Source organism: Eleutherodactylus coqui, chromosome 6 (genome assembly GCF_035609145.1).
Source record: "Eleutherodactylus coqui strain aEleCoq1 chromosome 6, aEleCoq1.hap1, whole genome shotgun sequence".
In the NCBI taxonomy this organism is placed as follows: Eukaryota; Metazoa; Chordata; class Amphibia; order Anura; family Eleutherodactylidae; genus Eleutherodactylus; species Eleutherodactylus coqui.
In genome coordinates, this window is record NC_089842.1 from 246,158,738 (window position 1) to 246,219,685 (window position 60,948).

General features: G+C 51.7%; 1 protein-coding gene across 1 annotated transcript; it reads right to left on the reverse strand.

Moving 5' to 3' along the window:
* Nucleotides 1-17,699: 17,699 nt before the first annotated feature.
* TARS2 (threonyl-tRNA synthetase 2, mitochondrial) lies at nt 17,700-60,640 on the reverse strand. The gene is made up of 19 exons (XM_066609242.1): nt 60,447-60,640; nt 55,082-55,174; nt 50,207-50,397; nt 50,010-50,133; nt 48,550-48,671; nt 47,571-47,688; nt 40,562-40,623; nt 39,583-39,661; nt 38,880-39,026; nt 38,656-38,754; nt 33,380-33,546; nt 32,281-32,443; nt 29,847-29,984; nt 29,311-29,388; nt 25,731-25,831; nt 23,326-23,430; nt 22,212-22,284; nt 21,102-21,216; nt 17,700-18,398 (listed from the first exon to the last, which is right to left on the reverse strand). The coding sequence occupies exons 1-19, from the start codon at nt 60,495-60,497 to the stop codon at nt 18,250-18,252; spliced, it is 2,175 nt and encodes a 724-aa protein (XP_066465339.1). The 5' UTR covers nt 60,498-60,640; the 3' UTR covers nt 17,700-18,249.
* Between the last annotated feature and the right edge of the window lie 308 nt (nt 60,641-60,948).

Consider the following 60,948-nt stretch of genomic DNA (forward strand, 5'->3'; position numbering starts at 1 on the left):
GTCATGTCTGGCCCCTATATATTAGGACAAGTACTAAGGGTGCCCTGTGTAGTCATGTCTGGTCCCTATATATTAGGACAAGTACTAAGGGTGCCCTGTGTAGTCATGTCTGGTCTATATATTAGGACAAGTACTAAGGGTGCCCTGTGTAGCCATGTCTGGTCCCTATATATTAGGACAAGTACTAAGGATGTCCTGTGTAGACATGTCTGGTCCCTATATATTAGGACAAGTACTAAGGGTGCCCTGTGTAGTCATGTCTGGTCTATATATTAGGACAAGTACTAAGGGTGCCCTGTGTAGTCATGTCTGGTCTATATATTAGGACAAGTACTAAGGGTGTCCTGTGTAGTCATGTCTGGTCCCTATATATTAGGACAAGTACTAAGGGTGCCCTGTGTAGCCATGTCTGGTCTGCTATATATTAGGACAAGTACTAAGGGTGCCCTGTGTAGTCATGTCTGGTCTATATATTAGGACAAGTACTAAGGGTGTCCTGTGTAGTCATGTCTGGTCCCCTATATATTAGGACAAGTACTAAGGGTGCCCTGTGTAGTCATGTCTGGTCCCTATATATTAGGACAAGTACTAAGGGTGTCCTGTGTAGTCATGTCTGGTCTATATATCAGGACAAGTACTAAGGGTGTCCTGTGTAGTCATGTCTGGTCCCTATATATTACGACAAGTACTAAGGGTGCCCTGTGTAGTCATGTCTGGTCTATATATTAGGACAAGTACTAAGGGTGCCCTGTGTAGTCATGTCTGGTCCCTATATATTAGGACAAGTACTAAGGGTGTCCTGTGTAGTCATGTCTGGTCCCTATATATTAGGACAAGTACTAAGGGTGCCCTGTGTAGTCATGTCTGGTCCCTATATATTAGGACAAGTACTAAGGGTGTCCTGTGTAGTCATGTCTGGTCCCCTATATATTAGGACAAGTACTAAGGGTGCCCTGTGTAGTCATGTCTGGTCCCTATATATTAGGACAAGTACTAAGGGTGTCCTGTGTACTCATGTCTGGTCCCTATATATTAGGACAAGTACTAAGGGTGCCCTGTGTAGTCATGTCTGGTCCCTATATATTAGGACAAGTACTAAGGGTGCCCTTTGTAGTCATGTCTGGTCTATATATTAGGACAAGTACTAAGGGTGTCCTGTGTAGTCATGTCTGGTCTATATATTAGGACAAGTAGCAAGACAAAAAGAGAAAAACTCCTCAGCGCTCACACCAATGTAATGCATACAGGTATAGGTGAAAACGGATGAAACTTACTCGGTGGAGGCGCCTATAGCCCAGGCGCCTCCCAATCCAGGATTAGCTTGTCGCACGGGGATGAAAGCCAGCAGCAGCAGAGATGTTTTCACAACTTTTATTACGTGCAATCAAGGTACACAACGCGTTTCGGCCTGGAGGCCTTTTTCAAGTGTACAAACTATAATAAAATATACAATTTTATAGGGATTACCTGAGACATGACATGTGCTGTAGCGAATCCCGTTTGTATGAAGGGGAGGATCGGGGGAGTGGACGAGGGAGGAGAAAGCGCCAAATCTGGTGTGATATTCCTTACGGGGAATCCCTAGTGACGTCAGTAACACGTGTGCGCCCGCATCACTGCGGGCGCACCGTTAACTGGAATGAAGCGACCTCAAGGGGAGTGGCCGTCGGCTGGCAACCACCCACCTGTCAAATGTGCCCGCATCACTGCCGGCGCACCAGCGACCTCCATGGGAGTGGCCGCCAGCCGGTAGCCACCCACCTGTCAAGTGTATGATCCCGTGATATGGTCACGTGTACCGGGTAATCCCGGATGACGTACAGGTCACGTGCATGGTCTACGTCACAACAAGTACTCAGTATGTACGTGTCGGATGCCCACAGAGGGGGCGGCTACCGTTCAGCACCCGCCCAGCTGTCATCCGACATGCAGCAACTAACTTAAAATTGCCGAGCACCTTCTACCCGGTGGAATCCAAAAGTCCACAAATAATAACGTTTTATAATGAAGTTTTATCTAGCTTCAAACAATTAGTCAATCAGATAAAATCCCAGAAAAACGCCAAAAAGGATAATTTAACTAAACAACAATATAAACTCATCAATAAATTGGCAAATGAACAAGAAATAGTAATAAAATCAGCAGACAAAGGGGGGGGGATTGTCCTTATGGACAAAATGTATTATTTGGAAGAGTCATTACGGATTTTAGACAATAGTCAAAATTATAAACGTTTATCCACAGATCCCACCCCTGAATTGAGAGAAAAACTATTCCAACTTGTGGATAAAGCATTTCAAGAAGGCTGTATTTCTAAAGATGAGCGAATTTTTCTATGCCCAAAACATCCAGAAATCCCGTATTTTTATTTTCTCCCTAAGATCCACAAATCCACTACACACCCTCCAGGCAGACCGATCATAGCCGGTATCAATTCTCTCACTAGCCAACTTTCACAGTATGTAGATAAACAGCTACAACGTTTGGTTATTCAACTTCCCTCTTACTTAAAAGACACCTCACACATTTTACAACTTCTAGATGACATACAATGGGAAGAGTCATACGTCCTGATTACCCTAGACGTAAATGCCTTATATTCGAACATTCCACATATCCAAGGCATACAAGCGATTAAAGAACATCTAGATAAAGATTCCATTATTCCCTCCAAACAAAAACAATTTATTCTAGATGCTATATCTTTCATACTTTATAATAATTTTTTTACATTCAACAGTAATTTTTATATCCAAACGCGCGGGACTGCGATGGGCACGAAATGCGCACCAGTCTATGCCAACTTATATATGGGCGCATTTGAACAGTCACTCACAAATTCCCATATCAAATTATATAGGAGATTTATAGATGACATCATCATGATATGGGACGGCACCATCGAAGAAGCCACAAGCTTCATTCAGAATATGAATGACAACACATGGAATTTAGAATTCACGGGCTCTATCAGCCACGAGAAAGCTACTTTTTTGGATCTAGATATCTATATACATGCAGGAAGAATCCATACCAAAACACATTTTAAAACTGTGGATGCGAACAGTTTCTTGGATTTTCGAAGTGATCATGCAAAACAATGGAAGTTAAATGTCCCATACGGACAATTTAAACGGATTAGAAGAAACTGCTCGACCATCCAAGAATACGAAAAACAATCAGAAATATTAGCGGAGAGATTTATGGATAAAAAATATCCCAAAACTCTAATTTCTAGTTCCTATAATAGGGCTAAATTAGAGAATAGGGATCTCCAGTTATCAAATCCGATTAGGATCTCAAAAAAGAAAGAAATGGATTTGAATCGTGACTGCAATCTAATAACTCGATATAATTCGCACCATAGAGAACTCAAAAAAATAGTGAATAAACATTGGCACATTCTTCAATCTGATCCATTTCTAGCATCAGATATACCGCCACATCCTAAAATTATATTCAGAAGGAGTCGCACTCTAGCGAACTTATTAGCTCCCTCCCAACCACGACAATTTAGATCTAGGAAAGGCAAAAATCCATCTCATTCTTCCACACAGACAATAGGAGTTTATAGATGTGGCAGACCGACATGTAAATGTTGCCACAACATATGCCACAAACGAAAAGATATAGATGTAAACACGGATACTCCAGCATATCGCATTAACCAATTCTTAAATTGCGCCAGTAATTATGTTATATATATGATCGAATGTCCGTGCAAATTGAGATACATTGGGCGCACGGTAAATACCTTACGTTGTCGTCTTAATCAACATAGATCAAACATAAAAAACAGCTATCTCAAACATAGCGTATCAAAACATTTCTTCACACACCACTCATCAGACCCTACTCAACTTAAAATAACTCCAGTTGAACAAATAACAAAGGGGGAATTTTCCAAATTAAAAACAAAAGAAATGTTTTATATTTTTCATTTTAATACGCTTATACCGCACGGCCTGAATGAGACTTTGGAGAAATTTTAATATGATCATGCACTAAATTATAACTAATTTTATACAAATAGTCCAATTTTAATCAACATTATATTTTAATTGTCTTAAAAAATTTAATCTTTTTTTCTTTCTTTTTCTCTCTATTTATATATATATATATATATATATTTTTTAAACAAGGACAAATGGTCCTCCCCCTTTTTTTACCAATATATGATCTAATTCAAATTTCTTGAAGGTATGTATTTATAGGATGTGATGTATTATTAAGAGTGAACTATACTAATGAGTGGACTATTTTATTATTTATTATATATTTTTTTGATAAAAACAGTAACATAACCATACACACTACGAAGACAATAGAATATATATGTAGTCATCCCATATACTGTGATCCCCTTAGAAGCACCTTTTATTATGTATGCATGTGACATATACACCATATGAATAGACATCAGATAAACAATATGATATAACACACAGTGCATTATAACATCAAGCTATCAATTAGTTTTAAATGTCACTTATGATAACGATAAGGATAAAGATAGATTTCCTACAAGTCATATGTACCACAAGCGGCGTGTGGATGAGGATCCCCCACGCAGGTGGGTTGAGTTGCTGCATGTCGGATGACAGCTGGGCGGGTGCTGAACGGTAGCCGCCCCCTCTGTGGGCATCCGACACGTACATACTGAGTACTTGTTGTGACGTAGACCATGCACGTGACCTGTACGTCATCCGGGATTACCCGGTACACGTGACCATATCACGGGATCATACACTTGACAGGTGGGTGGCTACCGGCTGGCGGCCACTCCCATGGAGGTCGCTGGTGCGCCGGCAGTGATGCGGGCACATTTGACAGGTGGGTGGTTGCCAGCCGACGGCCACTCCCCTTGAGGTCGCTTCATTCCAGTTAACGGTGCGCCCGCAGTGATGCGGGCGCACACGTGTTACTGACGTCACTAGGGATTCCCCGTAAGGAATATCACACCAGATTTGGCGCTTTCTCCTCCCTCGTCCACTCCCCCGATCCTCCCCTTCATACAAACGGGATTCGCTACAGCACATGTCATGTCTCAGGTAATCCCTATAAAATTGTATATTTTATTATAGTTTGTACACTTGAAAAAGGCCTCCAGGCCGAAACGCGTTGTGTACCTTGATTGCACGTAATAAAAGTTGTGAAAACATCTCTGCTGCTGCTGGCTTTCATCCCCGTGCGACAAGCTAATCCTGGATTGGGAGGCGCCTGGGCTATAGGCGCCTCCACCGAGTAAGTTTCATCCGTTTTCACCTATACCTGTATGCATTACATTGGTGTGAGCGCTGAGGAGTTTTTCTCTTTTTGTCTTGCCATTTTATTGTCTCCTTCACTCTGTGAATGGAGTATCCTCTGGCTGCCGTTTCATCAGTGATATGAGATTTCTTTGGAGCACCTATACATTCCTGGCTATATCTGAGAAGATTGACCTCCTACTATAGAATATTCCGCAGGACCACCACAGTGTTGACATCTCCGCAGTGAGCGCTCTTCCATACACATTCTATTAGGACAAGTACTAAGGGTGTCCTGTGTAGTCATGTCTGGTCTATATATTAGGACAAGTACTAAGGGTGTCCTGTGTAGTCATGTCTGGTCTATATATTAGGACAAGTACTAAGGGTGCCCTGTGTAGTCATGTCTGGTCTATATATTAGGACAAGTACTAAGGGTGTCCTGTGTAGTCATGTCTGGTCTATATATTAGGACAAGTACTAAGGGTGCCCTGTGTAGTCATGTTTGGTCTATATATTAGGACAAGTACTAAGGGTGCCCTGTGTAGTCAGGTCTGGTCTATATATTAGGACAAGTACTAAGGGTGCCCTTTGTAGTCATGACTGGTCCCTATATATTAGGACAAGTACTAGGGGTGCCCTGTATAGTCATGTCTGGTCCCCTATATATTAGGACAAGTACTAAGGGTGCCCTATGTAGTCATGTCTGGTCTCTATATATTAGGACAAGTACTAAGGGTGCCCTGTGTACTCATGTCTTGTCTATATATTAGGAAAAGTACTAAGGGTGCCCTGTGTAGTCATGTCTGGTCCCTATATATTAGGACAAGTACTAAGGGTGCCCTGTGTACTCATGTCTTGTCTATATATTAGGACAAGTACTAAGGGTGTCCTGTGTAGTCATGTCTGGTCCCTATATATTAGGACAAGTACTAAGGGTGCCCTGTGTAGTCATGTCTGGTCTATATATTAGGACAAGTACTAAGGGTGTCCTGTGTAGTCATGTCTGGTCCCTATATATTAGGACAAGTACTAAGGGTGCCCTGTGTAGTCATGTGTGGTCCCTATATATTAGGACAAGTACTAAGGGTGCCCTCTGTAGTCATGTCTGGTCCGTATATATTAGGACAAGTACTAAGGGTGCCCTGTGTAGTCATCTCTGGTCCCTATATATTAGGACAAGTACTAAGGGTGTCCTGTGTAGTCATGTCTGGTCTATATATTAGGACAAGTACTAAGGGTGTCCTGTGTAGTCATGTGTGGTCCCTATATATTAGGACAAGTACTAAGGGTGCCCTGTGTAGCCATGTCTGGTCTATATATTAGGACAAGTACTAAGGGTGCCTTGTATAGTCATGTCTGGTCTATATATTAGGACAAGTACTAAGGGTGTCCTGTGTAGTCATGTCTGGTCTATATATTAGGACAAGTACTAAGGGTGCCCTGTGTAGTCATGTCTGGTCCCTATATATTAGGACAAGTACTAAGGGTGTCCTGTGTAGTCATGTCTGGTCCCTATATATTAGGACAATTACTAAGGGTGTCCTGTGTAGTCATGTCTGGTCCCTATATATTAGGACAAGTCCTAAGGGTGCCCTGTGTAGTCATGTCTGGTCCCCTATATATTAGGACAAGTACTAAGGGTGCCCTGTGTAGTCATGTCTGGTCTCTATATATATTGACCCGTTTGGCACTCCAGACAGGTGTATATGAGTTAGAGGAATCATATATAGGTGGCTCTCAACATTGTAGTTTAGAGGACTTATATTTTTGGAATCGGGCGGGCCCGCTGAATAAAACGCATCTAGCCATGTTGCGATACAAGCTCAGTATCACCTCCGAACGGTGTATCCGCATACCTGGGTATAATTTACGTGTTATGCTTCATCTCGCTGAGTAGATAAAATCATGACCAGAAGTATGTTGGGCCTATATTCCCAATTGGAGGGCGTCCCGCTGAGATATGGCAAATATGGGTGTTGTCCCATTCTCTCTGTTCCCTGAGTTTATATTTATTCTCTTTCAGCACTTCTAGGGTTAATAGCCTCAGACCTCCTGTTCAGCTGATGCTCCTTTTCTAATCACCGTCCTATATAGCTGCCCTGGGCCTTTCAGACCTTGCTGCAGTGTTGTTGAGAGTTTGTTCCCTTTACTTCATGTCCAGTCGCTGCTTTGGCAGTTACCTTGCGTTCTGTGTTCTTTGTTCGTGTACTCTGTGGTCTGTTATTCCAATTGTCCGCTTCTCTGTTTATCATTGTCCCCTTCTTTCTCCTTTGTTTCTGTACTTCCCAGTTTTGTTCTGTCTTTGTCCCACAGTTGATCTGGCCCGCCAGGGTAAGTCAGCGCCTAGAGGTAGACTGTGGTGTCGTCCTTATAGGGACGAGCGCTCCGCTTGTAGGCAGGGGTTTTCTTCTCCTGGTTATCCGCTATGGGCAAGATACCATCTGGTATCTTACCTCCCACGCTGGGGTTAACCGTCAGCCATGCTGGATCAGATCTTCAGCTACCCGGTAGGTTGACACAGTGGCTCCACATCCACAGTCCTTACAGTACACTGCAGCCATGGATCCCACTGACTCCAACCACTGAGGTATTCCCGAATTATTCCAGGAGGAGATGCATCAACGTGAGAGGCAAGAGGAAATCTTAGCATATCTTCACAATGCGAGTACCCGTCTTTCGGATATTCCCCCTGCCATGGTGGTACCGCAGTCCCCTGCTGTTGTGGCAACTGCTGCATCGCCCCCACTGGCAGCCACCGTTTTTGGTTCCGGACCCCACCTGGCGGCTGCACCTCGCTATGATGGGGATCCCAGACAATGTAGCGGTTTTGTTATTCAATGTTTCTTGCACTTTTTCCCTTTAGATCGCACCAAAATCCATACATAGTGTCTCATCTTACAGGCCAGGCTTTGGCGTGGGTCAATCCCCTCTGGGAACGCAATGATCCACCGGTTAATAACCTCGGGTTGTTCATTGAGTCCTTTTAAAAGGTGTTTGACAAGCCTGGTCATTCATATTCAGCTGCGTCCGCCCAGTTGCATCTCCGTCAAAATAACCTCACTGAGGGCCCATAGGCTATCCAGTTTCGAACTTTGGCCTCAGAGCTGGGGTGGAACAACGAAGCTCTGGTGGTGGCATTAAAGACGATTTGGCAGGTTGCGAGGTTCCTTCCTCGTTGGATGCCCTGATTTCTCTGGCTACGAGGATTGACCTGTGGTTCCAAGAGAGATCTAGGGAAGTTATGCAAGAGAGGAGGTCAATCAGTCTGGCCCCTCGCTTCTGGAGACCACTCTTCTTGCCGCCGACCACTACCCAGTCTAGCGATCCTGAGCCAATGCCAGTGGATCGGCTTAGACTATCCGAGGAGGAGCGCACACACAGACGTTCTAGGAATCTTCGTATGTATTGCGGATCTCCCGGTCACCTTCTTCGTGCTTGTCCTCTCAAATCGGGAAACTCCTCCGCCTAGGGTCAGTTGGAGAGGCTACACTAGGGCAGATTGCTCCTCTCCCAGGCTTAACTTGCCTGTAACTATGGTTCTTTCGGGTGCCCAGGTGTCAATGGCGGCTTTCCTGGATACAGACTCTGCTGGCAACTTCCTCCAACAGGCTTTGGTGGACCACTACCGAATTCCCATCCGGCATCTCGAGAAACCACTCGCGGTTACTCCTGTTAACGGCAGTACTCTCTGAGACGATCCAGTTTGTCACAGAGCCGCTGGAATTGAGGATTGGTGCTCTCCATTCTGAGAGGATTTCCCTGCTGGATATGTCTGGGGCAACCAGCTCTCTACTTCTAGGTTTGCCATGCGTCCGATTACACAATCCCACCTTGAACTGGAGTACCGGTGAGGTATTAAGTTGGGGCACCACCTGCTATACCAAGTGCTTGCGTCCTGTGCATAGTGTCCACTGGGTTACTTTACCATCTAACCTCCAGGGTCTACCAGAACCTTATCAGGGTTTTACAGACTTCTTTGACAAGAAGCTGAATGTCTGCCACCGCATCGTCCCTACGATTGCCCAATTGAGCTTGTGCCTGGTTCCGTGCCTCTTCGAGGAAGAGTATGCCTTCTTTCCCTGCCCAAGACCCAGGCCACAGCTGAATAGGTTACGGAGAACCTGGCCAGACGGTTTACCCATAAATCTTCATCTCCTGGCAGGAGGTTTTTTCTTTGTCAAGAAGGATGGATCGCTATGGCCCTGTATTGACTATCGTGGTCTGAATGCGATCACGATTTAGAATAAATACCCTTAACCCTTGATCCCAGAGTTATTTGATCGCCTGCGGGGCACTCGCATTTTCACCAAGCTTGATCTGTGTGGTGCTTATAACGTGATCTGCATCCGAGAGGGAGAGGAGTGGAAGACAGCTTTCAATACCTGAGACGGACACTACGAATACTTGGTGAAGCCCTTTGGTCTGGTTAACGCTCCAGGCCTCTTTCAGGAATTTGTTAACGACATTTTCAGAGATCTTCAGCAATTTGTCGTCGTGTATTTGGACGATATCTTGATTTTTTCCCCAGATATACCCTCTGTAACGACACGGGGGTTAATGAGTACGCCAATGGTAACTTTTACTTCTCGGTTAGTTTATTAAATGTAAGTTTAGCATAACAGAAACGACTTGGGTCTCCAGCAAAACTATAAAGTTTGCCAAGTCCATCAATTTAACCCTCCAACAGTCCACAGGAGGGGCAATGAAGTCAACAACTGAGTTAAACAGCAATAAGTCCGTTTATATCTACAGACCTGTAGTTGTCTGAAAGCGCAGCTTGTCTTTATGTCGTAGCCTCTCCAGACCCCAGTCCTAGGGCCGGAGCTCCCCAAGTGTCCTGCCGGGACAACGTAGCTCTCCATTTAGTCACAACATCTCTCTGCTAACAACAGAAGTCTGGTTCTCCCAGACACACACACCCTTCTCACTTCCTCCTGTTTCTTTACAGGGGGAAGATCTGGCTTGGACTACAATTGGACCAATCTACCTCACAGAAGCTAACAACCTCTGTGACATAGATCTTCCATTCCAGACCACACCTCTCACCCTGCTACACCTCGCACCAGAGGCAGGTTCGCACGGTGCTCCAGCGATTAAGGGAGAATCGTTTATTTGCCAAATTAGAGAAATGTGTTTTTGAATGAGTCACTTCCCTTTTTGGGGTATATTGTCTCCAACTAGGGTCTGGAGATGGATCCTGAAAAAGTCTCTGCAGTACTGAATTGGCCTCGTCCCTCTGGCCTTCAGGCAATCTACTACCGACTGTTTATCCCACACTTCTCCTCCCTGACTTCTCCCATCTCTGCTCTCACACGTAAGGGAGCTGATGCCAAGCAGTGGTCCCCAGAGGCAGAGTCTGCTTTTCAAGCTCTAAATGTAGCCTTCTTGCCTTCCTCTGTGCTGCACCGACCGGATGGTACAAAGCAGTTCTTTCTGGAGGTCGATGCTTCTTCCTCGGGTGCAGGGGCAGTCCTACTGCAAAAAGGGTCATCTGGCAAGAAGGTGACATGCGTTTTTTTCTCAAAATCATTTTCCACGGCAGAGCGGGATTACTCTATAGGGGACTGAGTTACTGGCTATCAAGATGGCTCTAGAATTTTAGCGGTATCTGCTGGAGGGAGCCTCGCATCCCATGGTAATTTACACTGACCATAAAAATCTGACGTATCTTCAGACTGCATAACAGCTCAATCCCTGTCAAGCCCGGTGGGCCTTGTTTTTTGCACAATTTGGTTTTATATTGTATTTTAGGCCTGCCGACCAAAATATTAGGGCTGATGCACTATCCAGAGCATTTGACTAACGATACTGAAGAGGCTCCACAATACATCATTGAGCCTGCCAGATGGGTGACCGTAGCTCCTGTTCGGGTTAAGGATATCCCACCAGCGAAGACGTTCTTCCCTGAGGCCAAGAGGAGAGGTGTCCTATCCAGGGTTTACTGTTTGAAATTAGCTGGGAAACGCAAGACTATCGAGTTTATTCACCATTGGTACTGGTGGCCGTCCATGATGAAGGATATCCGCGATTTTGTGTCCTCCTGTACCTCCTACGCTCAGTATAAAACCACAGAAACTGAGACCTGCAGGCCTCTTGTGTCCATTATCCATACCTGAGGCTCCATGGCAGCATATTGCCATGGGCTTTATTACAGATTTACCTCTGCCAAGTGGCTGTACTGTTATATGGGTTCTTGTGGTCAGATTTTCTAAAATGGCCCATTTTGTGACTCTGCCCGGTTTGCCATCCGCCAGTCAACTTGCCGAGAAATTATTGATCACATTTTCCGCCTCTATGGCTTTCCTAAGCATTTGTGTCAGATAGAGGGGTGCAATTTACATCTAAACTTTGGAGATCTCTTTGTAAATTGATGGACATATCATTAGACTTCTCTTCGGTCTATCACCCACAGTCTAACGGGCAGGTGGAGCGCACCAACCAAATCCTGACCAGATATCTCTGCCATTTTACCAATGCCCACCAGGATGATTGGGTCATTCTTCTGTCCTGGGCAGAGTTTTCTCATAACCAGCATATCAGCGACTCCACAAAGACTTCTCCCTTCTTCATAGTATATGGGCATCAACCCAGAATTCCCCTATTAGTCTCCACGACTTCCGAGGTTCCAGCAGCAGCTTTTACAGCAGAGAGTTTTGCAAAGATTTGGCAGGAGAGCAAGGTCAATCTGGAGAAGTCAATCGCTTCTATGAAGAGGTTTGCAGATTGCAGGCGTCGGTCCTCCCCACAGTTTGTCCCAGGGGATAAAGTGTGGCTTTCCTCCAAACATATAAGGGTGAATGTTCCATCTTATAAGCTCGCCCCACAATTTCTGGGTCCGTTTGAAGCGTTGGAGAGAATTAATTCTGTTTGCTACAGGCTGTGACTCCCTCCCTCCCTGTGTATCCCCAACTCCTTCCATGTCTCTCTCCTCAAACCACTTGTGCTCAATAGACTTTCCAAAAATCCCAGGCCAGATGCTTCTCAGGTTAGTTCCAAGAACATCTTCGAGGTGAAAAATATTCTTGATGTTGACAAGGTCAGGAACAAATATTTTACCTAGTGGATTGGAAGGGTTACGGACTGGAGGAGAGGTCAGGGAAGCCATCTGAGAACATCAACGCTCCACATCAGATTCAGGAATTTCTGCGGAGAACCAGCAGGAGGAAGAGGGGGTGTAAGGGGGAGGTAGTGTTAGTTGCACTGTCCAGGCAAAATCTTCTGCTTCTGTGTCTGGCAAATATGGGCGTTGTCCCATTCTCTCTGTTCCCTGAGCTTATAGTCAATCTTTCAACACTCTTAGGGTTAATAGCTTCTGGTCTCCTGTTCAGCTGATGCTCCTTTTCTAATTACAGTCCTATATAGCTGCTGTGGGCCTTTCAGACCTTGCTGCAGTGTTGTTGAGAGTTTGTTCCTATCATTTCATGTCCAGCCACTGCTTCGGCAGTTACCTTGTTACCTTGCATTCTGCTTGTTCTCTGTTTTTCGTTCGTATACTATGTGGTCTGTTATTCCCGTTGTCCGCTTGTTCCTGCTTTGTTTCTTTACTCCCGGTGTTGTTCTATCTTTGTCTTATAGGTGTTCTGGCCCTCAGGGTAAGTCAGCGCCTAGAACAGTGTTTCCCAACTCCGGTCCTCAAGGCACCCCAACAAGTCATGTTTTCAGGATATCCTAGAATAAGAACAGCTGCAGCAATGTCTGAGGACCGACAATAATTACATCACCTGTGCAATACTGAGGAAATCCTGAAAACATGACCAGTTGGGGTGCCTTGAGGACCGGAGTTGGGAAACACTGGCCTAGAGGAAGGCCTACGGTTGTCCTTATTGGGAGGAGTGCTCCGCTTGTAGGCAAGATACCTTCCCCAGTTTCCATCCCCCTTTGCTGATCCCGAGGAAGTAAAAAAAAGACAAACAAAAAAAAAAAAAAAAAGAGGCAGAAGCCAATTAGTCTATTTGTGAAAAATATTCCTCCCCGACTCCATAATGGCAGTCAGAACAATCCCTGGATCAACCTTTGAAAGTTCCTACCTGACTCCAAGACCCGGATCGCCAACCCCGCTGGTCACCTAATGTCTAAATCCTGTAATATCATAGAAAGACATCCAGTCCCTCTTAAACTCCTCTATAGATTTTGCCATCACCTCGTCCTCAGGCAGAGAGTTCCACAGTCTCACTGCTCTTACAGTAAAGAATCCCTTTCTATGTTGGTGATGAAACCTACTTTCCTCTAGACGCAGCAGATGCCCTCTTGTTACCGTCGCAGTCCTGGGTATAAACAGATCATGGAGAGATCCTTGTATCGTCCCCTCATGGATTTATACAGAGTTATTTGGTCGCCCCTTAGCCATCTTTTTTCCGGGGTGAATAGTCTCAGTTTTGGTGCTTCTCTGGGTATTCCCGATCCCTTCATTCCATGTATTAGTTTAGTTGCCCTTTTTTGAACCCCCTCCAGCACTGTAACATCTTTCCTGCGCTCCGGTGACCAGAACTGTGCGCAGTATTCCATGTGAGGCCTGACAAGTGCCTTATATAGTGGGGGGATAATGTTCTCGCCCCTATACCTCTTTTACTGCACCCCAAGACTTTATTAGCTTTTGCAGCAGCTGACTGGCATTGATTGCTCCAATTAAATCTACAGCCCACTAGTACCCCCAGGTCTTTTCCCTAGCAGTACCCCATTTAGTGTATATTGGTGACATCCGTTTCTCCTGCCCATGTGCATAACCTTACATTTATCAACATTGAACTTAATTTGCCATTTCCCACCCCCCAGCCCCCGGCTTATCTCGGTCCTTCTGTAGCCGCACATTGTCCTCTGTTGTATTAATTATCTTGTATACTTTCATACCCACTAGCGACAGTGGCCCAATCAGAAAGCAGAGGGTGGTAATAAATGGTTCATAGTCTATCTCTGAGCCAATTCTTTACCCAGATACACACTTTTCACCCAATCCGAGCTTCTCATTTTATATATCAGCCTATTATGCAGCACGGTGTCAAATGCTTTAGAGAAGTCCAGATATACGAGATCAATAGACTCGCCCAGGTCCAGCATAGAGCTTACTTTATCGTAGAAGCTGATTAGATTGGTCCGACATGATCGACCCTTCATGAACCTGTGCTGGTGAGGAGTTATTCCATTGTTCTCCTTGAGGTACTCTTAGATGGAGTCTCTCAGAAACCCCTCAAATATTTTTCCAGTTACTGAAGTTAGACTTACCGGCCTGTAGTTACCAGGCTCACTTTTAGATCCCTTTTTGTATATTGGAACCACATTGGCAATATGCCAATCCAATGGTACAACACTGGTCTCTATGGTGTCCATAAATATAAGAAATAGTGGTCTAGCTATCAAGTCACTTGGTTCCCTTAGAACCCTTGGGTGTATTCCATCTGGACTAGGCGATTTGTCGATTTTAATCTTTTTTCTTAACCAGCTCTGCACTTCCTCCTGTGTTAGGTAAGTGATATTTAGCGGGGGGTTCGTTGTATTTCCCTGCATCTCGTGTGACATTTCTTTTTTTTTGAGAAAAAACTATTTAATAGATTTGCCTTCCCCCCCCATCATCTTCTATGGTTTCTCCGGCATTATTTGTTAAAGGGCCAGCGCTCTCAGTGCAAATCCTTTTACCGTGTATATAACGGAATACTTTAGGGTTATTTTTGCTCTCTTTAGCAATCAGACTCTCTGCCTCCGCCCCGACAGCTTTTATCTTTTCTTTATATACTTTGGGTTTTTTTCCCTGCATGGTTTTAGCGCTTCTTCACTGTCTTTTCTCTTTAATAATTTAAACGCTTTCTTTTACAGTCTTGTCGATCCACATTGGTTTCCTTGTACTTGTAATGCTTTTATTTTTAGAGGGTATGAACTGCTCACATGAGGTAATTAGGATGTTTTTGAACTTCTCCTATTTGTCGTCTGTACTGTTATTTTTGAGGATGTTGTCCCAATTAATGTTACCGATAGTAGTTCTGAGTTGATCAAATTCTGCTTTACTAAAGTTTAGTTTATTTGTCGCTCCCTGATAAGGCTTCCTATTGAATGACAACTGAAAAATAAATTATATTGTGGTCACTATTTCCCAGGTATCCCTCAACCTGTACCCCCATGATTCTGTCGGGTTTGTTGGTTAATAAGTCCTCCCTCTTGTTGGTTCCCGCACAAGCTGGATAAGGTAGTTATCTTTAATTGATCTCAAGAACTTATCACCCTTGTGATATTTGCAGGTCTCGTTATCCCATATTCTATCCGGATAATTAAAGTCCCCCATGATAATTACTTTGTTGCGGTTTGACATCTCTTCTATCTGCCTTAATAATAGGTTTATAGTTTCTTCTGTTGCTTTTGGTGGTCTATAGAAAACCCCTATCAGGATTTTGTTATTTCTCCATCCCTGCATTTCTACCCACAGGGATTCCACATGTTCATCTTTTACACATATCTTGTCGTGGCCTCAGCATTAAGTAGGATTTAACGTACAGACATATCCCTCCCCCTTTCTGGTTCCCACAGTCTTTTCTGAAGAGATTGTAACCCTGTAAATTCACCGCCAAATTGCACTTATCAAGCCAGGCTTCTGTTATTCCTACTATATCGTAATTTTCTCGCTTCAAACTCACCCACTTTACTGATCAGACTTCTTGCATTCATTGCCATGCCATACAATTTATACGGTTGTTGTTATTCTTTATATTCATTATGCTACTTATGATCCTATTGGTGGTTCTGTCAGTTCTAACTCTACTAACCCCCTCGCTCGACCCCTATTTCCATTACTTGGTCCCAGGTCACTCTTTCCCCCTATTGCTCTTTTTGCCATCCCCCCAGTCCCTAGTTTAAACACTCCTCCAACCTTCTAGCCATCTTCTCACCCAGCACAGCTGCCCCCTCCCCATTTAGATGCAGCCCGTCCCTACAGTAGAGCCTGTGGCCAATAGCAAGGTCGGTCCAGTTCTCCAGGAACCCAAACCTCTCCCTCTTACACCAACTCCAGAGCCACTTGTTTACCTTCCTAATCTTCCACTGTCTTTCTAGTATGGCTTGTTGTACAGGTAGTACTACCCTGGATGTCCTCGCCCTAAGCTTGGATCCTAGGGTTTCTGAGGGTCCTCCATTGACCTCTAACTTTGTCATTGGTGCCAATGTGCACCATGACCGCTGGATCCTCACCAGCCCCTCCCAGTAATCTATTAATCCGATCTGCTATGTGTCGAACTCGAGCGCCAGGAAGACAAAACACAGTTCGACGATCCCAGTCTTTGTGGCAGATTGTCCTGTCTGTCCCCTAATAATGGAATCCCCCACCACTAGGACCTGTCTAGCCTGCCCTGCGCTCCCCTTCTTACAGGAACAGTCATCCCCTGGTGGTCAGAGGGTATGTTGTGCTGCAGCGGTGCTGACCCTGTAATGGCATCCCCCCTCATCTACTAACTTTGCAAACTTTTGGGGTTGTGCCAGTTCAGGACTAGCATCCCTGGATCTCTTCCCTCTACCCCTTCTAGCTGTCACCCAGATAGCTGACTGCTTGTCCTGGTCTCCTGAACAACCATCCACCCACGCATTTTACCCTAGTGAGCAGTAAACTCCTTTCCATGTTGTCAATGGATCTCAGTGTTGCCAGTCTCTCATTTAGATCCAGGATCTGGGTTTCCAAATGTGTGATGTGCACGCATCTTGCTTAACAGTCCGCACCCTCGATCGGCTGATCAAGGACCACATATATTTCACAAGTAGCAAACAGGATGGCATTGTCAGACATGGAGCTCATCCTAATGGAGATCTACAAATTTACTTACAGAAGTAATGAAAATCAACTAGATCACGTGCCTGTGCCCGCTCGCAACCACTCACGTGCCTCTGCCCGCTCGCAACCACTCACGTGCCTCTGCCCGCTCGCAACCACTCACGTGCCTCTGCCCGCCGCATAAATTTTTTACTTCTAGTTTTTTTTGTAAATCACTCACAAGCTCTCGCTGGCTATTCATTCTCAGTCACAACTGATTTGCTTCTATTTCACCCTCTCAGTTGACTGTTTTGAATTTCTTAAGAAGAATCGGCTTTCCAACCAGTTGGAGTAATCTTCGTGTGAGGTTGGCCTCTCCGGTCCCCATTTTTCCCATTTCTTTATAGCGTACATCATACATAGGGTCAGAGTATCACCACCCATGGGCTTTAGGTGTAGACGGCTGGAATTAACAGGCTGTAATTTAGGAGACCACAAGATGAACTACTTGAATTACAGGAGCCAGAAATGTCAACAAGCCTCAGATGGATGTTTGATTTGGATACATGTTTGGTAAATCCATCAGTGTAATGCAATGTAAATACTGTGATGCATGAGAGAAACACACCCTAGAACAAAACCACTCGGCTCAACTGTCGTTAATCTGCGCCACGAGATCGCTCCTCTCGGCGGACAGGACTTTAAGTAAAGCACAAACAGGAGGAGAATCCCTTTCTTCATTGTCCTTTATTCTGTATCAAATGACATGCATATGAAACAAACAGGATGCGGTTTGGGCTGATGTTGGGCAAACCTTCCGTGGAGCGGCATCCTGTGTTTATAGGTAGGGGTTGGTGCCACCATCCATGTCATCAAAGCTCAATGTCAGGCTACACAGGTGTTCATTAACAGGACTACCGAGTGTCTCCATCCATACAAAGAACCAAAGTGTGACCACGAATAATCCAAGAACCAACGTGATACGTAAACCTCTGGGTCGTCCATCAAAGATGGCCCCAACACATGAGGAAGGTTCTCCTAGGATTCTCCGATTCCAGCCATCAGCTGGAGAACTTTTGTTTTCCATTACCAGTAGTGCAAATGCCCAACTTTTTAAACCAGTCACCACCGGTAGCACCGACTTGTAGGACGAAGGCAAAAGGAGGTCTGCACCCGGTAACAAGAGGTCCGGCTTTCTTTGGACTACTGCTGGTAGAAGCTGAAGCTCCTGGGTTGCAGGAACAGGATGATCTTCCTTCAAGTGAGCTTCCTGGAGAATCAGAAGATCTCCTCTGCGTTCTTCACACGAGTGTCCCGCAGCTCCGTCAGCCTCCTCATCAGGTCCTGCAGGCTCCGCTCTCCATGTTGGTTGCCGTCTCTAGTCCGTACATTCACGGTATTGTTGTTCCTCTCCTTTTCGCCGACCACTAAAGAAGAAAACATTCATGAAACAGCAAATTAAGAGACTCCTGCTGATCTCAAGAACGCGACTCCTGTGTCACTGCTCCACTCGCCTCCCTGCAGCGACATCACTGAGGGCTGGCCGAGCATGTGCGCTCAGTGCTTCATTCATATCAATGGCGCTGCGTGGCCGGCGCTTGTAATTGCAGGTGAAGCTTCCAATGATTTGGACGAGAGCTGCGCCTGGGTTACAAGCAAAGTGTAGCGGCGCTGACAGCAAGCTGATCAGCCGGGATCCCGAGTTGTAGACCCGCTGATCCGACTACTGATGACCTATCCTTTAGAGTCAAAGCGATATTACCGTGATGGCCGGTAACGCCTTGGTTACAAGGGAGCAGCTGAACAACAGGTTATACTGATGGCGAATGGAACGGTGCACAAAAATGTAAGGAACATCTTAAGGCCCAATGTCCACGGGCGGATTTTAATTATGCCCCACCACTAGGACCTGTCTAGCCCTGTAGCCGCCCATAGGGATGCACTAGTGTCCGCGAGATCATTTAAAGCATGTGGATGTGATTTTTTTTCCCCCGGTGCGCGGGAAGAAATCGCAGCACGCTCCATTTTTCTGCAGATCCCGCAGGGACGGCTTCCATTGAAATCAACAAAAGCCGTCCGGTCGGCGGTACAGCCACAGATGTCACTGTGGACGGCCGCGAACCCGCAGGAAAGCAAGAGATTTTTACATTTTTTTTTAATTGCACTGTGCATGCAATTAAAAAACAGTACAGAGCTGATCTCAGGCCACATGATGTCCCTGAGAAGAGGCTGTGGGGCTCACTGGGGTGCTGCGGCCTCTTTAACCTGGGGGTCGGCAGGGGCCCCACTGTATGACTACTGATGACCCCTCCTCATCTAGAGCTGATCAGTGGGGGGTCTGTAGGTCGGGGTCCCTGCGGATCAGCGCCGTCCCATTAACCTAAACAGGACGGAGCTGCTCTCAGGCCACATGATGTCCCTGAGAAGAGGCTGTGGGGCTCACTGGGGTGCTGCGGCCTCTTTAACCTGGGGGTCGGCGGGGACCCCACTGTACGACTACTGATGATCTATGCTAAGGACCCCCTCTAAGTGCAGATGGCTCCTGTACACCTCCGCTAGGCTGCACAGAAGCAGTTGTGGCTTCTGTGTCCTGACAGACGCTCGTGGCGGATGTCATCAAGCGCCGGCTTCCTTCCTCGCTGTCACACTTATGACCGCTGAGCCGACATGCAGATAACCACGATGAGAGCACAAGAATATCGGCTGCCGCCACTTGATAACCGTTCGGTATAAACCCGGCCGCACGCCGTGTAATGCCAAACAAAAACTGAAGAGTCAGATATGCGCCGCCCGCAGGAACTAGCGAGAATTACACTCTATTACCATGCAGGCGCCAAACAGTTTGTACAAACATTTAAGCCATCTTACAAGAAGAGCCACAAGGTATCACTGCAGGGGGCTTACCAGAAGTAGTCCAAAATGTATAAATAGTCCAAAACCTGAGAACGGACATGAAATGTACAAAGATAGACAGTAGTCGAGTGCTGGTGGGGGGCTGTCCTCACACTAATACGTATAGCCCGGTGGTTAGTGACCCCTGTTGGGGTTGTACGGCCTCATCCCGTGTCCATAAGGCACTTCTGTGTGTCTATAGGACCCTGATCCCCATGCGCATCGCCCCCAGCGGCTTCATCAAGGCCAAAACATGGGAATATTCTGGAACATGCAGGTCTTGTGGCCGTCACTCCATGATGAACCGTTGCCCCATATACTGGTCAACACACAGGCGGAGCACAAACCCCGACGCTCTCCTGGCTGCAGGCTGGGAGGTCTCGCCCGCACCGCACATTACAACAAGCATGCCCAGAGTGTGAGCTGTCCGGATGGCCGTAAGAGGGAACGAGGCTTCTTACAAAGTTTTGATATGTTCTAGCAACAGGTCAGGAGTTTTTATTGGTGGTGGTCTGGGTGCAGAGACCCTCACTGATTGCTAAAGGGAACGGGCACTGTGCCCCTTTGGCTGTTCTATCACTGCTTGAAGCCGTGTATGGTATCCGTAGGCTAAGGGAGTAACACTCACAAGCACAGCACTCCGCCTTGGTGGGGGGGTCTCTGCACCCGGACCCCACCTAAGAGACCTCCCACCAAGGCGTCTCTGCACCCGGACCCTACCCATCAAAACTTTTGACATGCTACTATATCAGAAGTTTAGAAAAAGTTTAGTTATAGTTTAATGTAAACAAAAAAGTTTCATTCACTTACAGCAAGCAGGGATGCAAGTGGTGAAATACGCAGTAAATGGCAAATTAACAAAACGGGGCGTTTATAAAATATCAAAAGGAGTTTTTCAGGACATGAAAAAAAACATAAAAATAATATTCTGCAGGCTTGAATCCTCCCCTATCCCAGGGGCTCCCCATCCAGGTCTGCAGCCCCGCTGCCCCCGCATGAAGGAAAGGTGGGTGACCACGTGCATTGTGACTGCTCAGCCACTAGTGGCCATGAAGGACTCACCGTGGGAGCCTTGGGCGGCACGTGACGCCCGCTGGGTCTTCCAGTTTCTGTGCGGCGGGCACCACGGCTTCAGTGCTGGGCATTTTAAGCTGTATATTTTTTTTCATTTCCCAGAAAATCCCTTTAAACATCCCGGAGAACAAAAGGCTGAAGACGCCCAACAGCCCATCACCTACCCAGGATGAAGTTGTACTGCGCCCGCTGGGCCTGCCGGATCTTCTTGTTGAAGGTCGTTCCTTGATCGGCGTCCACGTCCACCATGAAGCCCTCAGCATGGATCATCCTACAGACCTGCCATCAAGAAGAACAGAAGTGACACATATATAAAAGTCATATACATATACACACACACATACACTATATACATACACACTACTACTGTAGGGAAGGGATACGTCACATAGACACACACTAATAATATATATATTACACACACACACACTATATACACTATATATATATATATATATATATACACACACTACTACTGTAGGGAAGGGATACGTCACATAGACACACACTAATAATATTTATATATATATATATACATACATACACACACACTATATACATACATACATACATACATACATACACACACACACACACACACACACACACACACACACACACACACACTATATACATACATACACACTACTACTGTAGGGAAGGGATACGTCACATAGACACACACTAATAATATATATACACACACACACACACACACACACACACACATACATACACACACACACACACACATATACACACTACTACTGTAGGGAAGGGATACGTCACATAGACACACACTAATAATATATATATACACACACACACACACACACTACTACTGTAGGGAAGGGATACGTCACATAGACACACACTAATAATATATATATATACACACACACACACACACACACACACACACACACATACATACACACACACACACACACACACACACACACATATACACACTACTACTGTAGGGAAGGGATACGTCACATAGACACACACTAATAATATATATATATACACACACACACACACTATATACATACATACACACTACTACTGTAGGGAAGGGATACGTCACATAGACACACACTAATAATATATATATATACACACACACACACACTATATACATACATACACACTACTACTGTAGGGAAGGGATACGTCACATAGACACACACTAATAATATATATATATACACACACACACACTATATACATACATACACACTACTACTGTAGGGAAGGGATACGTCACATACCTCTTGGGCGTAATCCTCCACGCTGGCTCCGGTGGGGACGACCATGGCCTGGAACGGGGAGAGCCAGAAGGGCCTGGACAGAGATATATACAATAGGCAGACATTATGTACCCGGAGGCTCTGGGCACGGGCACCCCACCCACCGGCTGGAGCCCTGCTGCCATCTGGAGGGGCCGTTTGCTTTCTGGACTGAGCAGTGTGGCAAAAAGAAACTAAATAAATATTAACCATTAAAGGGAAACCCCGATAGGCTGAGGGTCATGGACGGCCCGATGTAACGGGGGATGTGCAGCCAATCCGAGGGCACTATTAGACTGTTCATCTGTTGATATTGGCCCTTTACCAATAATGTCAGCTGAATATGTTGGGGACCTCAGGAGGGGTTGTTCCATATGTTAAAACCACATCCCCATGCAGTAACATAGCTAACCGCTATATGCTCTCAGCTCTCCCACTTCTCGCATGGCGCTGCTCCCTCCTCTGCTCTGCTGTCTACAGACTGGAGTCCCGCCCCGTTTATGGGAAGTCACAGGCTGCTGCAGCCAATGACGGTCCAGGGATCGATCACTGAGTTCCGTCATTGGCTGCAGCAGCCTGGGAGAGCCCATAAACAGGTTGGGGCAGCCTGTAAACATCCGTCAGAGGGGAGACCCGGACCGGCAGTGCGGGACACAGCGGGGAGAGGAGAGTAGATGCCAGTTAACAATGGGAATGGGGTTTTAACGTAAACAACCCAGACCACCCCTTTAAGGCGTCTTCAGTAAGCTCTTAAGCTCCCTCTAGTGGTGGCTGCAGCTTGTTACAAATTAAGACAATAAAGACAACCTTTCTGTAAAGGCAGACACTAAATCCGTCTCCTGAATTACTGGTTGTGGCTGGGGAGTGTAGTAAATGTAGTCGTACACGGCTGGCCGAGTCCCCCGGAGCGGCTCTTACTTCATGTAAGCCGGTGGAAGGGGATCCACAAGTGGGAATAAAATTACTTGGCACAAAAGTTTGGGCAAAGTTTCATCAAAACAAAAAGCTGTGTCCAATAATAGACATTCCTGCCGCAGCGTGCGGGCCTTATCAGCGTGCCGCCAGCCGGAGGGACAGACTAATCGCAGCCACTTACCACTTCCCAGCGTAACTCTCCGCCAGCACGGCCAGCATCCTCTCCACGGAGCCCAGCACAGCCCGATGGATCATGACCGGCCTCTCCGGCCGTCCGGCCTCCTTCCTGTGAGCGGAGACACAAGCAGACGATGCTTTACTGCAGCGAGACGTCTCGGACGGCTTTCCTTTACACTTTATATACTCTTACTGAATGTGGGGGAGAGCGAGTCCCCGAGCCGCTGTCATACAGCCCCTTGTGACCCATGACCGATATATCTGCTCGTTAAGGGGTTAATATCCTGTCATTAGCACATGTATGGATCACCACTTATTCCAAACCCCTGCAGCCACGTGACATGAATGACATTACTTAGGAGATTGTGTCCCATTATAGAAGGTGAAGAATAGAAGAAGCCGCCCCTCCCTGCTGTCACATACCAGGCCCCTTACTAACCCGCTCGCTGCTTCCTCCTCTCTCCAGGCTGGCGGCTCTTAGTAGATACCTTTGTGCCCAGGTGAATCATGTCCTCAGGTGACATCTAACAGACCTCGTATAGCGCATCACTACCGCCAGTAGCAGTACAGGTGTAACGGTCCCATTAGTCAGTGACCATGCCCAATAGTGCTGATGCACCCATACAACCCCTTTAAGAGCTCTTAAAGGGGTTGTAACCGAATTACAAGTTATCCAGTAGCCACAAGATGGGCGATTCATTCCCCTCCTCACTGCTGGGGTACATTGAGCCCGCAGTGATGACAATGGGGGACACAGGACCCCCATTTTTGAGATCAGTGGGGGTTTCAGTGATAAGAGCCCCACTGATCAGATTATCCCCTATCCTCTGGAAAGGGGGTGACTTGTAATTCTGGTACAATCCCTTTAAGGCCCTTTTACATGGGCCAATGTCAATGACTGCCGATCGCCAAGCATCTTGAACAGCACTTGCTTTTATTTACATGGGTTGAGAATCGCAACTATGGAAACGAACAAATGTTAGCAGAGCGCCCCCATAAGCCCGGCTGTACATCTGCGGGTCACACATGTGCTGCCCCTCGGGGATCATTTGTATGCTCACCGAACATCAGCGAGTGGCCAAAGAATGTGCGCTCGCACGCTCACTGCCAACACGGGTCCCTTTACACGGCTGGGTTATACAGCGAACAAACCTCTCCTACCTATAGAAGTGGGTCAGGAAGTAGCTCAGTATCCTGCCTGATCCTCTGTCAACTCTGCCTGGCAATCAACTGCAGCATCCCTCCTGTGCCTCACAGTGAGCAGTGTATACATATACAGGAATGCTGGGAGGTCTAGTCCAACAGGAAGCAGATAAAAGCCAACTTGGGGGGGGGAGGTGAAGGGGGTTGGAGTCAAGCAGCAGCTTGTACAAAATTTGGGTGATTTGGCAGCAGTGCCCGGGTTTCCGCTTTCATTCTCCATTCAATGAGCAGGAAAGGGTATTCCCGCTAGCCGGCCGTCTCAGTCTGGGGCCGCCTGCACACGGGCGTCCGCCTCTGGATTCCCTAGTAGACGTCGCCCATAAAAATGCGATTTACTGCCCACTAGCGGAAATGGATTGTGATTTTCCGCAGCTTGCTGCTATTCTGTGCGTCTTTCGTTGATGTCAATGGACCCTTCAGCAATCGTCAGTGCAGAAAGGTTGTGGGATCCGTGTCATCGCTAGACATAATGCGCATGTGCGTCGGCCGCAGCACAGATATGAAGATGGCAGACAGGTACGCTGGCATGGGCGGCCGGGCACAGGGTCGGATTCTGCTGCAGGATCTTACATCCGGTATCTGACCCGGCCGTGTGCAGGCGGCCTTAGGATGGAACTTAACAGCCCTGATTGACTATAATGGGGTCCCCGTTCGCTTTCGGCTCCGCTTGTAGCTGGAGGACATTGCTGCATGCGGCACTTTTTCTTTGCAGCGGCCAAGCATGCACAGCGCCGCTCCATTCACTCCATGGGACTGAGCACTCCTCTTCTTATTGAGGTAAGTGGTGCGGCGGTGTGCCATGGCCACCGCTGATATGTGTCTGAGACGAGCTCCACTCTGTACGACAGGTAAAGCCGGCCTTCATATCATCCCTTTAATATGGATGAACCCCTTAAGGCTTCAGCCGAGTCCACATGGTCACAGCAGGAGGGCAGCATGCCACGCACCAGCCATGACTCCCGGCCGGGGCACTTAACCCCTTCATGTGTTGTGAATGTGATGCAACTAGACTGCAGTGGTGAGTACAGTGATAGAGCGTTCCCATGCCAGGGCTTACATAACTATGCATATAGGGGGAGTGCACGCCATTCCCTGCCACAGGCGCTTGGCATCCACCGCCCACCTACAAACACGCAACATTCTCTACTAGGAAAAACCAGTTTCTTCCAGCTAGTTCTGCAGAAGTGATGAGGTGGCGGCACATACCCAACGTAGCTGAGGTTGAAGCGGATGGGCAGCTGGAAGTCCAGCTGGATGGTGGCACACTGATGGTAGCGCCCCATGGCATCTTTAATCTGGATATCGATCTGGGGAAGAAACAGAAGACGCCGTTATAGATCCCTTACTTGTATAGATTAGAATGTGTTCAGGCAAACCTAGAAGGGAGGATCCTGGAACAGGGCTCATTCGTTACTGCAGCCAGTAAGTGAGGGGAACGTCCAGCCGTTACGTCGTCTTCGAGACTAATTCTGCAGTTTGAGCTCCAAAATCAGACAATTCAGGATAACGAACACTAGAGGGAGCTCATTACAGAGTTCAATGTATACACTGTATGGAGTGAGCTCCCTCTAGTGGTGGCTGCAGGAAGCCAGATTTTTAACTCTTGTCTGTATCAGAGAAACAAACTTTCAACCACTATAATGGTACATTAAGTTAAAGGGGTATTTCAGGAATTTACTCCTCAGGATAGGTCATTAATAGTTGATTGGCGGGGGTCCGCTGCTCAGGATCCTCACCGATCAGCTGATCCTCCAGTCGCAGGCAGAGCAGTGAGTCCAGATATCCGCATGAGTGGTCAGGGATACTTAATTTTCCTGACTCCCATAGCAGTGAACGGAGGGACCCGAAGAAATGTGCAGCAGCCCCCAGTGGCCTCCTCAACAGACGAGACTGGGGTCAAGGCATCCCCAATCTGGAAGCAGGTCTGGGTCCCGGAGGCGGCACCTGCATTGATCAGACATTTATGGTATATGTGGCGGATATGCCAGAAATGTCCAAGGTAGAAATACCCCTTTAATGGGTTGAGCCAACATTACCTTCTAACCACAGGATAGGGGGTAACTTTCTAATTGCTGGGGTCTGACAGCTGGGACTTCCACCAATCCTGAGAACAGGAATCTTAAAGGTCCTGGCTGAATGAAGCAGCAGTCCAATGTTTGTACCACCGCTTCATTCATTCTAATGGGACTACTGGAGATGGTGGAACTGAAGCCCTCGGCCATCTCCGACAGCCCCACTGGAATAAATGGAGTGGCCTGCATGCTGAACCGTCACCCCATTCACGTGGAACCTTGGGACCCCGTCTCAGGATCAGGGGGTGTCCTAGCAGCCAGACCCCCGCCAACCAGGTTAGGTGCCAACTTATCAAGTGACTAACGGGGGACTTTCAACAGTGACACTAACTTTCTATTGGAGACTACGAGTCAGTGGGAGATATGGCGCCGTAATGCCAAATGATGTCAGCGGACAGATGACTGCTGCCGCCCTCCATTAAATGGGCACCAGGAGCTCTGCTTTCTGGACATCGGGGCCTTTTTGTCATTCAGTTATGCCATATCAAAGTACCCCTCTACGGCTGCGCTCACACACGGCTGACTGATGCTGATCTGCAGCACATTTCACCCCTTCAATTGAAAAAGAGTGAAACCTGCTGCAGACCCACCATGTATGAACGCACCCCCTTATGGGTCTCTTGGATCGCACAGCTGCACTATATACATAAGGGACAGGGTTGCAGAGTAGAAACCAGAATCTGCTCTTAGACCCAGAAAGAGTGCCCCTCTCATCTACAGGCTGCGGCTGGTATTGCAGCTTGGCACCACTTACACCAGACAAGAGAGGCGATTCCTGAACATAAGGCAACCTTTTTACAACCCTCATATGATCCCTTTAGTGTAACAGAATTTGCCCCTCCGCTCCTCCACCCAAATACCCGCAAGCAGCTAATCAGCAGTGAGCCGTGACTTGGCACTTGGCATCCGCGCAGGGAAAGTAGTGTGATTCACAGCGCTGGCAGGAGAGCTGTGAACGTGGCACCCACACTGGTAGGACGACAGCTGATTGGCTGACTGTATATGCCCTGGAGCGTCTGATGGGCTCTGCCAGCAGTCTGATCACAGCTGGGACTGGAGGGACTGCTGATAGTGCTGATGCCGCGGATATCTGTGGACGGTTCAAGGCTCCCGGGACCGCCTGCCTTCCTGTGCCGGGCACATGTTCATGCGGCATCCATCTGGGGGTGTCCAACCAGTTCCCTCATGCAGTTGCCCAAGTTATGAAAGGCCATCTTAAAGGTCCCCCATGGAGTAACAACAAAGGAGCTGGTACTTACCTCTCCCGCCTCGTCCCCCGTCACCGAATCCGGGTCTCTGCTGTGCAGTCACCTAGGACGTCCCGCAAACCTGCTGCTGCAGCCAATGGTGGAGCAGCGATCGTATGGTCATTGTCCGGAGACGGATCAGGCTGACTGTAGCCTGCAAGGAGGACATGAGCAGGGAGAGCAGAACCACCGGCGGGGAACGAGCGGGGAGAGTGTCAGCTCCTTGGGTATTTTACACCATGGGGACCCTTTACATGTCTTTCATGGCCCCTTTAACGAAAGACAACAAACAAAAAATAAACACACAACACCCGGCGTGGCCGCACCTCGGTACACATTGCGCCGTTGCTTGGGTGAGTGATGGGTGTTCATGCTAAGTATCCCTTTAATTCAGCTGTCAGATGTGTCTGATTGGCTGCCGGTCCGTTTCTAGTTCTCTCTGATGTGGACCGGGCTGACTTGTAGTTACTTGGGGGGGGGGGCTGCATTTAGGTCGCTTCACTTGTAACGTGTAATTGTGCTACAGCCCCTTTAATTAAAAACAAGTACAAGTGGATATCTAGAGGATACCTTGCTGATCGTGGGGGTCCCATGTCCCTTCGTCTTCCTCGCTGTGGGGTTACTGCACCCGCTCAGGTATTTGTCAGCCTTATCCAAATGAATGGCGCATTGACCGCGGATGCTCAGCCAGCGCTTCCTTTATGCTGACGTCACTGCAAAGGGGTAAGTAAGCGCCCCCCCCCCGCGGGGACATGGGAGCACCGCTGACAGCAGGGGGCCCAATGATGAGACCCCCACCGATCAGCAGGTTATGCCCCATCCTGTGTGGTACAGCCCCTCTGATAGGAGGCTGCTGATCTGTGTTATAGGATTACATCAGTTTTTGCCCTTTAATTCGGTGCCCCCTTGTATACGTGTACGGCCCCCACTGTGCGCCTCTGAGGGGTAGATGTACCACATCCTAATGCCATTGATAATACAGGCCTGTCGGTTTATAATGATGTAGGGGTGAACTTCTAGTGTTTGTATAGTTCTAGACGGTCACATTATGGCAAGAAGCTGCCATCCACAGTAGGAACACGTGGCACGACTGCCCACCATACTCGGACAGCAGGCTGGTGGGGGGCTTTACACAGGACCACCGTCACCCTCTGCTTTCACACAGGAACAATAGTAGTTTAGTGAACCGAGGGGGAACGAGCCAGAGATCTCTTCGGGCCACCCACCTCCATTCATAGATGAACGACTGCCTGTTTATACTGACCAAGAAGTAGTCACTGACTAGTCACTGAGTTTCAGGGAGCAGCAATGAAGAGGCTATAGGGGTCCTGCATTTACATGGGACAACCATCAGTGAAAATCAGCCATATGATTGGTCGATGTAAAGGACCCCTTTGTGTATGGACACTCTTTCCCATGAAGCACTGCTGCCCGGTCCCCCAGACTCTTCACACAGTCGGCGCTCACCTTTGGCCCGTAGAACGCTCCATCTCCAGGATTCAGCTCCCACGGAAGATCAAAACTTTTCAAACTTTTCTCAAGTTCCTGAAAGAGAAAGAGAGAGGCAGTCACCAACGAGACGGCCGTCCCCCAACGAGACGGCCGTCCCCCAACGAGACGGCCGTCCCCCAACGAGACGGCCGTCCCCCAACGAGACGGCCGTCCCCCAACGAGACGGCCGTCCCCCAACGAGACGGCCGTCCCCCAACGAGACGGCCGTCCCCCAACGAGACGGCCGTCCCCCAACGAGACGGCCGTCCCCCAACGAGACGGCCGTCCCCCAACGAGACGGCCGTCCCCCAACGAGACGGCCGTCCCCCAACGAGACGGCCGTCCCCCAACGAGACGGCCGTCCCCCAACGAGACGGCCGTCCCCCAACGAGACGGCCGTCCCCCAACGAGACGGCCGTCCCCCAACGAGACGGCCGTCCCCCAACGAGACGGCCGTCCCCCAACGAGACGTCCGTCAGATAAGAGTCAGGGAGGAAGAGACAGTCACCCACCTGCTCGGCCCTCTGCCAGACATCCAGCTCCCCCATGTGCTGTTCTGGACGGGTGGACAGGAAGAGCTTAAATGTGAAGCCAAACACAGAGTAGACGGCCCGCAGGAAGTCCAGGCAGCCGCTGATCTCCGCTTCCAGCTGGTGGAGGGAAGAGCAGATCTGTCAGTGCTGCTGGGATGCATTAGAGGGCCCTATCGCGGGGCGTACAAAGCGGAAGGTATGTGGAATCGGGCGCGATGAGCCACAAATGGATCTTACATGGGGTGGAATTCACCGTAGATTACCATACTGCAGATTTAGGATCTGCCCAGAGGTCAGTTTGCGCTGCGGATTATACGGTTTTGCGATTTCTGCCCGCAGATCCAAGCGTCACCCGAGAACGCAGCCCGACAGGGTATTGTGGTTTTAGCACATGAAGGGTATTCCTTGTATAACTTCTCATACGTCAGAGGGGCCGTGCCAAGGATAAGACAGAAGATTATGGGAGGGGGTCTAACCACAAGAACAGGGGGTCCTGAAGGTCACCGCATGGAACGGAGAGGAGGTCCAGCATGCACGCCGCCGCTCCATTCACTTCAATGACCGTGTTGGAAGTTGCCGAGTACATGCAATCCCAATGCTCCCACTGGCACGACTAGGGGGACCGTCAGGAACCCCAGTGTGGAGATCAGCGCAGGTTCCAGCAGTCGGACCCCACTGATCATAAGGCTTGTTCTCTATCCTATGGATAGTGTGTGACTTTATAACTTGGCACAACCCCTTTAATACACAAGGACCACCTTCTGTATCATATTCCTTACAGCTGTCAAGATCTCTGCTTGCTGTCATTCAGAAGGAACATCCTGGGGTTGCTCATGTGATGGACATACAAGTCTTGTAAAGGTAAGGCAGTACACAGTAGCCACTGTTTGGGAAAAAGGCTGTCACTCAGATTAGTGCTCACCCCAAGGGGGGGGGGGGGGGGGCACACAGAGCGAGGAGCTTCTGCGGCATTTACAGTAGCAGCAAAGTGGACGAGATTTTGAAATGCTAGTCCACAGGCTCGGAGAAAAAATACAGGCGCCGTCACGTCTTGGTGTTCCGCATTTGGGCTTGCCCATTGAAAGAAGCCAAATGTGCGTGCAGATCAGCGGGCGTACATCTACCGCATTTCCCCGAAAATAAGGCACCCCCTGAAAATAAGGCAGCCCCTGAAATTTGCAGAAGTCCCAAATATAAGGCACCCCCCGATAGTAAGGCATAGTAAAGTGTGCAGGCAAGTCAAGAGGCCTGTCCCCTGCTGCCATCCCCGTTGTCTCCTACTCCCAGATGTAAAGGTAGATCTGCAGACAGTCTGCTGTTATCCTGTCCCTGCTGTGCTGTACGAGTGTGCTGTTATGAGCTCCCCTTGCTGGCCGGAAAAGTCCATACTGTACGTTCTGTTCCTGCTGTACATGTCTGCTGTGATGAGCTCCCCCTGGTGGCCGGAAGCTGCAATACCATCCCTGCTTACAAGTGGTACAGGAACTTCTGTCTGCAGACAGGTACGTTACTTTATAGCCCTTATTTTTTTATGGCTCTGTGTGTGAGTCAGGCACCCTGTGTGATTCTTAAGGCTGGGTTCTCACAGAGCGTATTTCCAGCGGAAATCTCACAGTTTGGCCACAGCGATAAACAGCGAGATTCCCGCCGGGAAAGTGCCGCTTGTTCTGAAGCGACCTGGCTGCACGCTTTTCCGTTTCTGTGGCCGGTGAATCCGCACCACAACACCGGCTTCTCCCAGCTTTGCCGTGACAGATTTGCTGTCCCATGTGGACCAGATTTCTGAGAAATTTTGTCCACAAAGCTGGCCAATTGAGGAATTAGCGGCCACAGAACGATTTGCCGCGGCAAAATAAGACACCCCCTGAAAATAAGACATAGCGCATATTTGGGAGCAAATATTAATATAAGACGCGTCTTATTTTCGGGGAAACGGTATATAAACCTCCGCACGCAGGTCTCAGAGGTGGAATCTGCCAACCGGGCATCCCCTGGCTGTACTGTAACAAGTGGGCTGTGGCTCCCATACACCATCAGGGCAGGTTTTGGCTACTGTTAGTAAACAAAGGCTCATAAACTGCATGACAGCAAGCAGTGATCTTGAAAACCATACAATAAATTGATGAAGAGGTATACAAGAGAATTGCATATGTTTTCAATACCCGTTTATAATCCTGTGCAGCCTGAACATATAGAGCACTTAGTTCAGTTAGTGATGGAGATAGAAGGGCCGCCATGTGTTGTGCTGCTTATATCCAGGAGAGCGATGGGTTAAAAATCCAGCCTGCCTGATGATGGTTTCCCAGAAAATGAGCCGGCTGGGATGTCCTGGACCGTTGGGAGTCCCCACAAAAGTGTATGTGATGGAAGCAAGCTCCCCCGTCCCTGGCAGCGGGTGCTGCTCTCGGCTCACCTGGTCCATAGAACAGAATATGTGGGCATCGTCTTGCTGGAAGCGGCGGACGCGGGTGAGCCCCGACAGCGCTCCGGACAGCTCGTTTCTGTGCAGCACCCCAAAATCAGCCAGTCTGAGCGGAAGCTCCCTCCAGGACCGAGGGCGGTGGTCAAACATCAAGCTGAAAAGCCACAAACACAAAACAGTCACCAAAGCGGCTCTGCAGTCAGGGAGGTGAGCCACCATCATGTGGGTTTATGCAGCCGGAAGCCCGTGCCATTCCCACTAGGTCTGAACCTTAAAGGGCGTCTGTCCAGAGTCCCAGCAGCACACAAGGGGGCCGACATAAGGGACAGGCTATACAGAACGCCCCCCTGCAGCTCATCTTACATCCAGAGCAGCAAGCAATCATCCACCGATCCCTCACCAGACTGGCCGGTAGAGTCATACTTGAGCTGTCAATGAAGAGTCAGTGGGAAGGTTTGACGATTGCTTAAAGGGGTTGTCCCATTTCTGTTTTCAGACAGCTCTGTACGTTATGCAGTGGCCCAGGTTGGTACTGCAAGCGAGTTCCATCCACTTCAATAGGATTCAGCCTACAGTACCAACCTGTTCCACTGTGCAAAGTATGGCGCTGTCTGCAGCCACATAGAAGTGAGACAACCCCTTAAACGCAGAAGGCTCAGGACAGCGCCCGTCCTCATTTATATACGGCGCAGGCTGGTTTCACGGTCTGATTACAGGACTCCTGAGGCGGGCTGAGCATCAGAGGGGTTTGTGTAGCCTGTCCCCCTGCCAGGGTCCCCTACTGTACTACCACTTTACTAGCTGCAGGGACGCCAACATATCCTTTAATTCACCATAGTGGCCTCAATTCAGGTCATACCACCAATATAAATACACCTAGTGGTAGCCGTGACCAAAGGGGTGACACTTGTGCCTCTTGTACCCAAATGCCAAGTGAGGACGTAACCCCCAGGACCTTCTCGTGCCCCCATGATATATCATAATCCGGTCATTGGCTCAGGATTCCTTTATGTGGCGGACCTGTGAGTCGCCGCTGCCCGATGGACCTGGCACTGCCAACCGCTGACCCGATGCCACCTTGGCGACTCACCAGTGACCGGGACAATTCATCGGCTTCAGGGAGAACGTGTCCTTCTCCACGGGGAAGGAGAACATGTTCTTGCCGTAGTGCTCCCAGTGACCGGACTGCTGCCAGAGCCTGTTGCTGTACATGTTGGGGGTGATCACCTCCGTGAAGCCCCGCTTCCTGTATTCCTCCTGCGTAGAGACAGAAGATGGGAGTCATGACTGAGGGATGTGAGCCATTCTGTACTACAGGCACTCACGGGGCATATGCAGATGAGCCTCACACCATATTAGCATATTAGACAATCGCTCTCAGGTGACACAAGTAGGCGCCACACCCGCAGCACGCGGCTCTCCGAAAGGGCCAGATGAGACGAACCCTTCAATGCCAAGTGCCTCCACCGACGTCAGGAGATTGCAGCATCAGACGTAAGCCATGAGTGGCACCACCCTGCGGTGAGCAGTCAGGAGCTCATGGAGTCGTCACAATGGCTTTTGTATCGCTAATGACGGGAAGCGGTGTTGCAATGCAATTATGTTGCATGCCAAAGTGATCATGTTTCCATAGCCACATAACTGTATACTAGACGGCGTAGTATCTGCAAGGGGCACCAACGCCAGACAACTTCTGTTCATCTACGGGCTTGTGTCCGCCTCATCATTTCTGTAATATACCCGCATTAAACATGTTGGCACTAGGGGTCTCCCTTCCAGATTCTCCGCAATCCACTAGCTGTGGTTGGGTACAGAGCTTCTGTAGTAACAAGGACACTGGGACATTTTCTTGGCAACGGAGGATGGAGCCATCTTCAGAGGGGCGCTCCCCTGCCCTCACAGGCTGACAGATCTGCAGACACTGATAATCCCCACAATCTATGCCTCTCCTGGAGATGTGTATGTGCGTTTGTGTCTGAGCGTACGAACATTACATTGTGTCTACTCACTATTTGGCCAGAAGCCTGAATCGTTGGGCATTCAGATACTGGCTTCCTGCTGATTGGACCACAGACTGTGCGGTGCAGTAAGGGAAGTCAGGACAGTGAACTACTGGCAGAACGCTAGGCTTGTTACATGTCCCCGTAAGCGCAAAGCAAATGGCAAGGCAACAAAAAAAGTTAAAACCACCTGAAAATGAGAACTTGAAAAAAGGGTACAGACAAAAGCAAATGAGTAGGGAGACCCTGGGGTATTTTAGCCCTTCACGGAATAGACTTGCTAGAAGATACTTAATTCAATTTAAAACCATGTAGACGTGGGGCCCATGTGATGCCAGGGTAACCAATATATTTAGGGTGTCCACCTGGAGATCCAATACCTCCAACGTTGGGCATGTGCCATAACATCTGTGAATGCCACGTAGGGGGTGATGCTCGTCCTCAGAGGGTACTGAACTATACACTGGTACTTTATGTGTATCCGCGCCTGAGCGGTCGCGTGATTTCGGTTATCAGACTTGCGACACTTCTAGTATTCCAGCCACGTAGGCATTACTTAGGAGAAGCAGTCTATGAGGATCTATATGTATCCCCTATAGGATGGCATCTATGAACAGCAAGGTCTGCGACCTACTCCTTATCTGCCATTGATCATCGCGGTTATACTGGTCCTGTTCAATGTGAGTCTGAGTATCAGTATATGTCTGTCTGCCCCAGGAGGGAGTATACACACCCCTGACGTATACCTCCCCCCCTGGCATCACATGGGCCCCACATCTACACGGTGTAAGACGAATTAATAAGGAGTATCTTCTGGCCAGTCTATTCTGTGAAGGGCCAGTTGATTCCATTACAGACTATTACGGCCTCTGTGGATCCCCGGTGTACTTGAAGTTTATAAAACAGGGTGACTCTGTATCAGTATGGTGTCCAAGCTTTTACAACTGGCAACAAGATTTTTCCAGTCTTGTCGCCATTTGAGACTGGCGCTGCGGCCAGGCAGTATAATTGAATGTAGCCGACCTGTCACACACTGGGCACGTCTGCTAGAAGGCAATGCCCCCTGACTTCCACGCTGCCATCTGGAGAAGCTTCAGTTCAGGACCCCGCTATCAGCTGTTCATTGGACGGATGCACTTGTGCACCGAGCAGAAGCAAATCCTGCAGTGGCCAAACTTGGTATTACAGGCCACTTAATTTATGGGAACTTTGCCTGTAACACCCAACAAGACCCCTGAAGTGCAGGAATCAGCTCAGTGCCTGGGCACAGACTGCTCATCAAAGTAGATCCCGATTTACTATCCTGTGATTAGGCCACCCACAGTTTACAATCACACAAGCCATGTGTGGGGTCTCATCCGACTGCTGGACCTCCCAGACCCCCTGAACATCAGGGTCAGTGAAGCTTTAGTTACACTTGCAGTCTTTACATATTTTAGGAGTCCCGTCTTTCTTCGCTCCCCGTTACACAATAGCGACCTCGTTCCTCTCGTCTAATACTGGAAATGTTGCATTTATGCCAGAAACGGTTTCCAGACCCGACGGCCAGGAATAGGACTGCAGCAGCAGCACTACGGGGGCGAGCCGCGGGCCGGATCACACAAGGACAGCGGCTGGAGTGCTCAGCTGTCCCCCACAATACTGTACAATAACCCCTCAATGTCAGAGCTCCTTCCAGCTTTAACCTGTTAATGGCCGGCCTATTCTGGGACTTTATGACTAAAGCCTGGTTCAGACAACAATTACAGCACAAAAAAGAAACCTTTGGAACAATTTTTGAGCGATAATTGTTGTGTTACTTTTTGCAAGGTGATCGCTCAAACATCGAGCTGTTATACAGCTGAGCGCTCCGAGCGGAAGATGCAGAAGACAGGTGGGGCCACTTGTCTACTGCATCCAGCTGTTCTCTGCTTGGAGCGCCCGGCTGTCCTACAGCTGAGCACTCCGAGCGGGCGATGCAGAAGTGGGGCCACTTGTCTACTGCATCCAGCTGTTCCCCGTTACAGTGTCGGCTGTTATACAGCTGAGCGCTCCGAGCGGGCGATGCAGAAGTGGGGCCACTTGTCTACTGCATCCAGCTGTTCCCTGTTACAGTGTCGGCTGTTATACAGCTGAGAGCTCTGAGCAGAGGAAGCAGAAGACACCCACTTGTCTTCTGCATGCAGCTGTTTTCTGCATGAAGCGCCCGTCTGTTCTACAGCTGAGCGCTCCGAGCGGGGTATGGAGAACACAGCTGGACCGCCTTGTTCTTCATACCAGCCTGTCATCAGGGAGCGGGATGAAACAATAGTATCAGCTGTATCCGCTGGGAATCCCTGATGAGGCTCATCGTCAGCACGCTGACAGACAACGATGAGCGATGGGAGAATGAAAACTGCAGGATGTCAGCGCGGCTACACAACGATATCGCGCAAAAGATTGGAGCTTTGAGCGATTTGTGAGTGAAAATCGTTGTGCCTAAAGGGGGCCTTCAGTAATTTTTGCCCCCGCTGTCACATTCTGAGAGTTATAGCTTCATTTCCCCATCCACATAGCTGGATGAGGGATTTTTCCGATGTGTTCTAGAAGGTTTTAGGTTTTTTGATTGGGGGGGGGGGTACCTAGAAGAACTGATGGTGCTGTGAAGGTAAAGGGCGGCACACCGAATATTGATGCGAGTCACATTTCTCTTTTGTTCAGTCACTTTGCATTTTGTTGACAAACACAACCTATTACTGCTTCTATTCTTGAAAGCAATCTTACTTTTAAGCCCTTTTTTCCCATCTACCCAAAACCTTTGCACAGTGCTGTATATATATATAAAAAGGAACCAAAAATCCCAGAATTGCTGTTATTTATCCCTTAATATAGCATCTTGCAAGCACGTCACAGACATATCGCAGAGGCATGCCCCGGCCTGCCCGCACCCGAACTCTGGGCATCACACGGGCACACAACTTCGGATTCAGAGACCCACGGCCAGGCCAGGACATGGTTGTGTAATCCGAGAGTGAAGCGGATGGTGCAGACGGCCGTGGGCTCCGATCCTTATACCCATCCTGACTTGTTAATATTGTGTGCCGGCGCCTGCAAGTGATCATGCACCGATCCAGCGCCCAAACAGTACGGTGCAGAGCAGGAAGGAGTTAATGCTGCAAGAGGTTTCCTTTTCTCTTGGATCTGGATGCGCTCATCTGACAAACTGGAACATTCTGAATTACTGACCAGTAGGGATAGTTTTCACCAAGCCTCATGGCAGCACCCATCACACCCCTTACTCCCTCCTCCCAAGCAAAGGGGCTTTATTCATTCTTCTAGTCCTTGGAAGAGGTCTCCCTCCATTGGCACAGTCAAGAAGCTTCTCAAGAACAGCATTAACCCCTTCAGTGGCAGGTTTATTATTACCATGTCAGCACAGCAAGCCCCTGAGATTTTCCAGAGGTAATTCGAACTGGCAAACGTGTACAGCGGCACAATAACTGTGTGTCCTGGGCAGCATTTCAGCACTGGAGCTGTCCACGGAAATCTTCCAGGGCTTAAATGCATGGTCAGTGCAGCACGCCCTGAGGGATTTTCCGGGCAAGCCACTAAAGGGGTCAATGAGGTTTTCCAGGCAGCTTGGATACACAGGGGTCGGAGAGGTAGCTGCTGCTCCGACCTCTGTGTAGTGGCTCACACTCATAATTACAGGCACAGCTTTCACTGAAATCAATGGGACCCCAGCCTGCAATTACAAGTGCATCTCCAAATGATTTCAGTGAAAGCTGTGCCTACAATTACTAGCGTGAACCACTAAACAGAGGTGGGAGCAGCGGCTACCTCTCTGAGCCCGATGCTGCCTGGAAAACCCCTTTAAGGCTCTGCTCACACTGGCATCAGGATTGGCGTATTTACAAGCGGTATGACAGATCTAGTACAATTAGAGATGAGCGACCACGCTCTGATAGGTCAGTTACTCGAGCGAGCCTCGCTCTTCTCGAGTAACTGCATTCTTGTCCGAGCATGCTCGGGGAGGGGGGGGGGGGTGAGAGATCTCTCTCCCCCGCCGCCCCCCTTCCCCCCAAGCACACTCGGACAACAGTGCAGTTACTCGAGAAGAGCGAGGCTCGCTCGAGTAACTGACCTATCAGAGCGTGGTCGCTCATCTCTAATTACGATCAGTCGCATGTCCGGGTCCAGTGGATACAGCAGTGCCGAGCGCTGCACTACTCTGACCAGCAAACTGCATCGTGATGCAAAAGCACCGAATGCGAACAGAGACAAACCGTAAGCAATTGTGAATTTCACTGATCCTCCGAAGAACGCCTGAACCAGACGGGGCGAATGTGGTGCAACAGACACGAGGCGGACAAAGGTTGTGTGCAGAGGCCTGCGAAGAGGCGAATACCTTTATGAAGTCTATGAGGACATTGTAGACGTGCGCCCCTCTGGGGAGAAAGAAGCAGCTTCCAGGACTCATCTCATGGAAGAAGAACAACTCCTGGTCCTGGGAAAGAAGAACAGCCGGGTGAGTGTGAGGGTCTGCGTGTGCCCGCTGCCCCGCTGGTTACTGGAAACCGTCTCCAGCGGATCCCCATAAGAGCGAGCAGGTAACACCGCCGGCATACGTACTCGGCCTATTTTGCGGTGGTCCCGGTTGGCCGCCTCGTCTTGAGCCTTCTCCCATTCTTGTAGCTGTTTAGAATCTGGAAACGAAATCCCATGCACTCGCTGCAGCGTCTCCCGAGTCGCGTCGCCTCGCCAATAAGATGTCGAATGCTGTTAGAGCAGGAAAAAAAATATTCAGGTCAAAACCAAAGATATTAGTACATCACTAGTACATTCTTCATCGTTTGGGGTCCGATTGCTGGGAGCCCCCCACTGATGCTAGTCATATACAACTACATCAGAAGACCTTTTTACTGACATGTTAAAGGGGTTGTCCACTTGTAAACAACTGATGGCCTATCCTTAGGCCAGGCCATCAATAGTAGATTGCCATGGGTCAGTCACCTGGGATCAGCAGTGTATTGGACTGATGCACTGAGCAGATTTCTGCAGGTAGCTCCAATCTCACTTCGGTGGCCAAGCTTGGTATTGCAGCCCTCTTCCATTCAGTTCCAGGTGAACTTTGCCGGCAATACCATGCTTGGCCACTGCAGTGAAAACAGAGTTGTCTGCATCCTGCAGTGCACAAGTACCAGCAAATAGCTGATCAGTGGGTGTTCCTGGTGTAGGACCACTGCCAATCTACTACTGGTGACCTATTGTGAAGGCAGCCCGCTAATAGTTCACAACTGGACAACCCCGTTAACAATTAAAGAATTCACATTACCTTATGGAGCTTAACGACTTTGATTTGCCCGGTGTGTCGGACATGAGGTCCCCTGCAGAGGTCAACCAGAGAGCCGCACCTGAAGGAAAGGAAGACATGACGTGACTATGCAGTGAAGACCCAGGAGACGCTAGAACGGGAACGGCATAATTAATTGGGATTGTACCGCGACTTGCAAGACGGTGTAAAGACCTTGCTATTGTACACACACAGGACCCCGCCAGATCCGAAGACCCTACACGTAAATCTACCGGGGGGCATGCATGAAATAACACTAGTCCTCTAATGCGATGCATGCCCTACAGGTTCTGCGGGGTCCATGCAGCGGCGGATATGAGAGTGCCCAACAGGGGAGATAAATACACTAGGTTGGCTAAATTATTGGGACCCCCAGTAATCCTGTGAGGTCAGTGAAGGGGATATGCAAATTGTGGGGGCGATGTGACCTAAGCAACCAATCAGTACGGACATCGCAGCTTCCGGACCCTCCAGAGTCCACTGTTGGCCATGTTATCGGGAGGTGGAAGCCACCCGGTGTGTCAGGGAGACCCCATAAACTGACAGAACGTGGACGACGAAGCCTTGTAGGAGCTCAGAAGACATCACACACATCGTCTGCCCTCGCTAAGGGGGTTTACATCTTCCGATCAGATGGCGGCACTTGATTCTGCGTTGTGGTAACAGATGGCGGTTACCAACCAATGTATATAATAAGTACGGTTATTATAGCCAGGACCGTAAAGAGGTTTTCCCAACTAGCCAAGCCCATCTCTCATAGGGAAGCAGCTGCAGCAATGAGCTCTGGCCACAAGAGGAGCTGCAGGGCCTCCCTGCATTCCTCTGCAGTGGCCCCTGCAGGGTAAAGGCAGTATTACACTGTGCCACTCAAATGAAGGAGGGCTGCATAGTGACTGGCAATAGCGGAGGAGTGCCCCAATAAACTCTACAGTCCCGTTCTGTGACCAGTAGCCCTCCTTACCTGTAAACACTTGTTGCAGTCGCCACTTTCTCTTCAATTATTTGTGTCTTGAATTTGTTATACTGCCAAGAGATGGAAACAGGAGGTGAGCCGGGGGTCCGCGCCGAGAGCTACGAGCAGCGGGGGGTCCGCGCCGAGAGCTACGAGCAGCGGGGGGTCCGCGCCGAGAGCTACGAGCAGCGGGGGGTTCGCGCCGAGAGCTACGAGCAGCGGGGGGTTCGCGCCGAGAGCTACGAGCAGCGGGGGGTCCGCGCCGAGAGCTACGAGCAGCCGGGGGTCCGCGCCGAGAGCTACGAGCAGCCGGGGGTCGGCGCCGAGAGCTACGAGCAGCCGGGGGTCGGCGCCGAGAGCTACGAGCAGCCGGGGGTCGGCGCCGAGAGCTACGAGCAGCCGGGGGTCGGCGCCGAGAGCTACGAGCAGCCGGGGGTCGGCGCCGAGAGCTACGAGCAGCCGGGGGTCGGCGCCGAGAGCTACGAGCAGCCGGAGGTCCGCGCCGAGAGCTACGAGCAGCAGGAGGTCCGCGCCGAGAGCTACGAGCAGCAGGGGGTCCGCGCCGAGAGCTACGAGCAGCGAGGGGGTCCGCGCCGAGAGCTACGAGCAGCAGGGGGTCCGCGCCGAGAGCTACGAGCAGCCGGGGGGGGGGTCCGCGCCGAGAGCTACGAGCAGCGGGCGGTCCGCGCCGAGAGCTACGAGCAGCGGGGGGTCCAACACTGGCAGACTAATGCCATCCATCAGCAGGAAGGTGGCCTACATCATACCGCCAACCCCAATACTGCAGACATGAGCACAGCGGCCGCAGCTCTGCTCCACAGCAGGCCAGTGTGACACCAGTTTATACATAGTATCCACACTAAATGTAACAAATAGATACATAGTAACAGTCTGCTGGGCCGGAGGGAGACCATGGCCATCTAGTGCAGCCTGTTGTCATCCCTCTTGTTGATCCAGAGAAAGGAAAAAATGCCAATGAGGCAGAAGCCAATTAGCCCAGTGGCGGAAATATCCTTCCCGACTCCATAAAGGCAGTGAAAATAATCCCTGGACCAACCTCTGATAGTACCTACCTGTCTGTATACCCGCATCGCCACCCGCTGGTCACCTAATGTCTGTACCCTGTAATATCATAGAGAGACATCCAGTCCCTCTTACACTCCTGTATGGATTTTGCCATCACCACATCCTCAGGCAGAGAGTTCCACAGTCTCACTGCTCTTACAGTAAAGAGCCCCTTCTGTGTTGGTGATGAAACCTGCTTTCCTCTACAAGTAGCGGATGCCCTCTTGTTCCCGTCGTGGTCCTGGGTATAAACAGATCCTGGCAGAGATCCTTGTATCGTCCCCTCATGTATTTATACATGTTATTTGGTCGCCCCTTAGCCGTCTTTTTTCCGGGGTGAATAATCCCAGTTTTGGTGCCTCTCTGGGTATTCCAGTCCCCTCATTCCATGTATTAGTTTAGTTGCCCTTCTTTGAACCCCCTCCAGCACTGTAACATCTTTCCTGAGCAGCGGTGTCCAGAACTGTGCGCAGTATTCCATGTGAGGCCTGACAAGTGCCTTATATAGTGGGAGGATAATGTTCTCATCCTTCGCCCCTATACCTCTTTTAATGCACCCCAAGACTCTATTAGCTTTTGCAGCAGCTGACTGGCATTGGTTACTCCAGTTATGTCTACAGTCCACTAGTACCCCCAGGTCTTTCCCATAATCACTTTTACCTTGTGACTTTATATATTACTTATCCTGTATTATACTCCAGAGCTGCACTCACTATTCTGCTGGTAGAGTCACTGTGTACATACATTACTTATCCTGTACTGACCCTGAGTTACATCCTATATTATACCCCAGAGCTGCACTCACTATTCTGCTGATGGAGTCATTGTGTATATACAATACTTATCCTGTACTGCTCCTGAGTTACATCCTGTATTATACCCCAGAGCTGCACTCACTATTCTGCTGGTGGAGTCACTGTGTACATACATTACTTATCCTGTACTGCTCCTGAGTTACATCCTGTATTATACCCCAGAGCTGCACTCACTATTCTGCTGGTGGAGTCACTGTGTACATACATTACTTATCCTGTACTGACCCTGAGTTACATCCTATATTATACCCCAGAGCTGCACTCACTATTCTGCTGATGGAGTCATTGTGTATATACAATACTTATCCTGTACTGCTCCTGAGTTACATCCTGTATTATACCCCAGAGCTGCACTCACTATTCTGCTGGTGGAGTCACTGTGTACATACATTACTTATCCTGTACTGCTCCTGAGTTACATCCTGTATTATACCCCAGAGCTGCACTCACTATTCTGCTGGTGGAGTCACTGTGTACATACATTACTTATCCTGTACTGACCCTGAGTTACATCCTATATTATACCCCAGAGCTGCACTCACTATTCTGCTGATGGAGTCATTGTGTATATACATTACTTATCCTGTACTGATCCTGAGTTACATCCTGTATTATACTGCAGAGCTGCACTCGCTATTCTGCTGGTGGAGTCACTGTGTACACACATTACTTATCCTGTACTGCTCCTGAGTTACATCCTGTATTATACCCCAGAGCTGCACTCACTATTCTGCTGGTGTAGTCACTGTGTACATACATTACTTATCCTGTACTGACCCTGAGTTACATCCTGTATTATACCCCAGAGCTGCACTCACTATTCTGCTGATGGAGTCATTGTGTATATACATTACTTATCCTGTACTGATCCTGAGTTACATCCTGTATTATACTGCAGAGCTGCACTCACTATTCTGCTGGTGGAGTCACTGTATACATACATTATTTATCCTGTACTGATCCTGAGTTACATCATGTATTATACCCCTGAGCTGCACTCACTATTCTGCTGGTGGAGTCACTGTGTACATACATTACTTATCCTGTACTGCTCCTGAGTTACATCCTGTATTATACTCCAGAGCTGCACTCACTATTCTGCTGGAGTCACTGTGTACATACATTACTTATCCTGTACTGATCCTGAGTTACATCCTGTATTATACCACAGAGCTGCACTCACTATTCTGCTGGTGGAGTCACTGTGTACATACATTACTTAGCCTGTACTGATCCTGAGTTACATCCTGTATTATCCTCCAGAGCTGCACTCACTATTCTGCTGGTGGAGTCACTGTGTACATACATTACTTATCCTGTACTGATCCTGAGTTACATCCTGCATTATACTGCAGAGCTGCACTCACTATTCTGCTGGTGGAGTCACTGTGTACATACATTACTTATCCTGTACTGCTCCTGAGTTACATCCTGTATTATACCACAGAGCTGCACTCACTATTCTGCTGGTGGAGTCACTGTGTACATACATTACTTATCCTGTACTGCTCCTGAGTTACATCCTGTATTATACCCCAGAGCTGCACTCACTATTCTGCCGGTGGAGTCACTGTGTACATACATTACTTATCCTGTACTGATCCTGAGTTACATCCTGTATTATACCCCAGAGCTGCACTCACTATTCTGCTGGTGGAGTCACTGTGTACATACATTACTTATCCTGTACTGCTCCTGAGTTACATCCTGTATTATACCCCAGAGCTGCACTCACTATTCTGCTGGTGGAGTCACTGTGTACATACATTACTTATCCTGTACTGATCCTGAGTTACATCCTGTATTATACCCCAGAGCTGCACTCACTATTCTGCTGGTGGAGTCACTGTGTACATACATTACTTATCCTGTACTGATCCTGAGTTACATCCTGTATTATACCCCAGAGCTGCACTCACTATTCTGCTGGTGGAGTCACTGTGTACATACATTACTTATCCTGTACTGACCCTGAGTTACATCCTGTAATATACCCCAGAGCTGCACTGACTATTCTGCTGCTGGTGGAGTCACTGTGTACATACATTACTTTTCCTGTACTGCTCCTGAGTTACATCCTGTATTATACTGCAGAGCTGCACTCACTATTCTGCTGGTGAAGTCACTGTGTACATACATTACTTATCCTGTACTGCTCCTGAGTTACATCCTGTATTATACTCAAGAGCTGCACTCACTATTCTGCTGCTGGTGGAGTCACTGTGTACATACATTACTTATCCTGTACTGACCCTGAGTTACATCCTGTATTATACTCCAGAGCTGCACTCACTATTCTGCTGGTGGAGTCACTGTGTACATACATTACTTATCCTGTACTGCTCCTGAGTTACATCCTGTATTATACCCCAGAGCTGCACTCACTATTCTGCTGGTGGAGTCACTGTGTACATACATTACTTATCCTGCACTGATCTTTAGTTACATCCTGTATTATACTCCAGAGCTGCACTCACTATTCTGCTGCTGGAGTCACTGTGTACATACATTACTTATCCTGTACTGCTCCTGAGTTACATCCTGTATTATACCCCAGAGCTGCACTGACTATTCTGCTGCTGGTGGAGTCACTGTGTACGTACATTACTTTTCCTGTACTGCTCCTGAGTTACATCCTGTATTATACCCCAGAGCAGCACTCACTATTCTGCTGGTGGAGTCACTGTGTACATACATTACTTATCCTGTACTGCTCCTGAGTTACATCCTGTATTATACTCTAGAGCTGCACTCACTATTCTGCTGGTGGAGTCACTGTGTACATACATTACTTATCCTGTACTGCTCCTGAGTTACATCCTGTATTATACTCAAGAGCTGCACTCACTATTCTGCTGGTGGAGTCACTGTGTACATACATTACTTATCCTGTACTGATCCTGAGTTACATCCTGTATTATACTGCAGAGCTGCACTCACTGTTCTGCTGGTGGAGTCACTGTGTACATACATTACTTATCCTGTACTGCTCCTGAGTTACATCCTGTATTATACTCCAGAGCTGCACTCACTATTCTGCTGGTAGAGTCACTGTGTACATACATTACTTATCCTGTACTGCTCCTGAGTTACATCCTGTATTATACTCCAGAGCTGCACTCACTATTCTGCTGGTGGAGTCACTGTGTACATACATTACTTATCCTGTACTGCTCCTGAGTTACATCCTGTATTATACTCCAGAGCTGCACTCACTATTCTGCTGGTGGAGTCATTGTGTACATACATTACTTATCCTGTACTGATCCTGAGTTACATCCTGCATTATACTCCAGAGCTGCACTCACTATTCTGCTGGTGGAGTCACTGTGTACATACATTACTTATCCTGTACTGATCCTGAGTTACATCCTGTATTATACTCCAGAGCTGCACTCACTATTCTGCTGGTAGAGTCACTGTGTACATACATTACTTATCCTGTACTGCTCCTGAGTTACATCCTGTATTATACTCTAGAGCTGCACTCACTATTCTGCTGGTGGAGTCACTGTGTACATACATTACTTATCCTGTACTGCTCCTGAGTTACATCCTGTATTATACTCAAGAGCTGCACTCACTATTCTGCTGGTGGAGTCACTGTGTACATACATTACTTATCCTGTACTGATCCTGAGTTACATCCTGTATTATACTGCAGAGCTGCACTCACTGTTCTGCTGGTGGAGTCACTGTGTACATACATTACTTATCCTGTACTGCTCCTGAGTTACATCCTGTATTATACTCCAGAGCTGCACTCACTATTCTGCTGGTAGAGTCACTGTGTACATACATTACTTATCCTGTACTGCTCCTGAGTTACATCCTGTATTATACTCCAGAGCTGCACTCACTATTCTGCTGGTGGAGTCACTGTGTACATACATTACTTATCCTGTACTGCTCCTGAGTTACATCCTGTATTATACTCCAGAGCTGCACTCACTATTCTGCTGGTGGAGTCATTGTGTACATACATTACTTATCCTGTACTGATCCTGAGTTACATCCTGCATTATACTCCAGAGCTGCACTCACTATTCTGCTGGTGGAGTCACTGTGTACATACATTACTTATCCTGTACTGATCCTGAGTTACATCCTGTATTATACTCCAGAGCTGCACTCACTATTCTGCTGGTGGAGTCACTGTGTACATACATTACTTATCCTGTACTGCTCCTGAGTTACATCCTGTATTATACTGCAGAGCTGCACTCACTATTCTGCTGGTAGAGTCACTGTGTACATACATTACTTATCCTGTACTGCTCCTGAGTTACATCCTGTATTATACCCCAGAGCTGCACTCACTATTCTGCTGGTGGAGTCACTGTGTACATACATTACTTATCCTGTACTGATCCTGAGTTACATCCTGCATTATACTCCAGAGCTGCACTCACTATTCTGCTGGTGGAGTCACTGTGTACATACATTACTTATCCTGTACTGCTCCTGAGTTACATCCTGTATTATACTGCAGAGCTGCACTCACTATTCTGCTGGTAGAGTCACTGTGTACATACATTACTTATCCTGTACTGCTCCTGAGTTACATCCTGTATTATACCCCAGAGCTGCACTCACTATTCTGCTGGTGGAGTCACTGTGTACATACATTACTTATCCTGTACTGATCCTGAGTTACATCCTGTATTATACTCCAGAGCTGCACTCACTATTCTGCTGGTAGAGTCACTGTGTACATACATTACTTATCCTGTACTGCTCCTGAGTTACATCCTGTATTATACCCCAGAGCTGCACTCACTATTCTGCTGGTGGAGTCACTGTGTACATACATTACTTATCCTGTACTGCTCCTGAGTTACATCCTGTATTATACTCCAGAGCTGCACTCACTATTCTGCTGGTAGAGTCACTGTGTACATACATTACTTATCCTGTACTGCTCCTGAGTTACATCCTGTATTATACCCCAGAGCTGCACTCACTATTCTGCTGGTGGAGTCACTGTGTGCATACATTACTTATCCTGTATTATACCCCAGAGCTGCGCTCACTATTCTGCTGGTGGAGTCACTGTGTACATACATTACTTATCCTGTCCTGATCCTGAGTTACATCCTGTATTATACTCCAGAGCTGCGCTCACTCTTCTTTCCCACCTTAAACAGCTCCAGAAGCTCCTCCTGGGTCGCCTCCACTCGCTGGAAGGGAAGTCTCTGCCTGATGATCTCCTTGCAGGCCGCCTCCAGGTCAGGAAGGTTGATGCCCAGTGCAGCGCTGGAACACACAGGGGAAAGCGTGCGGGTCAGTATATGATGGGGGGACGTCTCCCTACATGGGTCACTACATCCCGGGGTGGGCAGCTGCCGCCCTCCATGCCCCCGGACCACCCGCTACAAAAAAATAAATCCATTCCCGCCATCTTCTCGCAGAGTCCGGATGAACATGAATGACGAAGAGTTTGTACGGAAAATCTACAGCAAGTCCAACCGTGTGAACACAGCCTGAGGCCGAGATCTGTCGCTGTGGGCGGCATGCGGTTACTGCATGACACTATCTGGGCACGCTGCACCGGCAAGGTGCGGACGGCCCGCGGCCCATCGGCAAGGTGCGGACGGCCCCGCGGCAAGGTGCGGACGGCCCCGCGGCAAGGTGCGGACGGCCCCGCGGCAAGGTGCGGACGGCCCCGCGGCAAGGTGCGGACGGCCCCGCGGCAAGGTGCGGACGGCCCCGCGGCAAGGTGCTGGCGGCCCATCGGCAAGGTGCTGGCGGCCCATCGGCAAGGTGCTGGCGGCCCATCGGCGCTCCGGCAAGGTGCGGACGGCCCGCGGCGCTCCGGCAAGGTGCGGACGGCCCGCGGCGCTCCGGCAAGGTGCGGACGGCCCGCGGCGCTCCGGCAAGGTGCGGACGGCCCGCGGCGCTCCGGCAAGGTGCGGACGGCCCGCGGCGCTCCGGCAAGGTGCGGACGGCCCGCGGCGCTCCGGCAAGGTGCGGACGGCCCGCGGCGCTCCGGCAAGGTGCGGACGGCCCGCGGCGCTCCGGCAAGGTGCGGACGGCCCGCGGCGCTCCGTTCATTCTTCTAAGCAGTTCTTGTCATTAGTATAAATAAGCCTTGCCGCACAATCCATGCCGCGTTACCTGCTGGCCAGGTGCATGTCATAGAAGAAGCCCTGTTCTATGCTGGGTCCGTGGCACAAGAGGCCCCCGTAGGTCTGTTCCAGAGCCGCCCCCAGGACGTGGGCACTTGAATGCCAAAATACCTGAAGGAGGACATAAAATACAAGTGAGCCCACAGAAGCATCAGCTGTCCCCACAGAACCCCTTCATAGAGGGGCCGTCTTATGTTCCATTCACTGACAGCAAACAGAGATCCTTACACTGGTGCAGGATCAGACAGATGAAGCGCGTCCCATTATGTATTAAAGGGGGTTCTCACCACAGCAAGTTACCCCCAGTCTGATGGGTGGGAGTCTGACGGCCGAGACCCCCGACCATTCCCAAGACTGCCGCCCTGGTATGCCTCCACTCACTCCAATGAGACCGAGGAAGATGCCAGAGTCTGCGGTGGTCTCACTGAAACGAATGGAACAGAAGCTACAAGCAAGTCCCCCGCTGCCCCCCAGGACTGCCGATAACTGGGGGTCATGGGAATGACTCTTTAACCCCTTCATGACCACAATACCCTTTTTGCTGCCCTCACTAATGGGCAGACATCTGTTTAAGGCAGTGGCTCGACTGACTGACAGCCCGGCTGCTGCCTCTGATCCTGGCAGTTTAACCCCTTACACGCCACAATCCATATTAACTGCAGCATTTAGGCATATATCGAGTAGGGGGCGCTTCCCATCTCCCATCTGCAGCGGGCAGTGCGATCGGAAGGTGCCAACAGGTGCCAATGGCGGCCGTAACGCCTCGCGAAGGGCTCCATATCTACCATGTAAGTTAGCTTATGCTCTGCTGGAGGCGGGGCCTGATAATAGGCTGCTGTCATAGGCTTAGTAAAATGCACTGCATAGGTAATGCAGTGTAGTATCCTAAAGAAGGAACGGCTGCATCTGCCTGTCCCCTGCAGGGACCGAAAAACCGTGTCAAAAAGTTGAATTTAAAAAAAAAAATAAAAAAAAAAACATTTTCCCCCCCACAAAAATCCTTTTTAAGTGGGTAACATCTAAAAGTTCTTTCTGTGCCGCACGGGGGGTGTCTGCTCCTGTGATGGCGAGGACCTGAGTTGGTTACATATTTAGCGCCAAACAGCATTACAAAGTAAATGACACAAGTACAAGGTGCCTTTAATTCCCCCCCCCAACGTAATAAAAAGCATTCCAAAAGTCACAGGTTCCCCGAAAAGGGAACGGTACCAATAAAAAGGTCAACTCTTCGCTCATAAATCGGCCCAACGCCCGGCGCTACGGAGGGGACTGCGGATGGAAGAAGACCGTACATGTCTAACCCGAAGTGGGTTTATAGAAAAGGTCGTCTTCTGTCGCCACATTGCCTTTAAGGGACAGTCAGCTGGTCCTGAAGGGGTTAATGTGCTGTTCCCAGAGACCAATACGATACTGCCACCTGCTGGTGAAGAGGTGAATGACAATACTCACATCTCGTCCTTCCTGGGAATCAAACGTGAGGAAGTGGAGCTCGGCGTCGTCTTCCAGGGGTCTATCCAGGTCCCACAGCGCACCGTTCACCCGAGCCGCTAGCATACTGTGCGCAGCGCCCGACCTGCCCAGAGAGTGGCGCTATAACTACACTGTACAGACTGAGGTGTGTGAAGGAGAGCGATCGGTCGGCTCACCTGGTCTGTACGGCTACGTCATAGGCGGTGGTCTTCCAGGACTCCGCACCCACCGTCTGCCCACCTGGTAAGGATATCCTAATCGGGCGGGACTCTCGCAGTATCCTGTCGGTGAGACCGGCCTCATAGCGCCCCCTGAGGGTCTCGAAGCACCCAAGCTGATGGCGGACAAATTCAGGCAGGACTGAAGACTGAAAAACATGAAGACCCCGTCAGGCTGATGTACAGTGCGTACCTGAGGGAATAGCACCAATGATGGACGGGCCGCAGGGGACGGGCGAGGGCGCACGGACGGGCGCCGGGCCGGCCGCGGGGGACGGGCGGGGGCGCACGGACGGGCGCCGGGCCGGCCGCGGGGGACGGGCGGGGGCGCACGGACGGGCGCCGGGCCGGCCGCGGGGGACGGGCGGGGGCGCACGGACGGGAGCTGGCCGCGGGGGACGGGCGGGGGCGCACGGACGGGCGCCGGGCCGGCCGCGGGGGACGGGCGGGGGCGCACGGACGGGAGCTGGCCGCGGGGGACGGGCGAGGGCGTACGGACGGGTGAGGGCCGCAGGGGACGGGTGAGGGCCGCAGGGGACGGGTGAGGGTGTACGGACGGGTGAGGGTGTACGGACGGGTGAGGGTGTACGGACGGGTGAGGGTGTACGGACGGGTGAGGGTGTACGGACGGGTGAGGGTGTACGGACGGGTGAGGGTGTACGGACGGGTGAGGGTGTACGGACGGGAGCTGGCAGCAGGGGACGGGTGAGGGCGTACTGACGGGAGCTGATGGCTGATACCTGGACTGGGGGGGGGGGTCATGGTCGGCGCACGTCTTACTGATACCTGGACTGGGGGGGTCATGGTGGGCACGTCTTACTGATACCTGGACTGGGGGGGGGTCATGGTGGGCGCACGTCTTACCGACACCTGGACTAGGGGGGGTCATGGTGGGCGCACGTCTTACTGATACCTGGACTGGGGGGGTCATGGTGGGCACGTCTTACTGATACCTGGACTGGGGGGGTCATGGTGGGCACGTCTTACTGATACCTGGACTGGGGGGGGGTCATGGTGGGCGCACGTCTTACCGACACCTGGACTAGGGGGGGTCATGGTGGGCGCACGTCTTAATGATACCTGGACTGGGGGGGGGGTCATGGTGGGCACGTCTTACTGATACCTGGACTGGGGGGGGTCATGGTGGGCGCACGTCTTAATGATACCTGGACTGGGGGGGGGGTCATGGTGGGCACGTCTTACTGATACCTGGACTGGGGGGGGGTCATGGTGGGCGCACGTCTTACCGACACCTGGACTAGGGGGGGGGGGGGGGGGGGTCATGGAGGGCGCACGTCTTACTGGTACCTGGACTGGGGGGGGTCAGGGGGTCATGGTGGGCGCACGTCTTACTGATACCTGGACAGGGGGGGGGGGGGGGGTTTATGGTGGGCGCACGTCTTACTGACACCTGGACCGGGGGGGGTCATGGTGGGCGCACGTCTTACTGACACCTGGACTGGGGGGGGGGTCATGGTGGGCGCAGGTCTTACCGATACCTGGACTGGGGGGGGGGGGGGGGTCATGGTGGGTGCACGTCTTACTGATACCTGGACGGGGGGGGGTCATGGTGGGTGCACGTCTTACCGATACCTGGACTGGGGGGGGGGGTCATGGTGGGTGCACGTCTTACCGATACCTGGACTGGGGGGGGGTCATGGTGGGTGCACGTCTTACCGATACCTGGACTGGGGGGGGGGGGTCATGGTGGGTGCACGTCTTACCGATACCTGGACTGGGGAAGTCATGGTGGGCGCACGTCTTACCGATACCTGGACTGGGGGGGGGGGGGGTCATGCTGGGCGCACGTCTTACCGATACCTGGACTGGGGAAGTCATGGTGGGCGCACGTCTTACCGACACCTGGACTGGGGAAGTCATGGTGGGCGCACGTCTTACCGACACCTGGACTGGACTGGGGGGGGGGGGGGTTCATGGTGGGCGCACATCTTACGGATACCTGGACTGGGGGGGTCAGGGGGTCATGGTGGGCGCACATCTTACGGATACCTGGACTGGGGGGGGGTCAGGGGGTCATGGTGGGCGCACGTCTTACTGATACCTGGACTGGGGAAGTCATGGTGGGCGCACGTCTTACTGACCTGGACAGGGGGAGTCATGGTGGGCGCACGTCTTACTGACACCTGGACTGGGGGGGGTCAGGGGGTCATGGTGGGCGCACATCTTACGGATACCTGGACTGGGGGAGGTCAGGGGGTCATGGTGGGCGCACGTCTTGCTGATACCTGGACTGGGGGGGGTGGTGGGGGGGGGGGGTCATGGTGGGCGCACGTCTTACTGATACCTGGACTGGGGGAGTCATGCTGGGCGCACGTCTTACCGACACCTGGACTGGGGGGGGGGGGGGGGGGGGCATGGTGGGTGCACGTCTTACCGATACCTGGACTGGGGGGGGTCATGGTGGGCGCACGTCTTACTGATACCTGGACTGGGGGAGTCATGCTGGGCGCACGTCTTACCGACACCTGGACTGGGGGGGGGGGGGGGGGGCATGGTGGGCGCACGTCTTACTGATATCTGGACTCGGGGGGGGGGGGGGGGGCATGGTGGGCGCACGTCTTACTGATACCTGGACTGGGGGAGTCATGCTGGGCGCACGTCTTACCGACACCTGGACTGGGGGGGGGGGGGGGGGCATGGTGGGCGCACGTCTTACTGATATCTGGACTCGGGGGGGGGGGGGGGGGCCATGGTGGGCGCACGTCTTACTGACACCTGGACTGGGGGGGGGTCATGGTGGGCGCACGTCTTACTGACACCTGGACTGGGGGGGGGGGGGGGGGTCATGGTGGGCGCAGGTCTTACTGACACCTGGACTGGGGGGGGGGGGGGGGGGTCATGGTGGGCGCAGGTCTTACCGACACCTGGACTGGGGGGGGGGGGGGGGGGGGTCATGGTGGGCGCAGGTCTTACCGACACCTGGACTGGGGGGGGGGGGGGGGGGTCATGGTGGGCGCACGTCTTACCGACACCTGGACTGGGGGGGGGGGGGGGGGGTCATGGTGGGCGCACGTCTTACCGATACCTGGACGGGGGGGGGGGGGTGGTCATGGTTGGCGCACGTCTTACCGATACCTCGACTGGGGGGGGGGGGGGCTGGTCATGGTGGGCGGACGTCTTACCGATACCTGGACTGGGGAGGGGTCATGGTGGGCGCACGTCTTACCGACACCTGGACTGGGAGGGGGGGGTGGGTACTGGTGGGCGCACGTCTTACTGACACCTGGACTGGGGGGGGTCATGGTGGGCGCACGTCATACCGATACCTCGACTGGGGGGAGGGGGGGGGGTCATGGTGGGCGCACGTCATACCGATACCTCGACTGGGGGGAGGGGGGGGGTCATGGTGGGCGCACGTCTTACCGATACCTGGACTGGGGGGGGGGGGTACACGAAGGCCGAGCGCAGGTAGACGAAGGCCGAGCGCAGGTAGACGAAGGCCGAGCGCAGGTAGACGAAGGCCGAGCGCAGGTAGACGAAGGCCGAGCGCAGGTAGACGAAGGCCGAGCGCAGGTAGACGAAGGCCGAGCGCAGGTAGACGAAGGCCGAGCGCAGGTAGACGAAGGCCGAGCGCAGGTAGACGAAGGCCGAGCGCAGGTAGACGAAGGCCGAGCGCAGGTAGACGAAGGCCGAGCGCAGGTAGACGAAGGCCGAGCGCAGGTAGACGAAGGCCGAGCGCAGGTAGACGAAGGCCGAGCGCAGGTAGACGAAGGCCGAGCGCAGGTAGACGAAGGCCGAGCGCAGGTAGACGAAGGCCGAGCGCAGGTAGACGAAGGCCGAGCGCAGGTAGACGAAGGCCGAGCGCAGGTAGACGAAGGCCGAGCGCAGGTAGACGAAGGCCGAGCGCAGGTACACGAAGGCCGAGCGCAGGTACACGAAGGCCGAGCGCAGGTACACGAAGGCCGAGCGCAGGTACACGAAGGCCGAGCGCAGGTACACGAAGACCGAGCGCAGGTACACCAAGGCGGCTCATTCACTGATTTGTTTCCAAAAGCTAATTCACTACTTAGTGTGACAAAGAGCCAAAGTCAGCCAGTCTGACTATACTGCGCCGCCGGCAGCCACGACCGTCAGGGACCTGACAGCCAACCTATGAAACCGGCAGCATGTGCAGCTGTCCCCGACAGACACTTGCCAGCAGACAGGAGTTACGGCTCCCGTTTCTACGCTGCCTCTCACTTACTGCGTCTCCTACGTGGTTTATAAGTCAGACGGGGGGGGGGGGGGGGGGGCGGCACTGCCAGTCGTCCAGGGCCGTGCCCCTCCAAACTTGTAGGCACGCCCCTCGCCCCGATGGTTGACAGCTCAGACTGGAGACACCGTGCAGGTTGGCGCTGCACCTTTGGCTTCAGTGTGTGCCATGTAGTCTGTAGGCTCAATGTCGCCACACACGGGCACTGAACCCGACATGCGAAGTTGGCACAGACTCACCACATCTGTAGCCTGAGCCGGAGGATGATCCCCGGGTGACGGGCGCATACAAGCGGGGAGGGGTGGAGCCGGACTTGGTACGGATACTGACTGACATAACAGATGGGACGCTGCGTTCACAGGGGACATTATCCCACGCGGGCTCCCAGACGGGCAGAACGCAATCATGTGAACGGGCGCGGGGACAGTCCAAGTTAGAAGAATCGCAGAGTGTCCCGTCCGCCGCAGGAGCTCGGCCTCCGATTGGCTGCAGCAGTCCGGTGGGACCTCCGCGGAGATGAAGCGCTGGATCGCCATGGAAACGAGCGGTTAAGTACGGCTTCTTATAAAAAGTTGCCCCTGAACATCCTGCTAAACGCAGAAGGCAGGCGGTGCCATTACCTCGGGGGTCCCGCGTCCGGCCGGCTCGCCCTCACCACCGTTCACATCGCCGCGGCCCGATCTCCACCGTCTGTCTGCGACTTCAGGCCGATCCTAGAAAACACCGGAAAAAGTTAGAAATCAACTAAATAAGTCGATTTATACAGATTATTCCACAAGATGCTGAAGAGACTCGCCGTCCGCCACCAGGGCGGCGCCGCTGCAACGGGCGACAGCTACATACAGTGATGAGGGCTGGGAACGACCCATGTGAACACCAAGGTGCACAGCCTGTCCGCCACCAGGGCGGCGCCGCAGCAACCGGCGACAGCTACATACAGCGCGGAGGGCTGGGAACGACCCATGTGAACACCAAGGTGCACAGCCTGTCCGCCACCAGGGCGGCGCCGCTGCAACCGGCAACAGCTACATACAGTGCGGAGGGCTGGGAACGACCCATGTGAACACCAAGGTGCACAGCCTGTCCGCCACCAGGGCGGCGCCGCTGCAACAGGCGACAGCTACATACAGTGATGAGGGCTGGGAACGACCCATGTGAACACCAAGGTGCACAGCCTGTCCGCCACCAGGGCGGCGCCGCAGCAACCGGCGACAGCTACATACAGTGCGGAGGGCTGGGAACGACCCATGTGAACACCGTGGCGCACAGCCCGTCCGCCACCAGGGCGGCGCCGCTGCAACCGGCGACAGCTACATACAGTGCGGAGGGGTGGGAACGACCCATGTGAACACCGTGGCGCACAGCCCGTCCGCCACCAGGGCGGCGCCGCAACGGGGTGACAGCATGTACAATGCAGAGGTCAAGGGCTGTAGACACCCCGGCGCAGTGCCATCTGCCATCAGTGTGCCGCCGCCGTAACGGGGCGACAGCTACATACAGTGCGGAGGGCTGTGAACGAGCCATGCGGACACCGCGGTGCACTGCCCGTCCGCCATCAGTGTGCCGCCACCGTAACGGGGCGACAGCTACATACAATGCGGAGGGCTGTGAACGAGCCATGCGGACACCGCGGTGCACAGCCCGTCCGCCATCAGTGTGCCGCCGCCGTAACGGGGCGACAGCTACATACAGTGCGGAGGGCTGTGAACGAGCCAAGCGGACACCGCGGTGCACAGCCCGTCCGCCATCAGTGTGCCACCACCATAACGGGGCGACAGCTACATACAATGCGGAGGGCTGTGAACGAGCCATGCGGACACCGCGGTGCACTGCCCGTCCGCCATCAGTGTGCCGCCGCCGTAACGGGGCGACAGCTACATACAATGCGGAGGGCTCTGAACGAGCCATGCGGACACCGCGGTGCACAGCCCGTCCACCATCAGTGTGCCGCCGCCGTAACGGGGCGACAGCTACATACAGTGCGGAGGGCTGTGAACGAGCCAAGCGGACACCGCGGTGCACAGCCCGTCCGCCATCAGTGTGCCACCACCATAACGGGGCGACAGCTACATACAATGCGGAGGGCTGTGAACGACTGATGCGGACACCGCGGTGCACTGCCCGTCCGCCATCAGTGTGCCACCACCATAACGGGGCGACAGCTACATACAATGCGGAGGGCTGTGAACGAGCCATGCGGACACCGCGGTGCACTGCCCGTCCGCCATCAGTGTGCCGCCGCCGTAACGGGGCGACAGCTACATACAATGCGGAGGGCTCTGAACGAGCCATGCGGACACCGCGGTGCACAGCCCGTCCACCATCAGTGTGCCGCCGCCGTAACGGGGCGACAGCTACATACAGTGCGGAGGGCTGTGAACGAGCCAAGCGGACACCGCGGTGCACAGCCCGTCCGCCATCAGTGTGCCACCACCATAACGGGGCGACAGCTACATACAGTGCGGAGGGCTGTGAACGAGCCAAGCAGACACCGCGGTGCACAGCCCGTCCGCCATCAGTGTGCCGCCGCCGTAACGGGGCGACAGCTACATACAGTGCGGAGGGCTGTGAACGAGCCATGCGGACACCGCGGTGCACAGCCCGTCCGCCATCAGTGTGCCGCCGCCGTAACGGGATGACAGCTACATACAGTGCGGAGGGCTGTGAACGAGCCAAGCGGACACCGCGGTGCACAGCCCGTCCGCCATCAGTGTGCCGCCGCCGTAACGGGGCGACAGCTACATACAGTGCGGAGGGTTGTGAACGAGCCAAGCGGACACCGCGGTGCACAGCCCGTCCGCCATCAGTGTGCCACCACCATAACGGGGCGACAGCTACATACAGTGCGGAGGGCTGTGAACGACCGATGCGGACACCGCGGTGCACAGCCCGTCCGCCATCAGTGTGCCGCCGCCATAACGGGGCGACAGCTACATACAGTGCGGAGGGCTGTGAACGAGCCAAGCGGACACCGCGGTGCACAGCCCGTCCGCCATCAGTGTACCACCGCCGTAACGGAGCGACAGCTACATACAGTGCGGAGGGCTGTGAACGAGCCAAGCGGACACCGCGGTGCACAGCCCGTCCGCCATCAGTGTGCCGCCGCCATAACGGGGCGACAGCTACATACAGTGCGGAGGGCTGTGAACGAGCCAAGCGGACACCGCGGTGCACAGCCCGTCCGCCATCAGTGTGCCGCCGCCGTAACGGGGCGACAGCTACATACAGTGCGGAGGGCTGTGAACGAGCCATGCGGACACCGCGGTGCACAGCCCGTCCGCCATCAGTGTGCCGCCACCATAACGGGGCGACAGCTACATACAGTGCGGAGGGCTGTGAACGAGCCAAGCGGACACCGCGGTGCACAGCCCGTCCGCCATCAGTGTTCCACCACCATAACGGGGCGACAGCTACATACAGTGCGGAGGGCTGTGAACGAGCCAAGCGGACACCGCGGTGCACAGCCCGTCCGCCATCAGTGTGCCGCCGCCGTAACGGGGCGACAGCTACATACAGTGCGGAGGGCTGTGAACGAGCCATGCGGACACCGCGGTGCACAGCCCGTCTGCCATCAGTGTGCCGCCGCCGTAACGGGGCGACAGCTACATACAGTGCGGAGGGCTGTGAACGAGTTATGCGGACACCGCGGTGCACAGCCCGTCCGCCATCAGTGTGCCGCCGCCGTAACGGGGCGACAGCTACATACAGTGCGGAGGGTTGTGAACGACCGATGCGGACACCGCGGTGCACAGCCCGTCTGCCATCAGTGTGCCGCCGCCGTAACGGGGCGACAGCTACATACAGTGCGGAGGGCTGTGAACGAGTTATGCGGACACCGCGGTGCACAGCCCGTCCGCCATCAGTGTGCCGCCGCCGTAACGGGGCGACAGCTACATACAGTGCGGAGGGTTGTGAACGAGCCAAGCGGACACCGCGGTGCACAGCCCGTCCGCCATCAGTGTGCCGCTGCTGCAACAGGCAACAGCTACATACAGTGCGGAGGGCTGTGAACGAGCCAAGCGGACACCGCGGTGCACAGCCCGTCCGCCATCAGTGTGCCGCCGCCGTAACGGGGCGACAGCTACATACAGTGCGGAGGGCTGTGAACGAGCCAAGCGGACACCGCGGTGCACAGCCCGTCCGCCATCAGTGTGCCGCCGCCATAACGGGGCGACAGCTACATACAGTGCGGAGGGCTGTGAACGAGCCAAGCGGACACCGCGGTGCACAGCCCGTCCGCCATCAGTGTGCCGCCGCCGTAACGGGGTGACAGCTACATACAGTGCGGAGGGCTGTGAACGAGCCAAGCGGACACCGCGGTGCACAGCCCGTCCGCCATCAGTGTGCCGCCGCCGTAACGGGGCGACAGCTACATACAGTGCGGGGGGCTGTGAACGAGCCATGCGGACACCGCGGTGCACAGCCCGTCCGCCATCAGTGTGCCGCCGCCGTAACGGGGCGACAGCTACATACAGTGCGGAGGGTTGTGAACGAGCCAAGCGGACACCGCGGTGCACAGCCCGTCCGCCATCAGTGTGCCGCTGCTGCAACAGGCAACAGCTACATACAGTGCGGAGGGCTGTGAACGAGCCAAGCGGACACCGCGGTGCACAGCCCGTCCGCCATCAGTGTGCCGCCGCCGTAACGGGGCGACAGCTACATACAGTGCGGAGGGCTGTGAACGAGCCAAGCGGACACCGCGGTGCACAGCCCGTCCGCCATCAGTGTGCCGCCGCCATAACGGGGCGACAGCTACATACAGTGCGGAGGGCTGTGAACGAGCCAAGCGGACACCGCGGTGCACAGCCCGTCCGCTATCAGTGTGCCGCCGCCGTAACGGGGTGACAGCTACATACAGTGCGGAGGGCTGTGAACGAGCCAAGCGGACACCGCGGTGCACAGCCCGTCCGCCATCAGTGTGCCGCCGCCGTAACGGGGCGACAGCTACATACAGTGCGGAGGGCTGTGAACGAGCCATGTGGACACCGCGGTGCACAGCCCGTCCGCCATCAGTGTGCCGCCGCCGTAACGGGGCGACAGCTACATACAGTGCGGAGGGCTGTGAACGAGCCATGTGGACACCGCGGTGCACAGCCCGTCCGCCATCAGTAAAGTAATAGACCTCCTCCCTCATCCCAGGAGCGCACCGACGCCGCGGTTCCGGTATGCGGTCTCATCGCCATTTTATGTAAACCGTCTCTCTTCGATGTCCTTCACATGGCGGATCCGGACTGATTCCACCCCAAATCTACATGCCGCCCGACGGATTTAAAATCTGTGTACAGGGAAAAAAGCAGCGTCCCTTCTGGACACGAATTCTGCGCCAATTCTGCCTGCGGCTGTGATGTTCGCATCGCCTGCCGATGTCTGCCGCCGATCACATGGAGAAATCCACGTCTGATCTCCCCGTCTGAACGCGCCATTATGTCCGCCATCAAACCCGAGCAGCGCGGCCGCCAGGGCTGCATACGTGGAACACGTGAAAGCAAATCCACGGATCAGCCGCACATTGGTGGCGCAGATGGAGGCGGAGTCCGGCGCAAAATATATTCCTCTAAGGAACGCCGCGTTACTTCGTGTTCTATAATATCGTTACTAAACGGCGGCGGCGGGGGGCGCCCGGCACACACAGGGTTAAGGCAGCAGCAGGGGGCGCCCAGCGGGGGGGGGGGGGGTGTCAGCACACACAGGGTTAAGGCAGCAGCAGGGGGCGCCCAGCGGGGGGGGGGGGTGTCAGCACACACAGGGTTAAGGCAGCAGCAGGGGGCGCCCAGCACACGCAGGGTTAAGGCAGCAGCAGGGGGCGCCCAGCGGGGGGGGGGGTGTCAGCACACACAGGGTTAAGGCAGCAGCAGGGGGCGCCCAGCACACACAGGGTTAAGGCAGCAGCAGGGGGCGCCCAGCGGGGGGGGGGGGTGTCAGCACACACAGGGTTAAGGCAGCAGCAGGGGGCGCCCAGCACACGCAGGGTTAAGGGGCACAGACCCTCGTGTATCGTGCAGGGAGGGGTCTCCTCAGCAGCGCCGGCAGCCTCATGTCCCCGGCACTCACAAGGGGGCAGCCATTACTGCCCAGCCACACCCCCACACCATGTGACCAGAGTGCGTCACATGACTGCACAACCAGCCCTCTCCTCCTTGCAGCCTCCGAGCCAAGACTGTGCTCTGCTGCCACCTAGTGGGGTCTATGGAGAACTGCAGGCAAGTCATCTGTTACCTTTAATATGCCTCACTACAAATGGTTTCCCACCTGGGGGGCTCTTTCACACATGCGCATTTTCAGTCCGTATTTTTTATGAACGCCATTGGTTTGCATCGCTGTATTCAGATCAACGGGGTTTTTAGCGTTAAAAAAAAAAAACGACAAGCCACTAATCGCACATTAAAGTCTACAGAATCCTGTAAAAATGCAGCGCACTTTATGCGTGTTGTCAGGAGGCGGCGGGGGGAATGAAACAACATTCATTGGGACTTCTTGCATTTTTTTT

Coding starts and splice junctions, on each gene's coding strand:
- TARS2 (XM_066609242.1), bottom strand. CDS start 60,497: ATGAGGCTGCCGGCGCTGCTGAGGAGACCCCTCCCTGCACGATACACG. Junction 25,832..29,310: donor GAGCGTTCTACGGGCCAAAG/GTGAGCGCCGAC, acceptor TTTCTTCCCCAG/ATCGATATCCAGATTAAAGA. Junction 18,399..21,101: donor GCAGTACAACTTCATCCTGG/GTAGGTGATGGG, acceptor TTTCTTCTTTAG/TGGTCGGCGAAAAGGAGAGG.